Source organism: Martes martes (genome assembly GCF_963455335.1).
Source record: "Martes martes genome assembly, chromosome: 12".
NCBI lineage: Eukaryota > Metazoa > Chordata > Mammalia > Carnivora > Mustelidae > Martes > Martes martes.
Window position 1 is genome coordinate 63,549,728 of NC_137900.1, and position 62,610 is coordinate 63,612,337.

General features: G+C 48.3%; 2 protein-coding genes and 1 long non-coding RNA gene across 4 annotated transcripts; 2 read left to right on the forward strand and 1 right to left on the reverse strand.

Annotated features, from left to right (window-relative positions):
* The first annotated feature begins 8,527 nt into the window (after window positions 1-8,527).
* Window positions 8,528-30,529, forward strand: NANS (N-acetylneuraminate synthase). 2 transcript variants are annotated; one of them, XM_080820550.1, is made up of 7 exons: window positions 9,988-10,210; window positions 11,196-11,256; window positions 12,278-12,493; window positions 24,106-24,205; window positions 25,243-25,397; window positions 27,847-28,113; window positions 29,650-30,529. In XM_080820550.1, exons 3-7 carry the CDS (start codon window positions 12,485-12,487, stop codon window positions 29,857-29,859), a joined length of 741 nt encoding a protein of 246 aa, XP_080676676.1. In that variant the 5' UTR covers window positions 9,988-10,210; window positions 11,196-11,256; window positions 12,278-12,484; the 3' UTR covers window positions 29,860-30,529. The 2 variants fall into 2 exon arrangements, with proteins under 2 accessions (XP_080676675.1, XP_080676676.1); XM_080820549.1 differs by lacking the exons at window positions 9,988-10,210; window positions 11,196-11,256 and adding an exon at window positions 8,528-8,732.
* Window positions 30,530-31,601: 1,072 nt separating this feature from the next.
* LOC308353614 lies at window positions 31,602-38,570 on the forward strand. The gene is made up of 4 exons (XR_013967795.1): window positions 31,602-33,336; window positions 36,660-36,774; window positions 37,386-37,434; window positions 38,421-38,570. It is a non-coding gene; the product is annotated as an uncharacterized lncRNA (long non-coding RNA).
* Window positions 34,345-60,682, reverse strand: TRIM14 (tripartite motif containing 14). Its single transcript, XM_080820548.1, has 6 exons — window positions 59,362-60,682; window positions 56,745-56,840; window positions 43,508-43,741; window positions 40,533-40,695; window positions 38,660-38,752; window positions 34,345-35,913 (listed from the first exon to the last, which is right to left on the reverse strand). The coding sequence occupies exons 1-6, from the start codon at window positions 59,593-59,595 to the stop codon at window positions 35,378-35,380; spliced, it is 1,356 nt and encodes a 451-aa protein (XP_080676674.1). The 5' UTR covers window positions 59,596-60,682; the 3' UTR covers window positions 34,345-35,377.
* Between the last annotated feature and the right edge of the window lie 1,928 nt (window positions 60,683-62,610).

The following is a 62,610-nucleotide window of genomic DNA, read 5'->3' on the forward strand; positions in this document are numbered from 1 at the left end:
GGGAAAATCTTGAGAAGAGCTGGGAACAGCCTATGCCGATGGCCTCTGTTGGTGGCAGACTAAGCTGAGCACTTGAGACCAGGGTTTGACACAGCTGTGCACCTGCAAGCGAGGTAGGTGAGAAGTGGGCATCTTAGCAGGGCAGTTGGGCTGGCACCAGGGGACTCTGGGAGTGGCTGGCAGGACCTTGCAGAAACTTGAGAAGTCCACAGGACCCCAGCCAGCCCCTGGGGTTGGGAAGTCCTGTCAGGCCCTTGGCTTTGTCCATTCCAGTGACTGGGGCTCTTCTGCCTTCTCTCCGGTTGGCCCTTAGGTTCCCCTCCTGCTGCGACATTGGCCAGTTGTTCCCCCTGCTTCTGTAGCCACCCCGTGCCCTCCACAGCTACCCGCCCAAATCCTACCAACAGCCACCCTGCCAAGCTCAGGCCTGAGTCCCACTTCTGACAAAAGAAATGCTGGTCCCAGTGTGTCCTTGGCACACTACAATTTGGCTCTTTACATTTGTTATCTTGCTCGAGGGAGGCAGTGTAAAGATTCTGACCCCATCTTTCAAATGAGGGAATTGAGACACAGGTGGACTGTTGGAAGAGCCCAGAGTACAGAGCAAGGCCAACTTCACTGCCCACTTTGTGCTATTCCCAGAGACTACTAGGTCAGGGTGAGAGAGCTGACCAAGGGTGATGGGGTCTACTGGACTTGGGAGAAGCTTGTCTCTGAGGGTCCCTCATGTTGGATGGGAATTCTGGAAACCCAGAGCTCTCCACAGTACAGGTGTTTCAGTAGGTGGCAGGTAGAAAAAGAAGACATAAAGCTGAGGAAATCCAAGTTCCCACACATGGGCCACCTGTGACTGACCCTTCAGTGTCCCACCTGAGACCTGTCATCTCTTGCTCAAGGGATGTCCCCACAGCCTGGCTCTCCTCATGCAACTCAGGAACTTCCAGTGACCCTCCTGACCTGCAGACACACACACAAAACCTCCCCACCTTCCCAGCCTTACTCCCTGCCCCTTAGTCCCCACATGGCTAACTGGCCCAGCCATGTGCACATTCCTGCATGTTTCACTTTGACTTTGTTCATTCTCACTTGACTTTGTTCATCCATCTGTATGAGCAAAACCAACCCCATCTTCAAGAACCAACACAGAGCTATTAGCTTCCCAAATAGCCTAGCAGGCAGTCCTCCCTCCCTGGGGTCCTCCTTGATGACCTTGATGACTTGCTCTCACCGTCTCGGCACTGGCTGCTCTGCTCCCTGTCTCACCTGCCCTGCGAATGGTGGGCACTCAGGCCAGGTGTCTGCTTCCCTCTGCCGTGCCTCACACGCTAGCGGTCTGTGCACACTGCCTCAGTGACCAAGTGTATGAGTGTCCTGGCATTGCCATGACGAAATACCCACAAACTGGATGGCTCAAACAGAAATTTCTCGTCTCACGGTTCTGGGGGCTAGAAATCCCAAATCAAAGTGTCAGGGTTGGTTCCTCTGAGGGCCGTGAGCGAAGGATTGGGTCCAGGCCTCTCTACTTGGCCTGTAGATGCCATCTCCCCCCGTGCCTCTTACCGTGGAGTTCTAGTGTGCATGTCTTTGTGAAACTTTTCCCTTTTTAGAAGGATGCTAGGGGCGCCGGGGTGGCTCAGTGGGTTAAAGCCTCTGCCTTCAGCTCGGGTCATGATCCCAGGGTCCTGGGATTGAGCCCTGCATCAGGCTCTCTGCTCAGCAGGGAGCCTGCTTCCCCCTCTCTGTCTGCCTGCCTCTCTGCCTACTTGTGATCTCTGTCAAATAAATAAATAAATAAAATCTTTAAAAAAAAAATAAAAGGATGCTAGTCACCTTGGATTAGGGCCCACCCTAACGGCCTCGTCTTAACTCATTGCATTTGCAGAGACCCCTGTTTCCAAACAAGGTTATGTTCTGAGGTGCTGGATGTTAGGACTTCAACAGACACATTTGGTGGTGGGGGGGGGGCACAATTCAACTCATAACACCAAGTGAGTGATTTGTGAAAACCTCTGGGCAGAGAATGGCTGTCAGGTGCTTTTTCACCCCCCACCCCGCCGGCTGGGTGTTTGGACAGACAGCAATGTGATTTAAAGGAGGACCTGGGGACTCTGTTTTTGAGAGCAGAGTCAAATCCTGATTTGCCTCCCATCCACTTTGTGTTCCTGAGTAAGACAGTTACCTCAAACTACATTTCTCTCTCAGACCATACTAATTCACATTAATTACCTTACTCCCCTTCAAACCCTACCACAAAAATGAGTATAATTTGAGGACCAAAGAGCCAGAGAGTTGGCAGAGAAATACAAATCAATACAAGGAAGTCTGGAGACCCCAAAATCAGAACCCACCAATCTAGAGCTGACAAAAGTTCTGTATCTCCAGACAGCCAGGATATATCCAAACCGCAGGGAAATCCAGACTCCCTAAACTAGAAGAAACCAGATCTCTTCCAGTTGAATCCCTTTACTAATCCTGGAGCCCCTCCGGCAGCATGCCTACCTGACTAACGTTGGATACCTCAGTGATGCGGAGCTCACTCTATAAGGCAGTGTATTCCAACTTAGAAAAACAAAGTTCTTCAGAATAGTAAGGCAGCTTTATCTTCTATTATTATTGCTAGTTAGGTAAACAATCTTTTTAAAAAGCTCTTATCCGGGACTCCTGGGTGGCTCAGTTGGTTAAGCGGCTGCCTTCGGCTCAGGTCATGATCCCAGCGTCCTGGGATCAAGTCCCACATCAGGCTCCTTGCTCAGCAGGGAGCCTGCTTCTCCCTCTGCCTCTGCCTGCCACTCTGTCTGCCTGTGCTCGCTCGCTCTCTCTCCCTCTCTCTCTCTCTGACAAATAAATAAAATATTAAAAAAAAAAAAAGCTCTTATCCAATTTTCTATAACATTCTTGGGTCTAATTTTGCCCCACGGAGCAACAGAGGGGGAAAAAAACCCCAATTCAGCTTTTTAAATGGAATCCTCTGAATATTTGATGATATCCGTCATGCTCCCCAAATCCAAGGCTGTCTTCCTCACAATTTATCTCAGTTGAATATTTTATTTTTTAAGATTTATCTACTTGAGAGAGTACATGCACAAGTGTGGGAGCAGGAGAAAGGTGGACGAGAGGGAGAGTCAAGCAGACTCCATGCTGAGTGCGGGGCTTGATCTCATGACCCCAAGATCATGATCAGCTGAAATCAGACCAGACACTCAACTGATTGAGCTACCCAGGCGCCCCTCTCAATTGAATGTCCTTGAAAGTTTTAGTGAATAAATACTCATGAGGAGATTCCAATGTCAGGTTCATTCACATTGTAGTATGCATTAGTACTTCATTCCTTTTTATTGCCATACTATTCTGTTGTATGGCTGTATTACATTTTCTTCATGTAGACATGCTTTCATCTCTCTCGGGTATATACGGGGAGTGGAATTGCTGGTGCAATTGTTTACTCTATGTTTAACCTTTTGTTGTTTTGTTTTTAAGATTTTATTTATTTATTTGACAGAGATCACAAGTAGGCAGAGAGGCAGGCAGATAGAGAGGTGGAAGCAGGCTCCTGCTGAGCAGAGAGCAGGATTCGGGTTTCGATCCCAGGACCCTGAGATCATGACCTGAGCCGAAGGCAGAGGCTTAACCCACTGAGCCACCCAGGTGCCCCTATGTTTAACCTTTTGAGAAACTGCCAGCTGTTTTCCAAAGCAGCTGCACAATTTTACAGTGTATGAGGGTACCAATGTCGACACGTCCTTGTTTTTACCTCTCTGATTCTAGATATCCTCATGAGTGTGAGGCGGAATCTCATTGTGGTTTTGATTTGCATTTTTCTGATGGCTAGTGATGTTGAGCATCTTTCCATGTGCTTATTGGCTGGAATATTATATTTCAACCCATGTCCAGATCAGTTTGGTTGGCAGTATCACATGGCTGAGACAGGGGTTGCTATGGGGTGTTCTGAGCCACTGGGGCTGTGTTTAGAAATGGTGGGGAACTGAGCAGACAACCAGGGAGAGAACTTGGTCTGGGCTGGTGATGAATGTCTGGGAGCTGCCCAGGAGGGCAGAGGAGATCTTGACGCCCTGCAAATAGACGAGATTGCCAGCATTTCTAAGTGTGAGAGGAGAAGAAGTAAAGTTCTGAAAGCTTTGGGGACTCTTGGAAGTTAAAGGTGAGAAGGTGAGAAGAGCAGGTGAAGACACATGATAGAGGCCCACTTTCCTGATTGTGGTGTAGGGTGGGGCACGACTTGTCAGAGTGGGAAGGAGGTGCGGCAGCTGAGAGGCATGGAGCATCAGGATGGGGTCTGAGGGTAGGCAACGTCCCAGCAGGCCACAGGCAGTGGGAAACAGACCTGCCAGAGTTTAGGAATGAGACCTGTCCCTAAGTTACCAGGCAGGACAAGAATCCAGAAAGGTCTCACACACAGATTCTTGTGCAATCCTCACTGCTGCCCTCTGGTGGTGGCTGCCAGTCTGTCACAGGAAGTTGAAAAGTTCCTCCCCAGGGACAGAGCTGGTAGCGAAACGCAGGCCTGACTTATTCCAAACCTTGTGCTTTTTCCAGGACACCGTGCTGTCTCAGCACCGTGTGGTGACCCCACACGGGAAGATATTATTTCATTTGGAAGGAATTTGGGATGGGGGTGCGATTCAGCTTAAATGTCCACTCTTCAGAAAGATTCTGCCCAACTACCCATGAAAAGGAGCTCCTCTTATTAGTCTCAACACAGCACTCAATTTGTTTTCTATCATTGCCCTTATTATTATAATTCACGATTTTATATTGTGAAAGAAAGAAAACCTCAGACCCCAGATGGTATCACTTAGACCCAGTTCCCAAACTGGGGCTTAATACCCAATCTAATTGCAGTTGCCACCTCCCCCAGAAATGTGGCCTGAACAGGTCACTCAGGAAATTTTTCTTTCCATTAGGGCCAGTGACTCACCTGTATCCTCTCCATCTCTCAAGGAAAGACGAAGGAATCTGCAGGATAGGATACCTCATCTTTTTCCCTAGCAAACAGCCTCATTTGGAACAATCCTTTTCTTTTGTTAATAGCTTTCTTGTCCCCACCCCTGTCTATAAAAACCTTCCATTTTGTACAGTTCTTCCGAGTGCCTCTCTGCTTGCTAGATGGGGTGCTGCTCAATTCATAAGTCATTTAATAAAAGCCACTTAGATCTTCCCACTTACTTGGTTGAACCTTGTTATTTAACAATATTAGCGTGTGGGGCACCTGGGTGGCTTAGTGGGTTAAGCCTCTGCCTTCAGCTCAGGTCATGGTCTCAGGGTCCTAGGATCGAGCCCCGCATTTGGCTCTCTGCTCAGCAGGGAGCCTGCTTCCCTCTTTCTCTCTGCCTGCCTCTCTGCCTACTTGTGATCTCTCTCTCGCTATCAAATAAATAAATAAAATCTTTTAAAAAACCAATATTAGCATGTGACTATAGTTTATTGTAAACTACAGGTTACAGAGAAGGACCATACTCTTTCATTCCCCATTTTATTCCTGGTGCCTGGTGAGGTGCCTGGCACACAGTAGGCACTCAGGAATTATTTGTTGGATTATTTGTTGGATGAGTGAAGTCGCATTTAAAAAACGGAGGCTGGTATGGTGTGTGCACAGGTCAAAATCCTCTGAGGGAGTCCGTGGAAGTTCACTTTCACCTTCCAGAGCACCCCGGGTGTGCTGGTGGGCTTATGTTCTCAGGGACAGTATAAAAATGATGTTCATGTTACAGGGATGAGGCCCAAGGTTGAGGGAAGCAGGAAGTAGGTGTGGGTGAGGGTGTTGACTAGCAAGGGTGCCTGTAAATGGAACAACTGAGAAACTCGGGAGAATCAGACAACTTGGCCCCTTAACCCCAGGGCAGGTCCTTGGCAGCTGGGGTTGGGAAATTTGGGTGGATCAACAACTCACTTCTTCCTCAGAGGAACTTTCCAGAAAGCTGACTTTAAGAGCAACTCGGGCAACAGTCATGTTTGCCTAAGGGACTGAATGTGGCCTGAGTAAACACATGAAGTCAATTATGTCTCAGTATTCACCATCATCTTTCCTATTCTGCACTTGTACATTGAGCAAATATTTACTGGCCCCTATTAAGTGCTAAGTTCAGTGCTTGGTGCTAGGGATACAGTAGGAAATAGTCCAGGTCTGTTCTCAAGGAGCTCCTGGCCCTGAAGGACACTTACAGTACAAGGATCTAAGCAACATAAGGGCAGAGTTATGGTCTGTCTGGTTCACCATGGTATCCCTAAAGTTTTGCCCTGGGTTCAGTGCTGAGTAGGTGATCCAGATGGCTCCTGACCCAAAGAAGTTCACAGCCTAGAGGGAAGATGGAGGAGACGAGGGGCAGTTACCATAAAAGGTAATAAGTGGGCAAATAAGAGTCTTATGGGAGCCCAGAGAAGATCGCTGGGGAGATCGGAGTAGGTTCTGAGAGGAAGTGACTTCTATACTGATGGGCCAGAACGTGGTCAGACATGGCTCAGTATGGTGGAGGTGGAGGAGTGGGAAGCCTACAGACTCGGGCAACAGCTTATATGCCAAGTTCTGAAGGTGAAAGACCATGATCCCTCGAGCAACTCAGAATAGTTCAGTCAGACTAGAGCCCAGAATAGCAAAAGATTAGGTAGGAGTCCCAGGTCATAGGAAGCTTTCTAGGAACCAACTTAAGGAAGGGCTTAGCATAGTAGGACTGACCACAGGGGCCTCAGACTTGAGAGGTTTCAGGGTTTCAGGTCCGAGAACTGGGTCTCCATCCTCTCTCCACCTTGGTCCCCATGACCCAGCACTCTGGGTTACCCTAGTTTCTCCAAAACTAAGTTCTTCCTTACCCTCTACTGCCAATAACCGAGGGGGGGGTGGCGGGGGAAGAAAAGAAAAGAAAAGAATCCCCAGTTGGTTTTGTTTTTAAGACCTTCCCACATTCTGTCATCCATTTCTACATATTGAGCACTGCTTCGTTATCCAAGCAGAAAAAGCAACAGAAAGCACTGGAAACTGGCTTTTAAAAAAGGAACGAGCATGAAATGAAAATAGTGTCTTTTCCTCCTTTCTATAGTAAGATACAGCATTACCTTAATTTACTGAAAGCTTTTATTTAATCACAAATAACATCAGCCTAACTTGCTTTTGTGGGATGGTTGTATTTTAATTAATATGATTTTATTTATTTAATTTAGAGAGAGCGAATGCAAGCAGGGCGGTGGGGGTGGTTTAGGGGGCAGAGAGAGAGGGAGAATCTCAAGCAGACTGTGCACTGAGCCGGACAGGGCTCAATCTCACAACCTCAAGATCATGACCTGAGCTGAAATAACCAACTTGAGCCAGCTAGGTGATTGTATTTTTACAAGATCATGACCTCAGCCGAAATCGAGTCGGATGCTTAACCAGCTGAGCCAGCCAGGTGATTGTATTTTTAAATGTGATTTCTCCTTTTTTGCTTTTAAACTTAATTTTCCCTCACTCACAAATTACTCAAAACCATAATGGTTTTCCTTAGTACAAGTAGTACTGAGCTACTTTAGTGCTGGGTTTGATTTTCTCTGGACTCAGGGTCTTTTGCTGAGCCTCAGATGTCCACTGCCAGTTAAAGTTGAGAGACAGAACGCACATGCCATGCAGTCTAGCACACCAATGTATCACGGATAGGTGAACCTTGGTACATCCCCTTCTTTCCTTTGATTGCTTCCTCCTGGGCTCCCATGGTGCCCTTCTTCACAACCCCTCAACTCTGGTTCCCTGTCTAGACCACGGTGCATTTTCCATCTGCTTTTAACAACTAATGTTCCCCAGAAAAGGTCTATTTTAGTCGCTTCTGTTTCATCTTCCTTGGCCAGCGGCTTCCTGATCCCCAAATCTGCTGGTGTCTTCTTTGTTATTCTCCTGGACTGCTTTAGGCTTTTGACCCTGTGGGTCTCCCTGCCTTAGGACCACCTTGGTTCTGTCACCTGCTCTAGTCTCTTTTCCATTCCTGCCGAGGCAGCTGCAAGCTCATTCCTCGCTGCTCATCCACGCTGTTCATCCGCTTACTGAAACCTTACTACAGGCCAAGCACCGTGATCAGGGTTTTCCATACATCATCTCACGAACCTATATAATTCCCCCATTTCGGGGAAAAGGAAAATAACGTTCAGGAAGACTAAAGACTAACGTATTCACGATCAAGAACCGGTTAGTGGCAGCATCTGTGCTCAAACCAGCTCTAATTCCAACTCCCAAATCCATTTTTTCCGTTACACCGCAGGGCGCGCTCTCCCCGAGCCCAAGGCAGCCGTCTTCCCCCCACCATTGCTCTTAGGAGAATGTTGGCGCACAGGTGAAGCAGAGAGGCCGAGACCATCACGGGCCTCGCTACCCGCCCGGGAACCTGGAGCCCCGCTGAAGAGAACCGAGCTCGATTTCCTCGTCCCGCCGCACCGCCCCGCTCGCGGGAGGCTCCGCCCCCTGCCTCGATTGGCTGGCGGCACCGAGTTGGGGCCCGCGGATTGGCTGCCGGCCGCTGACTAACGTGGCGGAGCTGACGTGGCCGGGACGGCGCGTGGTTCCCCACTGGGCGGCGGACCGGACTCGAGGTGGGCGGTGGGGCGCCGAAACGCTAGCCGCAGCGATGCCGCTGGAGCTGGAGCTGTGTCCCGGGCGCTGGGTGGGCGGGCAGCACCCGTGCTTCATCATTGCCGAGATCGGCCAGAACCACCAGGGCGACCTAGAGGTGGCCAAGCGCATGATCCGCACGGCCAAGGTGAGGGCAGAGCCCGGGAGGGAAAGGGCGCCGGCCGGGGGCGGGGCCGGGGGCCGGGGGCGGGGCCGCGGAGAGCCTGCGGCGGAGAGCCTGGACCGCTGGGCTCCGCTTCTCTCCGTAGCCCTCGTGCGGCCCGGCGGCCCGCTCGCCAGTTCCATTTCTAAATCTCTGGAATCCTGCTCATCCCTCCTCACCCTCCTCACTTGTGCGCGTTCCTGCGGTTGCCGCCCAGCCCGACCTTTGCCCCCTCCTGGTGGCAGAATAATCTTCCTTAAACACAGGTTTGGTCAGGTCGTACCCCTGCCTCACACCTTCACTGGCTCCCCATTGTCCACGGGTAGAGTTGAAACCCTTGAACATAGCCTTCAAGACCTTAATGACCTGGTTCCTTCCTGCCTGCCATTTTTCGTTTCTGACCTCTTTCAGCGACACTGAGCACTGAAGCACCTGGAAGTTGCTGTGGTCTTTCATTTGGCATTGCTTGTGTTTGGAAAGTGAAACGGTTAAAATGCCAGGGCTCTGGGTTCAAATTCAGTGGCCACCACTTACCAGCTGTGTGAACATGGGCTGACTACTTAACCTCTGAGAGCCTCAGTTTCATCTTTTGAAGGTCGCGTTGATAATAGTACTTACCTCAGAGTTGTAAGGCTCAGATGGGATGATTTATTTAAAGCTCTTAGCACAGTACTTGCTGAGGACTCAATAAATGTTAGCGATTAGCAGTCGGAGGTTAAGGAATATTCAGTGCTCCGTCTTGGCAAATTTCTATTCCTGTACAGGTCTACTTGGATGCTTTTTCCAATCGTTCCCCACAAGGCTGGCCCCCTATCACTGCTCTCCTCAAATTGCATTGTCACTGTCCACGCTTCTTGCTCTCTCTGTTCTGGTTCACTCCGTCTTTTTTAACCCCCTTCCCTTCCGTGAAAGCTGTTCACCTGTCGTCACTTGTGATTAGGTATTTATCTTGTTCTTCTTTCAGGACTAACTCAGCTTTTCTGGAAGCCTACTGAATCATAAAAAAATACTTTTAAAGAGTGAGAGCCGCACTAAATGGACCAAATGTTTTAAATGCACCATCTCACTTCATTCCTACAACACAACATGGTGGATTCTATTGGTTTCATTTTAAAGGCTCAGAGAAGTGACTTGTCCAAGGACACACAGTAAATACTGGAATTCAGAGCTTTGCTCCTAACCAGAGGGCACTGGCCCTTGTGCTGTAACATTGTTTTCTAGGGGGGAAATTCCTGCTCGTAATTTAGGGAACAACCTGTTTGTGGAGGTGTGACCTCTGAATGCTGAGGTTGTAAAAATACCCAGAGATTTTGAAGCCATAGAAACAAAGCTTTTTTCTTTTAATTTTGGAGGTTGCTTCTGGGGCAAGGGGAGGAGAATGAAGAAGTTGAGCCTGTGGTAGAGTGGAAAGAACACTGGACTGGTGTGAAGATACCACTTACCAACTGAATAATCCTGGGCAGGTGACTTTTCCTCTCTAGGCTTCAGTTTCACTTATTTTATAATGTGTGTGTGTGTTTGTTTTTAAACTTAAAGCAGTGGAATCTTGTGAAATCCTTGTATTTTAGGATATTTTTAAAAGTATTTGTTGCCAAATAAAGTCACATTCCCACGTTTAGTTACCCAGAGTAACTCATACAATGAAATCAATCTATTTGCAGTATTAACAGTTGAGCTCATTTGATTATTTTTATTTTCTTAGAACAAAATATATTATAATTATATAATATATATAAACTATAAATGTGTTACAATTAGAGATTTACTAGCTGAATATACTTTTAATTTCCAAATTTTGCAGCAAAGGGAGCATCACAGCTTGGCACAACCTGGAGTTTTGCTGCTTGTGTTTTGTTTTGTTTTTTTGGCCAGGAGAGAATCAATAAAAACTTGACCACAATCAGCGTTGTAGTAAAACAGAGACAGTGATTGTGTTTTCTGAACCTGGAGTTCAGCATAGAATTAAACAGATTACTCAGTTTTAGGAAAGAAGAAGAACCTGTTCTCTTCGAACAGCTGCTGTCAGGTGGAATATAGTAGAAATTTATCTGACCTCTTGTCTTTAGTAGTTTATGCTGCTTCACTTGTATCTTCTTCCTGTAAATCAAAGGTTTGCCCAGAGCAGACAGGCTCTTTAAATCCTCGAGGTAGAGCTGAGAAGCAAAGGGAGTGGGAAGCAACACCCTGTGACTCACACACCTCCTTGACCAAACTTCCCTCCCCTGCCCCCGCCCTGCCTTGGTTTGCGGGAGGCCTGGCTGTAACAGCCTCTGGGTGGCAGTCATGGGCCAGGAGGCACGTGCTCTGCAGCCTTAGCAAAGTGATCTGTCCAGCTCTGCCAGAGACTTTCTGTGCAACGTTGCTCGGGTTACTCTGGGCCTGGGGATCTTCCTCTAGACAATGAGAACTCTGTTGCCCAAGGTCACTTTCCATTCTCATGTTTTTCAGACTTTCTTGACCATGCCATCTTGTGGTCTTTCCGGGAAGGGGAGCAGCGCTGTTAGCACAGGTATTTCTGGAAGTGAGGTTTTTAGCAGCGTGAATAACTCTGTCTACAGAAATGTCAGTGAACTGGAGACTTGTCCTTCGTATTTCTATTGAGTGGTTTTTATTTTTTATTTATTTATTTATTTATTTATTTAAAAAAAGATTTTACTTATTTATTTGATAGACAGAGATCACAAGTAGGCAGAGAGGCAGGCAGAGAGAGGGAGGAAGCAGGCTCCTTGCTGAGCAGAGAACCTGATGCGGGGCTGGATGCCAGGACCCTGAGATCATGACCTGAGCTGAAGGCAGAGGCTTAACCCATTGAGCCCCCAGGCGCCCCTATTGAGTGGTTTTTAAAAGCAGTTGTAAGAGATGGGGGGGGGCTGACTGGCAATAGAATTAGAGCTTTTATAGCTGGAAAATCCGGCTTTCATGTTACAGCTTCTGTTCAGTAAGGCCTGGGCCTATCTAAATCCTTGTCTGTGTACTTTTTGCCCCAGAATCTCTTGTTCAACTAAGATGCCATGCAGAAAAGCATGAGCGTAGAACAGCTAAAGCAGAGTTGTTTGTTTCCTGGCCCACGAGGGGCTCCTCCGAGCTGCTCCAGGTCCTGGAGCGAGCCCAGAGCAGCTGTTGATGGAGATGGAAATGCCGAGTCCTGAAATCGGGACTGACTTATCCAGCCAGGAGTGAGAGTCACATCCTGACTTGCCCTCAGTTCTGGCCCGGTTCTCATTTTGCTGTCCTCTACTGATTTACCCAACTTAAAAATCTTCCTTAGCTGTTTAATTATTTTTAATATAAAATAAACTGAAAAAAAATCACCTATTTTTTTTCCTTTTTGCATTTTAAGGGGGGACAAGAGAGGGAGGCCCCATCCCCAGCCTTCTCTTCCTTTGAGACTTTGCTCCTCCTTTTCCTCTTTGCTTCTGTCAGTCAGCCTTATTTTTAAAGATACTGATGTCAGAGCTGTTGTCCCAGCATTTCCCTTTTCTCTGAGAATCCACGACAGGCCACTGAAAGGAGCCCGTTGTGTGTTGCAGGAGTGTGGGGCCGATTGTGCCAAGTTCCAGAAGAGTGAGTTGGAGTACAAGTTTAATCGGAAAGCCTTGGAGAGACCCTATACGTCCAAGCATTCCTGGGGGAAGACGTATGGGGAGCACAAGCGCCACCTGGAGTTCAGCCATGCCCAGTACAGGGAGCTGCAGAGGTACGCCCAGGAGATCGGCATCTTCTTCACCGCCTCAGGCATGGATGAGGTGAGCCCTTGGTGTTGCTCTGTCGTTTGCTAGGCCTGGAGTCAACTCCAGCCATTGCTTACTTTAGCCTTTTTTGTGCTTTCTAGACTTAAGAGTTCCCAGTCACATTAACCGTATCAATGCCCAACTGAATGGGAGGCCAGGAGAAGCAGAGGCCCAGTGAGATTTTGTGGGAGGAATACCAGAAGTTTCTAAACAAGCTGTCTTTGGGAATAAGGGGCAGCCACGCTGGCATCCCCAAGTCCCTCAAGCTTCTGGGAGACCCCTGCCGGACTAGATTTCTCCCAATGGAAAGTGGCCTGGATGAGGTGTCAGGAAACCTCCCTTCTGACAGGGGTCCACCCCTTGCTGCGTGGCCTTAGCAGATTTGGGTGGGGGGCATTGGTAGTCATCCTGAGTGGTTCACAGAATTGTCATGCTGACATTCTGGAAGGGTCCAGCAGGTGCCATGTCTCAGGTCCTGTCTGCTCTGTGACCTGCCCCTTTGAGATTTCCTTTGTGTGCTCTTTTTCAAATGTAAAAAGTTTAATTGTAAAAATAATAAATATTCTAGAAAGTTTAGAAACAGGAAAAACTAAACTGTAATCGCTATATGGTGGCTCTTTTTATAGATTTAAGTTTCTTATGTGCATTGCATGGTTGCTACTTTTGTGAATATTTGGTTCTGTGCATGCTTTTCCCATTTAACATTATGCAGTAAGTTTTTACCCATATCTGGGGTTTTTTTTTCCCAGCTTTACTGAGATTTAATTGATATAAGTCCCCACATCTTTTGCTTTAAGTTCCTTTTTTTTTTTTTAATTATTATTAATTTGTGAGAGAGATGTACACGGGGCTCGAGTGAGTGGGGGCAGTGGCAGAGGGAGAGGAAAGAGAATCATAAGCAGGCTCCATGCTCAGCTCAGTGCAAAGCCTGATGTGGGGCTCGATCTCAACGACCCTGAGGTCATGACCTGAGCTGAAAGCAAGAGTCCATTGCCCAACTGACTGAGCTACCCAGGTGCCCCGTGCTTAAAGTTTTTCATAACAATGTGATACTTCTTTTTTTTTTTAATTTTAAAATGTATTTATTTATTTGAGAGAGAGAATATGTGTGAGGACCGGGGGAGGGGGGGTTGGGGGGACAGAGGGAGAGAAAAATTTATGGAGACTGTGTTGAGTGCAGACCTGACTCGGGGCTCAGTCTCACTAGCCAAGATCACAAGTCAAAACCAAGAGTCATATGCTTAACTGACTGCAGCACCCAGGTGCTCCAGCAATGTAATAAATCTTTTGAGGATTTATAATGTAACCATTTCTCTACTTGTGTACATTGCAGGTTACTTTGGGGTTTTTTTGTGCTTCTAACTCATGCTGAGAGGAACATCATTTTTCTGTGTTCTGTTGTTTCTTTAGGGTGGCTTTGCAGAAATCGATCATTAGATGAAACCTACGAACATTTTTATGACTCTTGAAACTTTTGGAATACTTTTGGTCAGTCAGAGTAGTTGAATCGATTCCAGTTCATTCTGTAGGCCTCCCTGACCATTTGTGTCCCTGTTCCAATCCCAGAATACGTTATAAACTGAGTCGAAAGGAAACATAAGTCTAGTCTGGGCTGTTGGTCGCCTAGGCTGTTGGTGGTTTTAACAGGGGCGGGGAGGCAGAGAACCTAGGCATCTTCGGGAAATGACAAGTCCAGGCCTTAGTTCTGTGGACAGATTCATCCCTTAATTTGCAGCTTTCATAATAAGCCTGACAGTCTTTAGACCCAGTTGTGCATTTGATGATCATAATTTCCTACTTTTGAATTATGACTTACAGAGCATCTTTCCTTACAGTAAATATATTTTATCCCTACTGTGCCCCAGTTTGCAGATGAAGATATGGAGGCTCAGAGGGGCTGGGAAATTTGTACAAAGTCACATGCGCATGAAGTAGGTCCCGAAGGTGCAATGTGCTTTCCCCGGTCCTTCAGCTCTGGCTGGGCATCAGTCCAGGTGTGTGTGGCTTCGTGGAGCTCAGCGAAGCCTTTGGGCTTCCCCCTTGCTCTTTACTGCCTTGATGTTGGTGGGTGGAGAGCCTCTGGGCCCAAGAGCTGCTCTGGGGACCAGGAGACAGATTTTTTGAGGAAAGTGTTCCTGAAGAGGTGGCTGGGCTTTTTTTCTGATCCCAGCTTAAAGAACACTTCCTCAGGGAATTCTTCCTGTTCCCCAGCTTGGTTCAGGCCCCTCCTGTTAAGTTCTCCTGGTCTCTCATTACTTGAGTAAGGGTTTGTTAACCCTCCCATTTCCGTCCCAGACTGCTAGCAGGACGGAGGCATCTCTGGTGCCTGGCCTGTAGTAGGTGGTTGGAGACATTTGTTGGAGGAATAAACGAAGGAGCCAAACAAAAGAGAGGGTTAGTGGTTTTTATCAGATTCTTATAGGATCTGAAAATCAAAAAAGTTTAAGCAGGAAAGAGCATGTGCTTTAGGATCTGAAAGACTTGGATGTTGTTTTTGGTTCTACTGTTAACTAACATTTTTTGAGTATTTATGATGTACCCAGTTCTCTGCTAGGTATTTTAAACATAACAACTCATTTACTCTTCTTAACAACCTCTTCAAATAGCACAGTTCCCCCCGTTTCACAGGGAGAGTGTCAGTAGTCACTAATTAGCTAAATGCACCCCCCCACCCCCCACCTGACCACATTCTTCTTTCATCTCCCTGGGCCTGTTTCCTCTTAGGGAAATGGCAAGGCATTGATTAAGATACTTCACCTGCCCGCTTGTCTTCTGAAGCGGGTGAGACCATATACATGAAGCACACGTTTCAAGATGGGACCCTGTCTGTGTGTTTCGCTGTGAACCCAGATCCTGGCACTTAGTACCTCCTGATCTTAGTACTTCCTGATCTTGATACATGCTGAGTGCCTCGGAAGGAAGGTCACACCTAGAAACTGACATTTGTTTTCATTTTGTACTTGTGTCATGTACTGTGGGTTCACAGCAATTTGGGATTGCTCTTTGGCAGTCCTCTAGAACACTCAGACAGCCAAACCCTTGTCCTCAGAGGGCAGGTTTGGGTTAAGGAAACTACGCCTTCTTGTGCTGAGTGTGAAACTGGGTCTGATTGGCTTAGTAACGAGTCAGTAACGAGACAGGGCTGCAAAGCTCTGGAATGAATTTCCAAAGATTATGGTAGTGTTCTGGGTCTCTAGTGTTGTCTTTGCATACAGCCTTTCCCAGAGGAATGAATTTGAGAAGCACTCTTGTTTGGAGGACTAAGTCTTAACCTGTTTATTAAAAATAGTCTCAGGGCACCTGGGTGGCTCAGTCAGTTAAGCATCTGACTCTTGATTTTGGCTCAGGTAATGATCTCAGGGTTGTGAGATTGAACCCCGCGTCGGGCTCCGCACTCATAGGGAGTCTGCTTGAGAATCTTTCCTTCTCCCTCTCCCCAGCTTGCATGTGTATGCGCTTTCTCTCTTTATTAGAGAGAGCACATGCTCTCGTTCTTTATTTGAGAGAGAGAGAAAGGGAAAGCAGAGTGAGCGAGCGAGAACATGAGTGGGGCAGAGGGAGAAGCAGGCTCCCCACTGAGCAGGGAGCCCATTGCAGGGCTCTGTCCCAGGACCCCGGGATCATGACCTGAGCCAAAGGCAAACGTTTAACCAACTGAGCCACCCAGGTGCCCCAAATAAATAAATCCTTAGGAAAAAAAAAAAAAAATCAACCTTGGTGGTATAAGTTACTCTCCCACCCTTCACTGTGTAGTTGCTTCCCCAGGACAGTTTTCCTAAAACCTGACCAAAGGGGAATTGGAAGAAGGGTCACATGGGAATTCCATGGCAGTGACACCTGAAAGCAACAATAGCTTTAGAGTAATGGGAAGAGTATGACAGTGGTTCTCAAAGTGTGGTCCAGGAACCCCTGAGGGGATCAGGATGCCTTTCAGAAGGTCCACCAGGTCCACACTGTGTTCACAGTGATATTCAAATGTGATTTGCCTTCTTCACTGTCATTCTCTCCCAAGTGTATAGTGTTGTTTTCCAGAGGCTATGTGGTGTGTAATGACATCATTCCCCTGGCTACAGAAAGGTGTGCTTCGTGCTGTTTTATTTTAGTAACAACTCCTTTCACAGACCACATGATTTGCCAGTTATAGTTTACAGTTCAGTTGTTTTTAGTATTTTCAGAGTTGTGATGGCCTCCACCACAGTGGACTTCGTGCATTTTTATCGTGTACCCATTTACAGTCCTTTCTCAGTCCCCTTGTTTCCCTCATCCCAAGGCAGCCTCTCACCGCTTCCTGTCTCAGTACATTTGCCCTTTCTGGATGTTACCTGTAAACAGAATGAGACAGCCTGTGGTCCTGTGTTTCTGGCCTCTTCCACGCAGTGACGTGTTCAGGGCCTGTCGGTGTTGCTCGTGCGCCTCACTCCTGGTTATGGCTGAGTAACGGTCTCGAGCACAGAGAGACTGCGTCTTATTTACCTGCTTATCAGTTGGTAGACATTGGGATTGTTTCCACTTTTTGCCCAGCAGGAATAATGCTTCCATGAACGTTCAGGTACAGGTTTTGCACGGGCATGTTTTTACTGTCTTGGGCATACGTGGTAACTCTGTGTTTAACTTTGGAGCAGTTGCCAGACTGTTTTCCAAAATGGCTGCACCTAGTTTCTAATCCTCCCAGCAGTGTAGGGGCATCTGGGTTTCTCCACGTCCTCACCAACCATTTGTGAAGAATATGACTTTCTGATTCTAGATGTCCTAGCAAGTGCGAAATGACATCTCATCGTGGTTTTGACTCCTGTTCCCTGATGTTGAGCACCTTTGCATGTGCTTATTGGCCATTTGTATACCTTCTTTGGAAGAATGTCTGTCACATTCTTTGTCAATTTCTTTTTTTTTTTTTTTTAATATTTTATTTATTTATTTGACAGAGAGGCAGGCAGAGAGAGAAGGAAGCAGGTTCCCTGCTAAACAGAGAGCCTGATGCGGGGCTCGAACCCAGGACCCTGGGATCATGACCTGAGCCGAAGGCAGAGGCTTTAACCCACTGAGCCACCCAGGCGCCCTGTCAATTTCTTTTTTAAGATTTTATTTATTTATTTGACAGGCAGTGATCACAAGTACGCAGAGAGGCAGGCAGAGAGAGAGAGAGAGAGAGAGGAGGAAGCAGGCTCCCCGCCAAGCGGGGAGCTCAATGTGGAACTCAATCCCAGGACCCTGGGATCATGACCTGAGCCGAAGGCAGAGGCTTTAACCCACTGAGCTACCCACGTGCCCACATCCTTTGTCAATTTTTAATTGGGTTATCTATATATATTCTGGATATGACTCCCTAGTCAGGCATTGATTTGCAGAAATGGTTCCCATTCTTCTGGGTTTTTTCATGTTTTGATGGTATTCTTGCAAGCACAAACATCTTTAGTTTTAATGATGTCCAATTTGTTTTTTCTTTTGTGCTTGTCTATTCTAAAATTTCTCAGTTTTAGGGGAGCCTGAGTGGCACAGTCAGTTAAGTGTCTGGCTTGGTTTTGGCTCACGTCGTGACCTCAGGGTTGTGAGATCAAGCCCTGCATTGGGTTCCTTGCTCGGCTCTGAGTCTGCTTGAGATTCTCTCTCCTTCTCCCTCTGCCCTCCTGCTCATGCTTTCTTTCTCTCTCTCTCTCTCAAATAAATAAATATTTTTTAAAATTTCTCTGTTTTAAACCACAATATGGTGTTGCTACAGAGCTATCAGTCTGGTAAAACGAAAAGTGACAATAACACCAAAAGGTCATAAGGATGTGGAGAAAATGGAGCATTCTTATGCTGCTGGTGGGACTGTAGAAAGGTGTAATCACTCTGGAATATATAGCACTCTCCTTTTTCTAAACATAACCTTATTAATATAGTTCACATGTGGTGTTCTATCACAACTTACTCAGTGTACTGGTAGTTTCTTGTAAGCTGGACAACACGTGAAAATATTTTGCATCTGTGTGTGGGGATGGATGTTAACTGATTTTGTTTTGGTGGTCATTTCACAGCGTGTGTATATCAAATCATTTTGTACACCCAAAACTAATACACTGTTATGTGTCAATTATAGCTCTGTAAAAAATAACCATTTATTGCATACCTAAAAAAAAACACAAACTAGGCATGCTCAACACGTAGCCCGCCAGGTGTCATTTGATAATTTAAAATTCATACAAAACCTTGTCCACACATGTCCACGACAACTTCACCTGTAATAGCCCCCAGACTAGAACAACCCAGAGAGTTCTCTAGCAGGGGAACAGTTCCAGCCATAAAAAAGCAATGAATTACTGATAAGTGCTGCAGCTTGGATGGCTCTCCAGGGTATTATGTGGAGTGAAAAAGCCAGTCTCAAAAGGTTACATACTATATTGTTGAGTGTATATAGCAAATAACAAAGTTACAGAGTTGGAGAACAGATGAGCGGTTGTCAGTGGTTAGGGAGGGGAAAGGAGGCGAGTGGATGTGGCCAGAAAGCCTTGGAGTGATGGCACAGTTTTGTAATGTGACTCTGGTGGTTGAGTCTGTGCACATGGTCTGGCTGCATAGAATTAGATGCATGCCTGCACAAATGAATACTTGTAGAAATCGTGACATCTAATCTGATCAGTAGACCCTGTCAACGTCACTTTCCCAGTTTTGATTTTGTACTCTGGTTTTGTAAGGTGTCACTATAGGGGGACCTGGGTGAAGGCTACAGAGGATCTTCTCTGCATTATTTCTTACAGCTTCGTGTTAAGCTATCATTATTTCAAAATAAAAACTTTAAAAAGCCCCCAAATACCTTAGTTTTAATTTTAATTCCATAAGTGGATAGAACCTACATGAATAAAACCCTTGTAGAGTCCGTAGTCATTTTTAAGAGTGCCAAACCTTGGGGGCCCCATGCTGAGTGGTACACACCCAGGTTTCAGAGTTGAGCCTGCAGACTCTGGGTCCGACTCCAAGTTTGAATATGCTTCTCATCCCTGGTGAGTCCAGGTGGAGGTCATTCAACCTATTTGTGCTTCTGTTTGTTCATGTGCAAAGCACAGTTAGTACCTGAACCCATCTTGCAAGGTTGTTTTGGGGATTATCCGTGATTATTGACATAAAGCATAGCACACAGCCATCGCTGAGCAGATGTTAACTACAGTTAAGGAAGGCAACCCGGGCTGAGCATCAGGACATCTGGCTGGCTTCTTGCCCTGACTCTGCTCTGAGCTGATCTCGGTGTGAGCCTAGTGAGCCCCTTCCCTCTCTGGCCTCCGTTTTCCTTTTGTGTGTGAATAAGCTGCTGTCCACAGGCTCTCCCAGCTCTGATGCAGACCCAGAGAAGATAGGATGAAGGTGAATGCCACTTACTTGCACCTGGTACGAGGGCTTTCCTTCTCAGCCCACGCTGCCAGGCGCCTGAGCTGCCAGATGTGGCCTCTGAAGGAGAGAGGGCACCTCCTGGCATTGTGTCCTTAGGAAGGGTCACTTGTTCAGGTCGTTCACTCCTAGGTGGCTTTGAGGCAGAAGCAGGAGCTGCTGGGAGATGGAGAAGAGCCTGGGTGTTGATGGTCGGGGTCTTCCTCTCGGCATTACCCTTCGGCTCCTTTTCCTTTGCTCCCCAGGAAAGCCCTGCTGTGTGGTGTGTGCGACACGGGCTCTGTGGCCACACTCTCTGAGTTCAAGTTCTGGCGCTCACCCTTTGTGGGCTCAGGCTCATCGTGTAACCTTTTTTGAGCCCCAGTGTGCCATCTGCCAAGACAGGCTGATAAAGATGCCCAGCCCCCCTGGCTGTGGTGAGTGGTCGGGCGTTCTGTTACTGAGAGTTCTTTGAAGTTGTTTTGCTTCACGCTATGTGGACAGGGCGGCGTCCCTGCCCCGGAATGCCATGCTTCCCAAGTGTCCTCCAGGCTGACCCAGGCATAGGTAATGAGGGGAACTGCATTCTTTTTTTTTTTTTTTTTAATTTTTAAAATTTATCTGATGAGACACAGCAAGAGAGGGAACACAAGCAGGGTGAGTGGGAGAGGGAGAAGCAGGCTTCCTGCTGAGCAGGGAGCCTGATGCAGGCCAATCCCAGGACCCTAAGACCAGGACCTGAGCTGAAGGCAGACACTTAACAATGGAGCCACCCAGAGATGCATTCTTAAGAGCCATTACAAGAGTTAATTTGCTGGCCAGGTCCCTTTTCTGAACCAGCATGTCCAGTCTGCCCGGCTGTAGGAAGTGGGTTAGTCACTTGTTCTGTGTGTACCTGGCAGGTGGCGCCGGGTATTTAGCCCTGACTTCCTTGTGGGCGGCAGCCATTTATTGAGTGCCTCGTTTCTCCTCTCAGCGCGCCGTCCTAGGGTATTCCTCGTATGCTGAGGGAAGGTTACAGTGCGGTGGGATTTTATCAAGGCTGACAGAACTACCAGGGCCCCTGGTCAGAGCTGCCGAGAGACAACGTGGAACAGGACTGAAATGAGCAGAGTTCCTTAGGTCTAAATGGAGAGTTCTATTGAGAAAGCCAGTAGAGGCCACAACCGTCGAGGTGGCCCCTGAAGGACATGCCACCCTCGCACACAAGTGTCCTGTCCTAGCAGAGCTGGGTACCCCAGAGAAAGGTACCCCCTTTCCTCCCTTCTCCTTTCCTTTGCCACCCCTGCTAGCAGAGCACCCCCTACCCAAGCCGTGGTGTGCCCTGACAGGGCCACTGGGACTGTCCCCGTGCTTCCCCCTTCCTCATTCCCTCATGCTGGGCAGCTCTCCAGCACCCTCTGTTCTCCCCGGCTCGTCGCTGTGGGCTTTTCCCCTTTTCCACAGGATCTCAATGCTGAGGGGTGGGGAAGGGGATTTAGAAAAATCCCAGTTCCTCCTCTTGCTTCTGTTACCCCTCAGATCAGTGGGCCGGGATATGGCAAGGAGGTTCTGTGGACATGCATTGTCCATCCTCATTAATTAGGAATTACTACCGATTAATTATTAGTAATGAAGCCTCTCCCCCACCCCTTTCCCCCTAATAAACAATAAATAATTTACTAATAAACGAGTAAGTGGGAAACAGGGGTGGGAATCCCAGGGAAACACTGGGATTAAATACAGTTGTCTAGCCATTTTTTTTTTTTATTGGGACCCTGTAAGAGGGAGCTCTGGCAGTGCAGCATTTTCCGGAACCAGGTTGGAACCAGGTTGGAACCAGGTTGGAACCAGGTTGGAACCAGGTTGCTGGTGGGACCCTCTCCTGCGAGTGTAAACCAGTGGATTCTCCGGGAAGGTCCTGTTGGCCCCTCCTTTCGGACAGACTGAAAGCCTTTGTGCTGGGGGGTGAGAGGTAGGAGAATGGTGAGGCTGCCTGGCAGCACGGTACTCCTACATGGAAAAGGGATGGACAGCGGGGTGGGGAAGCCGGGGAGTCCATGGGGAACGGGGGTGCCACCGGCGCTGACCCAGCCTAAGGGGTCCTGGTCCCGGCCCTACAGCCTAGGAATCTGCCCCATTACTGCAGTTGGCGCCCTCTGCAGAGATTAATCCAAAGCGGCAGTGTTCGGAGTGGCCGCTAGGTGGGGCTGGTTCTCCAGGGGACTGCGAACACACCCCTTTCCCTTAAGAGAGGAAGGGGCCCCTTCTTCCTCGTTTGAAAACTGTAGAATCTGTAGAATTCCATGCAGATTTTCCAGCCCTCATAGGTGAGCTTCTGCACAGTGTTTCTCCTGCGTTTGGTCCCTCCTTCCTCCTGCTGCAAGAGGCTCCCGCTGCCTCTCCTATTCGTGCCGTTGGGGACTTTGTCATCATGAGCCCTTCTCTTTGGAGTTGAACATTATAAGGAAGAAAACTTAGCATAGGGTTTTCCCTCTTGCAGTAGAAAAACACTCTCCATCTGCCAGATAGAATGAGAAAAGTGGGAGACGTAGACTTTGTTCAGTAAACCCATTAGAAGGGATGTTTTTCACTTCCATTTCAGGGCTGGCTAACAGTGTAAGAGATACATAAACAGGAGAGGTGAGAGAGAACGATTCGGAGGGGACAGGAGAGGTGGGGGAGAAATCCTGCACAGGGAACACCACTCGAACTCCAGCGAAGGCAGCTTAGCAGGCCTGGGAGTAAGGGGCACTCGGGCCACACTGACTGGTGTCTCTTAGACCCAGGGGTTTGTGAACTGCCTGTGAATTGTTCACTGGCTCATTACACACTGAGTATGGCTCTCCTGCAGCTCTAACCTTCATGCTAGAGGATTATACATGGAAGGAAAGTGGGTTTCTCTGAGTGCAGCCAGTGATTGGAGTAGCTTATCACCTGCGGGCAAGATGGAAGGAAGCTCAGGCAGCCTCGGGTTGATGTAAAGAGGCTGCCGGTGGAATTGCCACTGCTGTGCCCTCTAGGTTTCCAGCCGTAGCTCCTTACAAAATAGGATTCACCGAGCAGCAGTGGTAGTATTACCGAGAAACTTAAGAGAAACACAGACCTGCAGGCCCCACCCTAACCCAGCAGCATCAGAATTTGCATTTCATTTGAGCAAGATCCCTGGGAGATCATTGTACCATATTCAGGTGTGAGAAGCAAGGATCTAGCCTTCCAAACCTACCTCTGAAACCTGGGTAGCATTTTACAATAGATTGAACTTAGATATTTGGAAGCATTCTGAGACCTTGATTCTCCCAACTTCTGGTATCCAAACTCCAATTTTAAAAAAAAGCTAATAAAAGGCAGCTTTGGGGGGTTTTGTAATTTGATAACAAGTTGAGATTTTACTCTTTAAACTTGTAGCCCACTGATTCTGTTAGCATTTGTTGACACTTACCAATTTCCTGATCCTGAGTCTTACTGACGAACCCGGGTGGAGGTAAAGGATGGTGAAGGGCCCTCGCAGTGATGTTGTTGAAAAAAAAAAATAAGTGAATGAGGGGCACCTGTGTGGTTCAGTTGGTTAAGCATCTGTCTTCAGCTCAGGTCATGATCTTGGAGTCCTGGGATCAAGCCCTATATCGGGCTCCCTGCTGAGCAGGGAGTCTGTTTCTCCCTCTGCCCCTGCTCTCTCGATCTTGCTCTCTCTCATGCGTGCCCGTCCTCTCTCTCTCTAATAAATAAATAAAATCTTCTTTAAAAAAGTGAACGAGGTTTGTTTTTCTTGTGGGCAGCAGGGTTTGGAGGCTGACAGGATGTGGGTTTGTTGGGCTTTGCTGGCTGTGGATCTCTGGATCAGGGCTGGACCATAAAATGCTGCATTTTTTCCACTCGTGGCAAGGGTTGAAATGGCTTCTTTTCCTGGCTCTTTGGTTTTGAGTAAAGGGTAAGGCCTTCGAGGGACACTCACTTTCTTACCACCTGGTTTTCTGGACCAAGATTAGGTCATGAGCTCTTTGTGATTGGACCCTGGGCTCCTTGGGAGGGAAGGTCTGGCCTGGGGTCTGATTCTTTTGCAGAGCTAGAAGCCAGTACAGGCCAGCGTGCGGTGTTTGTTGGACAAATGGACAGGTGGCTGTGAATGCAGGTTTGCATTTGAATGAAGTGACTGACATAACACACCTGTCCCAGCTTTCCGGTTGTTGTTTCGAGAGTCTCTCTTGCTGGGCAGGAGGAGGGGTTTTTCTGTTTGTGGCTCCTTGCCTGACTTGAGCGTGGTGATTTTGAACAGCGGTGAAAAAGAGCTCCCTCTTTGATTTTTATAGATGGCAGTTGAGTTTCTGCATGAGCTGAACGTTCCGTTTTTCAAAGTTGGATCTGGGGACACTAATAATTTTCCTTATCTGGAGAAGACAGCCAAAAAAGGTGAGTGTTTAATTTTTGCCCTAAAATGAAGAAGTCCAAATCTTCCTATTTTTATTCCCTTCATAGAGCCCACCAGAGGAGTCTCCTAAAGACAGACGTTAGAAACCTCTTTACACTTAGCATATACTTCTGTTTTTCCATGTGCTGACTTTGGAAGGAAAAACATGAAGGATAAGTCAGTTTTTAAAGAAACTTTTTTTTAATTTTTAAAATATTTATGTATTTATTTGACAGAGATCACAAGCAGGCAGAGAGGCAGGCAGAGAGAGAGGGGAAAGCAGGCTCCCTGTGGAGCAAAGAGCCTGATGTGGGGCTCAGTCCCAGGACCCTGGGATCATGACCTGAGCCAAAGGCAGAGGTTTTAACCCACTGAGCCACCCAGGCGTCCCAAGAACCTTTTAAATTAAAGATTATTGATTTATATGAAATCGAGGATATGGCAGCATATAAAAGACTTCTTAGAGAAAGTTTGACTTTGAGAAATAGTCTGTGCGTATAGTGTAATATTGAACCTCTGCCTGTTTCAGCTTGTAAAGTGGTCTTGCAACATGGATCCTCTCATTTGATCCTCCTGACAACCCCGGCACTGAAGCAGGTTCTAGGATTATGATGCTTTGTACTTAGTTCATAGAGGAAGCATGCGAGACCACACGGCTGGGAGGCGGCTGCTCTGGGCCTCACACTCCCTCGTGCCCTTGAGCTGGGGGCTGTGCTCCCCCTCACCCTCCCATGCTGGGTAGCCTCTTCATCCAGTGAGATGCTCATTTTTCTCCGAGGATCGTGAAATTCCTCTGCCTCCTGACTTCAGCTCACTTCTCTAAACACTAATATTAGGGGTGAGGGGAGTCTCCCATTTCCTCAGGGTCGGGGGCAGGAATCCACCAAGCTCCCCTCTCCCCCAACAGTGGCTGGCACAGTATCTGAGAGATCCCTGTGGCGTTCATTTGGATGATGAGACCAGCAGTTGGGGTGTGCTTGAGGGAGAGTCCCAACCCCCAAAGAGAACGTGCTGATGGTGTTGGTGTTGGGTCACTCAGGCCGCCCGATGGTGATCTCCAGCGGGATGCAGTCGATGGACACCATGAAGCAAGTCTATCAGATGGTGAAGCCCCTCAACCCCAACTTCTGCTTCCTTCAGTGCACCAGTGCATACCCGCTGGCCCCCGAGGACGTCAACCTGCGTGTCATCGCGGTGAGCAGGCTGTTGTCTGATCGGGCCACACCACAGTGGTGGTCCTTGAGCCGAGTACTGCGGGAAAGCTGGGACCTTTCTTGTAGCCAAAATTCTAACCAGTCTTTACCCGCTTCATGTAATTTGAACAGAACCACCTGTGCAGTTAAGGCAGCAGGTACATTCTATAGAGGATGATTGTAAATTAATTTTTCTTAAAAACCAATCTTCATTTTCCCCCTATGAGATTTAAGGAGGGCCTTCTCATAATTGTCTGTATACACTTTCTGCTGTGTGTATTGGCCATCAGAGGTTCCTCATCTGTGAATTGCTGCTTTATATCCTTTCTTAGTATGCCATCTCTTGTGTATATGTGTGTGTGTAAAAGAGAAGATTTAACCATTTTAACCATTTTTAGATTACAGTTTAGTGGCGTGAAGAACATTCACGTGGCTGTGTGACCATCACCACCACCCATCTCCAGAACTTTTCCATTTTCCCAGACTGACACTCTGTATGCATTAAACACTGAGTCCCGCATTCCTTTCTCCCCCAGCCCCCGTCAGCCTCCATTCTGCTTCTGTCTCCATGAATCTCACTCCTCTAGAGGCCTTATCTAAGCAGAATCCCACCCTGTGGTCCTTGTGTCTGCACACACTTATACACCATGTGCAAGGCTCCTCCGTGCTGTACCGTGTGCCAGGATCTCATTCCTTGTCGAGGCCACATCATATTCCATTGTGTGTATATACCACCTCTGGTTTGTCTGTCCCTCTGTCGATGGACATTTGGGCTGCTCCTGCCTTTTGGCTACTGTGAATAAGGCTAGTAGGGTCACTGGTATGCAAGTACCCGTTGGGTTTTCTTCATACTGAGTTGTAGGAGACCGTCTCGAAACTTCTCTGCTCTTGGCCAGCTCTGTTATTTTTTGCCTGTAATTCTGAGCCTCCGTGAGGCTCAAGTTGGTTACAGTGACAGCCTTGAGGGAGCTTTCTCTCTCGCAGGATTTCGTCTCCTCCACCTCAGCCATTTCACAGATGGTGAAACTCAGTCCCAGAGGGAAAAGGCCTTACTTGGCTGAGACCTCACAGCAGCTTGGTGGCAAAGCTGGGACTGGAATCCCCCATCTCTTGTTGTCTCAGGCCACCGCCAACCCTTTCTCCTGGTAGCACCCGAAGCTTAACTTAATTAGAGACATGTATATGTAATTATCCTACACAACCATTGTAGTTATATTAGTGGGATTTTAAATATACACAGGTGAATAACCCCAATACTGCAATTCACTAGTTTCTTTTTATATTTTGCTTTTGGTACAGTATTTTGACATTGTTTCTTCCCCCCCATGATAGTGTAAGCTTTTGTATATGTTGCTACACATTTTTCATATTTAACTTAAAAAAAATTAGCCTTTTTTGAAAGCAGACACTGCTACCTTTTTACCTAAACTTCTGTCTCTCCCAAGTGGTAGCTTCTTCTCTATTTCTAGCTCATCTCTAAATCATGTCATTTTAAAAATTTAAATGTGACTTTTTTTTTTTAAACTCCAACAGCTCTGAAATATGTCCTGTAGAGGCTAAACGTTCTCTGTAATCTCATCCCACAGAGATTACTATCATCAGCAGTTTGCCTTACGTGACTCCAGATGTTTTCCTTGATTTTCTTTCTCTGCGGATATGGCCCGCCCCCCTTTCCCTTCTGTTCTCACGCAGGATGCCATCATGTCCTTTCCTGATACTGGGGCACAGTGAGGGTCAGCCGCCTGCCCGCCTCCGCCATCTCGGGCCGGCCCACCCATATGCCAGCACTCTGACCCTGCAGCCTGCATTCCCTTGTCTGTCACTCACCCTCGGGCCTGGTTTTCAGGGCCTTTGCCACTGATCTTTTATTAGACCCCATCTGGGTCTTTCTACTACACTTATGCTTTCTGGTCCCCCTCAGTGACAAGACTCGCTTGATGAATGTCTTTTGTTGCCTTCAGTGAATTATAGATCACAGATTAGTTAATTATTTAGCATTTCCACCAAAGGATCGTTTCGAGGTTGGGCCGTATATATTATTGACGATGATGTTTGTGCATACAGCATGCTGGCTTTCAGCAGCTCAGGCTAATTAAATGTGACAGATGCTTTCTGAATGAGTTTAGGCATTCGGTTGTAGTTCTGTTGTTACTCCTGGTGGTTTGTGCTGTGTGAAGCATTCTTAGACTGCATTCTTGCTAACAGTAGCCATTGTTTTGGGAGAATCGCGGTGTGCTGAGTGCTTTTCACGCATCTGGAGCAGCCCTGGGCAGGTAGCCGTATTATACTAAGAAGGAGAAGCTCAGAGAGCCTCAGCGTCTTGCCTGTATTTGCAGAGACAGTGAGAGACCCAAACGGGACTCCAGCCTAGATCTGCCTGACTGCACTCTGTGCGTAAAGTGTCACAATATTTAACTTTTCTTTCTTTCTTTCTTTTTTCTATTTTAAAGGAATATCAGAAACTCTTTCCTGACATTCCCATAGGGTATTCTGGGCACGAAACGGGCATAGCGATATCTGTGGCTGCGGTGGCTCTGGGTGCCAAGGTGCTAGAGCGTCACATCACTTTGGACAAGACCTGGAAGGGGAGCGACCACTCTGCCTCGCTGGAGCCTGCAGAGCTGGCCGAGCTGGTGCGGTCCGTGCGCCTGGTGGAAAGGGCCATGGGCTCCCCAACCAAGCAGCTGCTGCCCTGTGAGATTGCCTGCAATGAGAAGGTGGGTTTTGCATGACCCTGCTGCGCTCCACTGTCCTGGGAGGGGCCGCCGTGGGCTTCCCTGCTGGGGGAGTCGGTACTGACCCTCTGAGTCCAGGCTCAGGTTAGCAGTGGGAGAAGCATGTCACTTAAGGGAGTGTCAGCAGTTTCTGCGGCCTCCTAGGGTCCTGCTATAGTTTTCCACCAAGCCTCTCGAGCCTTTGGCTTCAGGGCCTGTGATAACGTTGTTGAGGCATCTGTAAACGGAGGCGACCCTGGATGGGCGGGGCAGTGGGTTGTCGCCAGGGCTGGTGGGGGATGATGCACATCTTCCCCTGGGAGCAGTGCGAGCTGTGCAGCATTGACCTTCAGACGGATGGGATGGTGAGGCCTCACTGACTGTCAGGGCTTTTTAGAAGCTGTGGCCTAGACCTGTCTTGGCCTCTGTTCCCAGCGCCAGGTGCCCTGGGGCTGCCGGGAGTGCAGGCACTCCTGATCTGCTGTGGTTGTCTGAGGGGAGGCAGAGTCCGAAGCCCAGGCAGGTGTGAGGAATGCCGTCATCTTTTATTCTAGTAGGGCCTGATTAAAGATGCCTAAGTACCAGGACATGGAAATCGTAGTAAAAAGAAACAAACTGCCTTGCAGAGGAAAACGGGAGGGATTGCACCAGAATTGACAAGGACAGTTGAGCCCTTATTTTGGTTTCGAGCCTCCTGGCTCCCTGGGCAAACAGTGACTACAACAGGGTGGTGCGTCATCTGGTAACATCCACTGGCAGAACTTGGGTCCTGGCATGGAATTTCAGAATTGATCCCTTGGCCCTCACATGGTGGATGTCGAGTGATGCAGTGATTTGTTCAAGAGCTTTTCTGGACAAGACGCAGAAAGGCTGGTCATGAGCTTCTGGTACCCATTAGTCCCCTCACCTGCTTGTCTTGTCTGCCCCTTACCCGTCCTCCGAGTAGCAGCATACTCAGCCTTGTGAGCCCTCCATATTCTTACTTTACCGAGCGGAGTGGCCATGGGCCAGGACCCAGGATCCTGGTTCCCAGCAACTTTAGCCAAGTTATCTGCCCTCTGTGCACCTCCATTTCCTGTGTTTAAAGTGAGATTGAACTGGATGATGACAAAAGTAATCGTAATTTTCATGGTTCAGGAGCATTCTGTGCTCCAGGTAGATTGCATACATTATCATCGCTAATCCTTACAGTCGTCTGACAAACTGGAGGTGCTGTTAGCTCCCATTTTACAGAGAACCTCCACTACTTAGGAGGCTTGCACGAAGCTGAAGGGGATTCGGACCTGGCTCTGTTGGGCTGTATAACCTGAGCCCTTTCCTGTGTGCTCTATCCAGAGGCCCCTCCTCCAAGCCTCTGCATTCACCCCACATTGGCCAGGTCCCTACTGGGTGTGAGATGCTGTTCTAGGCACCGAGAGAACAGAGTCCCTGCTCCCAGGGTACCTGTGAAGACCGGGGAGGTTAGGGACCTTGGGTATAAAACAACATGAAGCAGTTAATTTCTATGAGGCTGGCACTGAGTCTTCATTTTATCCACAGCTGGGCAAGTCCGTGGTGGCCAAAGTGAAAATTCCAGAAGGCACTGTTCTAACATTGGACATGCTCACGGTAAAGGTGGGTGAGCCCAAAGGCTACCCTCCTGAAGACATCTTTAGTCTGGTGGGCAAGAAAATCCTGGTCACTGTTGAAGAAGACGACACCATCATGGAAGAATGGGTAGAAAATCATGGCAAAAAAATCAAGTCTTAAAATAAAGTGCCATTCTCTGAACTGCCTTGCTGGTACTGTCGGGTGAGGTGGGATAGGAGCGGTGGTTCCTCGAAACCTGGCTTCCATCTGCTGCTCCTCCTGACATACACATTTTGGGGCCAGGCCCTGGCAAGCCCATAGGAGGGGTACAAAGAGCAAACATGCTAATCTCTGCTTCAGGCTGGCCGGCCCAGAAGGGTGGGCGATTTGCTCAAAAGCAAATCACTGTTGTCCAGTTGCTGTGTGGATACTGGGGGGGAGGGGGGAGATTGAAATCTGGCTGTACAAGGTCCTCTTCTTTAAGCTTTCATTCATCCTGCCCATAAAGCCAATCCACATGACCTGAAATGTCCCTTCCCTCCAGACCTCTCTTCTCCACTGCCCTTATTCCCTCCCTGCCCTGGGACTCTGTACCCAGTGAGCTGCATGGCAGTCACTGGGCATCAAGAGAAGGGATTGGTCAGGCATCTGGCAGGCTGAGAGCTGCTGAGAGCCTGCATATCTCTATGAGCAAAGAGAGGAAAGGACATTCATTCCTCCTCTCCACAATGGGGAGGTCCTGCCGTGTGCCAGGGCCTGCTTTAGGTACAAGGAGACAGCGGTGAACAGCCCACGTTTCTTCATGGAACTTTCACCCAGGTGGGGAGAGGCACAGCAGACCATAAGCACCGTAAGTGAATCCCAGGAAGTTAGAAGGGGATATGTGCAATGGGGGGAGGAAAAGGGCTGCGTAAGGGAGACGGGGAGTGTGGTGCATTTGTAGCTGGTGGGGGACCTTAAATATGGTGGTAATGCTGAAATCAGCCCTTCCCTACTCATAATAAAATTACGAACCCAGAGAATGAGAAAGATCCTCTGTTTTACTTTGTTGAACAGCAGCATGAACCTTTCAGAGTCCATGTCAGACTCCCCTTTGTTCTTTTGAACCAATACTGAGAAGAACGATTCTTTTCAAATGTATTTCCAGATTCCTAATCTTTGTGCATATTTATCTGAGCTTGTCACTCTCATGCCTTGTTTGGAAGTGTATACTTGAGTCTCTTTTCAAATGTATATAATTAGCCACTTGAAGTTTCTTGTGAGTATAGAGTCTCCCTCCCCTGTGGATCCCAAAGCAGGTTCTGCAGAGGCCCTTTTTTAAGATTTATTTCAGACAGACCAGGAGTGGGAAGGGCAGAGAGAAAATCTCAAGCACACACCATGCTGAGCACAGAGCCCGAGGCAGGGCTTGATCCCACAACCAAGAGATCACAACCTGAGCTGAAAGCAAGAGTCAGACACTTATTGGACTGCACCATCCAGTCACCCCGAGGCACCAATATTTGTAAGTGTGGTTGGGGTGGGGAGGGAGTCCTGGGCTGTACTCATGTGTAAAAGAGAATGTGTCAAGAGATGTGCTAAGAATTGAAGTGTGATGGAAAATTATCGCCTGTGTATGCCACAGGTGGGTAAACTGAGCACAGTTTACCACAGCCAGTAGCAGCGGGCCGTCTTGTGCTGCCCTTGGCTGACCCGAGGGTGGAAGGATTGATATCCCGGCATACCTTTACCATTCTGGTTGGGAAGCTCAGGTTTAGAAGATGTCCTTGACCACCTGCCGGGTGGGAGATGCCCAGACCGGTGCTGCTGGAGAGTTCATGGCCTGTTGGGTGCAGGCACCTCTACAAACGGTACCCTTCATGTGTGAATTGCTGAGATGTTTTCTAAAGGTTATGGGAGCCATGGATGGGAAACCTGGGAGTAGGGTTGGGAGAGGAGGCATGGCAAGGGAAGGCCTTCTGGTGGCACTTTACCTCAGCCTTGTAGGTTAGGAAGTGACAGGAGGAGGAATCTTGGGATTTGAGGCACAGACTTGGGAGGTGCCACAGTGTCCAAGGACATGCAGGTGATGGTTTGGCAGGGACTGGCTCCATGCGGATGAAGGATTTAGAAGGTGGTCAGAAAGGAAGCAGGGAGCGGTGCCTGGATGGCATAGTTGGTTAAGCATCCAACTCTTGATTTCAGCTCAGGTCATGATCTTGGGGTCGTGAGATTGAGCCCCACGTCAGGCTTTGCACTGGAGTGTGGAGTCTGCCTGAGATCCTCTCTCCCTTTCCCTTTGTCTACTGCCCCTGCTTCTCCCCCATCCCCCAGGCTCCTGCTCTATCTTTAAAATAAATAAATCTTAAAAAAAAAAATAAAAAAAAAAAAAGAGGGAAGCAATTGCCTTAAAGCCTGTGGAGTTTGGACTCTCTTCTCTAGGTGGTGGAGAACCAAGGAAGGCTTCTGGGGATATGCTGGACTGAGATTTGGCCCCACACCCACGTGCTGACCCCTAACCTCACCTCACACGCAGCTTGGCTCCTTCTCATAGCGCGGACTCCTGCCCGCCAGGACCAGGCTGTGCAGGCCCACCTGTGTGTGTGTCCTCTGCTAGGCTGCCATCACTTTCCCCTGCTCCCTGACAAAGGAGAATTGCAGAAACAGAAGAGATGCAAGAGGTGAGGGAGGGTCCCTGAATCTCTAAGAATCAGTGAGTGACCACAGATGGCTTCCATGTTGCTAAAGGATGATCACAGAGATGCCAACAACTACGTAATATTGTCTTGGATCGGAGCAGCTAGGAGGGAGGGCTTGTCTGCATGTAGGCAAGCACTTAGTGATACTCCGTAGTGAACTCCCCATCACTGGCACTGTTGAACCTGGGACCAGCTGGCTACCACAAGAAAATTGTGGAGGGGACGCCAGGTGAGTGAGGTCCTATCTGGGCCGGGAAGCAACATGAACTCCCAGTGAAGAACACAGTTAAAAGGTTACAGTATTCATATTTATTAAGTCACAGACCATAAAATTAATGTCATTTAAAAAAATATCTGCAAGCAGTTTGCTGTATTAAGAAATTTCTGTAAGTATAAATCTGAAGGAGAATTAGGTCAGTGATCTTCTAGTCATGGACCCCAAGGGACACTCTGGTCCTGTATTGAGAATATTCAAGGAGGTTCCTGCTACTGCAGGATGGCCGCTGGGGAGGCTTGTGGGTCCTGGCATGGTACAGTACTGGATGGTTTTTAAACAAGTTCATAGCCATTGGCCAATACTAGAAGGCAGGGTCACTGCCCCCATTTTACAGAAGGTTCTCTGAGAAGTGAAGTGACTAGCCCAAGGTCACATGACTGTGCACTGAAACTGCCACTTTCTGGCAGCACAGGTCTTGATACGGAGTCAGCACTGAATCAAAGCCAGTTTTTGTCCTGTTGACTCCAGCTCTGTCTCTGGTACATGCATTCCAAACTCAAGTTCCTCTCTGGGTACAGGACCTCATCTCAGCCTGAGGAACGTTATCCAGAGGCAGACTCAGGAGGTTAGAGCACAGCATCACCGGCAAAACAGGAGTGAGCAGGCACCCGCCAGGGACCAGCTGTGTTCGCCCAAGCAATCCGGCCTGCGGGACGTGAGCACTACCCCAGCTCCACCACCAGCTGTGTAACCTTGAGCAAGGTACTCATTCTGGATCTCAGTTTTGCCCTGCGTAGAATTGGGATAACTTCCTACCTCCTAGGAATAATGTCAGGATCAAATGAGTTAATAGTTGTAAAGCATTAGAATAATGCCTGACAAAGCAGCAGGTGCTGTTACTACCTGGGCCCGCCCCCCATGGGTCTGGAAGTAGGTCTGTGTGCGTAGGGATGAACAGGCTCATAGGGTTAGGCGCGTCCTTCATCTTCTGTCGGGAATGCCCTGTCAGAATTCAGCTGTGGGTCATCTCCAATAGAATTAATTCCCCTTTTTTCAGGGTTCCCGCCCGGAGCAGGGTGCCTAGACGCCGTGCTGTCTCTCCAGCTGAAGTTTTAAGTGATTTGGTTACAACCAAAGATACTCTTAGGGTTCCTTCTGCCTTGATTTCCACTTGTATTACATTGCCTTGTATGAAAGTGGCATTTTTAGAAAATTGTTGGAAATTGGCATTTTTATGTGGTTCAAACTAACGAATGCCGAGAGCACGAGTGGGTTCCAGCTTTGCATCTTCCTCACCCTGCCACCGCCCTCTGGCTGAGCACCTAAGATACTTTAACACAGTATGATTCCAAAACCATCTGGGGAGTTTGACAAATGAGGCTACATCTTCAGAACCAAGGCACAGACCCAAAAAAGAGGCCTTCCCCTTCCTGCTAGAGGAGCTGGCCCTTGAGGTCCTCCTGGTTTGGCCTTCTGTATTTCTGTGCCTTCTTAACGGAAAATGGGGTTCTCTGGGTTTTCTTGGCAGCGCCTGCAACTGTGGGATAGGAGGAGCATGGGGATGTCTGGGCCTGTCCAGACCTTACTCTTAGCTCCTCCTCTTTTAGTTCCAAGGCAGTTGGGGAAACGGCCTGTGGTTGCTAAGCAACAGTCGCCTGCTGATTCTTCCCAACATCCCTTGAGGAATGAATAAGCAGTAAAATCTCCCACATTGAAAGCTGGGCCTGAAGAGCTGGGACAGGGGGCAAGTAAAACACTTGCCTTGGGGCTGGAGGGCTCTGAGGAACTTTATTTCAGGACCTTAGTTTCTCCCAAATGTACAGTGAGGTTAGGCTGGGTGATTCATGAGGACTTCTCAGCTCAGCTGTTCTTTGCTTCAGTGGTAGCTGGCTGCTGGTCATCATCTGGGAGGGAAAGGGACACCTGAACTTTTCAGGGTGGCGAGGGTGTGGGACATAGCTGCCCTTGGAGAGCTTCCAACCTAGTGGGAAAGCAGGGTCCCAGATTTGTGGCTCTCAGAGTAAGAGAGGTTCTTGTGGTTTGGGGAGACTTCCTGGGGCAGTTAAGCCAGGGGAAGGCTGAGACAGGCAAAGGTGCTGGAGGGTCTCTGAAAAGAGCGGTAGAAGCTAAATGAGCACGGGGAGTTTGGGGGCAGACTAGAAAAGCCTTGAATGCTAAGGTAAAGTGCCTGCTTTTTCTCTCTGTGGTCCTTGGGAACCTTCTGGTAGTTCTAAGAGGTTAAATGAAGTTTTAGGCCTGGTACTCTCGCTGTACAGTGGAGGATGAGAATGGGAGGGAGTTCCGGCCCTGAGGTGTGAAGTGCGGCTACTCTGAAGAGAGGTGACACGGACAAGCTGAAGCAGAGTGGAGAGGAAGAGGCAGATCAAAAGGACTTTAGGGAGAAGGGGCTGGATGGCTCTCATTCATTCACACATTTATTGTGCGCCTACCAAGTGCCAGGCATTGCTGACTACTCTGTGAGGGAGAGGCCAGAGGCAGAGGACGATGTCTTCTGACAGGGTCGGGATGCCCAAGACTCACTTGGGGGCAGCACCTGGACTAAAAGTAGTGTCATGTAAGTGCTCTGGTGGTGGTGGAGAGGCCCGTTGAGAGCGCCCCGGCAGAAGACCGGCCTTTAGGGCCTGTTTGAAAACTCGCCTGGGAAAGGAGGCTTTTCAAAGCACAGGGCATCCTGTGGGGGAGAAGACGGGGATGCTTGGGCAGCTGGCAGTAGACCAGCCACATCAGCTCCGGTGAGACCAGAGCAGTGGAAGGCCTAGGACGGTCACTCCTGCTGTGGCCCCTAGGGCAGCCGGGAGATGCTTATGGCCCCTTCCCAGAGCCGCAGCGCGGGGTAAAGTGGCTCCTGGAAAGCGGCCCGGAAGGTGTGCAGGTGGCTCATGCCGCCTGACACATCGTAGAAGGAGAGGATGCCGGCCTCGTAATCCAGGAAGACACCGAGCCGGTCAGGGTCGTCGCGGGGCCGCAGGCGGCTGCGCTGGCCATCGTGGAAGGCCCAGTACTCGAGGTCATAGCGCTTGAGGCACCAGGACTGACGGTTGCAGCCAAGGCGCGCGGAGGCCGAGGCCCCGCAGCGCCGCAGGGAGGCGTAGGCCGCGCCCACCCACCAGCCGACGCCCGCCTCCTGCACGTCCACTTCCCAGTAGTGGCGGCCCGCAGCGTAGCAGTCGCGACCCAGCACCTGCCACAGTTTATCAAAGCGCAGCGCGGGCGTGGGTCCCAGGCGGCCCATGAGGCCGCAGCGCACCGTCAGGCGGTCGGCAGAGAGGCGCAGGCGCGCGTGCATCGTGTCGGGCTCCAGGGTGGGCGTGCGTGCATCTGCGGAGGGTGGGGACATCGGGGGCCACACCTGGTGGGTGGGGCCAGCTCCCCCGCCCCTGGTCCCGACAACTTCCCGGTAGAAATTGAGATGCCAGGAATTGCCAGCAGATAAATGAAAAGCCACCCTTTTAACCCTAATTGCATCCAAGGCATTAGCGGGGGGACACGGGAAGGAGTGAAAATTTCACTGGATTTGTGCCATGGAATTTGCTGCCAATTTCTAAAAATTAAATTTAAAAAATCCTGTCCTTATTAACGCTTGGATGTATATCCTTCCAGTTTTTATCTTGCCACTTATAGTTTTTCTTATTGGTATCATGCCATACACACTTTTGTGTAATCTGGTTTTTCAACTTTATTGATTGTATTTGTGATCATTTTACCCTATCAAATAATATTTTTTTTAAATTTTTTAAAAAAATTTATTTATTTGTTAGAGAGAGCGAGCGAGCACAGGCAGACAGAGTGGTAGGCAGAGGCAGAGGGAGAGGGAGAAGCAGGCTCCCCGCGGAGCAAGGAGCCCGATGTGGGACTCCATCCCAGGACGCTGGGATCATGACCTGAGCCAAAGGCAGCCGCTTAACCAACTGAGCCACCCAGGCGTCCCTCAAATAATATTTTTTATCAGAGTGTTTTAATGGTGACCCTAAGATTTTGCTGTGTTAAGTGTTTTATACTTTAACCTATCCCTCCCCCTTCTCAATATTTAGGCTTTTTAAATATTTTATTCATCTATTTTTCAGAGAGAGCACAAACAGGAGAAGCAGGCTCCCAGCTGAGCAGAGAGCCCTAGGTGGGGCTCCAGCCCAGGACCTGACCAGAGCCAAAGGCAGCCGCTTAACCAACTGAGCCACCCAGGTATCCAATATGTAGGCTTTAAAAAGGCTCCTGAAAACACTAATATAATTACATCTTTATGCATCTGATTATTGCTTGAGGATACATTCCTAAAAGAGGAACTACTGGGTTAAGATGGATAATTTTGCTTTTAAGGCCTTTGGTAAATACTGCCAACTTGTATCCCAGAAATGTGGTGCTGACTTAACTCCCAATAATTGTTCTCACTGCGTTGTACCACATCTGTAGACATGGAAAACGAAGTCTAGATGGTAGGGTACATGGATATTCTGCTTTAGTAGATACTGTCAAAGTGTTTGGAGTGCAAAACCTGTAGCAAGGTTTTGCACATCTGAAGATTTTATTCCTGATATTTTTTTTTTAGATGTCACTGAAAATAATGTTTTTAAAATTTCATTTTCCAATTGTTTATTGCCAATATACAGAAACAGGATTGAATTTTGTATAATGATATATGCAACAGTTCTTAGTTCACTTAATTCTAAGTTATCTTTTAATTATATCAGATTTCCTGTAATCATGTCATCTATGAATATTCGTAATATTGTATGATATCGCATGACATTATATGACATCATAATGATATCCCCCTCTTTTTCCAATCCTTATAGCTTTCACTTCTATAGGATCTCTAGAACAGTGCTGCACGAAGCGACTATGGTAAGCATCCTTTCCTCCCACTCCTGGGTAAATACCCAACAGAAATGCATGCATATGTGCATCAAACAGACATGCACATGAATGTTCAGAGCAACATTCACTACAGGCCAAACCGGAAACAATCTAAAATGTCCTTCCATAGTTTGAGTGTGCTGTATTCATACAATGGAATACTATTTACAGCAGTGAAAACAAGTTACTTCTATGCACAATAATATGGATAAATCTCCTAAATATTATGTTGAGTGACAGAGGCAAAAACACCAAAAAGTACAATCTGAATGATCTAGTCCTATAAAGGCCAAAGACAGGCAAAACTAATCTACAGTGTCAGAAATCGGGAGAGTAGTTACTCTTGGTGGGGAGCGAAGAGGAGGCTGCATGAGGAAGGCTTCTGGGGAGCTGGAAGTTTTCATTTCTTGGTCTGAAGGAGGTTATATACCATGTTTACTTTTAAGAAATGATTGGGGTGCCTGGGTGGCTCAATTGGCTAAGCACCCAACTCTTGGTTTTGGCTCAGGTCATGATCTCAGGGTTGTGAGTTTGAGCCTTGCTGTGGGCTCCACGCTTGGCACAGAGGCTGCTGGAGAGAGTCTCGCTTTTCCTCTCCTTTCCCCTCTGCTCCTCCCCATTTGTCCCCCTCTAAAAAGAATTAAAATCTTTAAAAAAAATAATTGAGCAGCACCCCTTTGATTTCTGTACTTTTATGTATTTTATATTTCAAAGTTTACTTTAAAGATGAAATGAAAACAGGTTACAAAACAGTATGTGTAGTATGATACCATATTTGTAAAAAATATATATATTAAATATATTCTTATATGTATATATAGATAAACTAAGGAAAGCTAACATAACAGGGCAAACAATAATAGTAGTTATCTATGGGCAAGCGACTTTAAAAATTTTGGGTTTTTTTCCTAGTTTTTCTGCAATGAATATGTATTATTTCTGTACTTAAGATTTATTATTATTATTACTTTCAGGTTATCTCTACACCCAATGCAAGGCTCAAACTCACGACCCCCAGATCAAGAGTCGCATGCTCTACCAACTGAGCCAGCCAGATGCCCCTTATTTCTGTTATTTAAAAACTAGTAATAAAGGTTGAAAAAACCCAAGTTGGGTCTGTTAGTAAAAAAAAGGGGGTGCCTCCATTTCTGTGACCCCCCCAATCTGCCTTGCCCTCTCCACCCTCCCTTTGCTCCCCAGTCCCAGGGCTTACATTTTAAGAAGAGTGATCGTTCCGGTGAGGGGCTTGTTTTCAACAAGGAAGCTAGTTTGGTGCTCGAGGAGCCCGAGAGCTGGCAGTTCGTGTCTGTAACAGATTGTGAGAAATGAGTGCCTGGCCCTCATGCAGGCAGAGCAAATTACAGAATGTACTAAAAATATTACAGAACTGGAAATTCAGATCATCTCTCCCCCAGAAGCGCATGCATATTTAAGCAGTAAATGCAAATTCGGGAATTCACGACAGGAATACCCTAGGACAATACTCGGGTCTAAGGAGAAGCGTACTTCCGAGGGTGGGAAGTGGATTCAGGCCAGTGTGACTGTCCCCTGAACCTGGGGACGGGACAGCGGGCTCAAGGAGGGCCGTGCGAATCAACGATGTATTCAACAGTCAAGCATGGAGGCAACCGCCTGGCAGACATGCCAGTTCCGGGATAAAGTGGAAAATGAGAAATTAGGCCATCAGAGAAGGCCATGTCCAGGTCTCATTCCAGTGTGAGGGAGTTCAAGGGAAACCCAAGCCATGGTTCCTGTCTTCCACAGCTCCATCCGGTAAAAGAGGTGAGAGGTGGGCTCACCAGAGCTACCCGCCAAGGCACAGAGAAGAGAGGAATCCAGGGAGACATCATGGAGGAGGAAGCACCTCAGTGAGCCCTTAAAGGACAGGGAAGATTCGGACATCCAGAGAAAAGGACGGGAGGCTTTCCCAGCCAGAGGGTATGAGCAGGAGCACAGGTATTAAGGACAAGTACTCGCACTGGCACAGGAACTGGGAAGCCATGGCAGGCGTCTGAGTGAAGGCAGACACGAACAGAACTTCCAAAGCTCTGTGGTGGGGAGTGGATGGGGCAGGGTGAGTGGAGGCAAAGGCCCTGCTTGGAGGCTCAAGCCTGAAGTGGGGCAGGAGGGACGCCCGAGGGCCTGGGGGAGGAACTACGGCAGCCGCAGTAGCAGTAGCCAGGGCCTAACTTTACTAGGAGGTGACTGGAGTCAAGCAGCAGCGGACTGCAGGGAAGATGTATGTCCCCTTCTCAGAGATGCCAGCTCCGCATCCCCGGGAAGAAGCTCCTCCTCCTGGTCACCCTGCGTTCTCCTCACCCTGCTGTATTTTTCGTCAGAGCTCTTACCGTGGACATGTTCAGTTACTACTGTCTGTCCTGCTCCCAGAACCCTGAGCGCCACAAAGGCAAGACCTTTGGTTTGTACCCTGCTGTGTGTAACAGAGAATTAGGGCTCAGTAGACGTTCTGGAGGAATCCTAAGAGCAGAGATAAATGACTGGAGGTATTTCTTAGCACCTACTTGGTGCTATGCCCTGCAGGGACCTTGGAGCAGGACTCAGAGTACTTCTTGCCCTTTGGGCATTTACGACAGGCAGGGGGAGGCGAGTGCAGGGTGTCCAGCTCAGGGACAGCCCCAGGCCGGAGACCGGCAGCGCGAGGAGTGGGGAGAGGCAGCGGGGCAGCTGGCCAGCACAGCCGACCCAGGGTGATGGGGCAAGACTTCCCAGGTGAGCCCAGCTGGGCTGGCTCGGCAGGGATGGCTGGGACTTGGCCAGAAAGAGGGGAGGGGGGCAGATGGCTCTTCTAGCTGGGAGCCCAGAGCAGGTGAAGGTAAGACGCAGCAGAATCCTGGGAGTGACTTGGGGGCAGAAGCGGAGCAGGATGGCTGGGAAGGTAGGACGTGGTCTCCGAAGAGGAAGGAGGTGAAGTCTGAAGGATGGGTAGGGCCTAGGCCCAGGAGTCCTCCACCGCCCAGCCACTGGCCTTTGGGTGGAAGAGACGGGATTTAGGTCTTCACATTCATCTCTGGGTTAAAGGGTAGCAGGGGAGCTAAGGACACAAGGTTGGTCACGCAGCAACTTACTCTCTTTAAGGCGAGTGTCCAGTGGCGTCTGTAACAAGCTCTGCATGGCATCCACAAAGCCCTGGAAGAAGCTCTTGACGGGTTCGAAGGAGAGGGGCGCGGGGTAGCACACTTCTCCCAGGCGCATCTGCTGCTGCATCTCCTGCTCGGCAGCCCGGTACTCCTGCGGGGTGTGCGGGGCGTCGGGGGCTGCCGTCCCAGCCTCCACCGCTGTGCCCTCGGACAAACCCAGCCCGGAAGGGGTGGCCCCCCCTGCCCCAGCATCTGGGAGCAGCCCAGGCTGTGCCCCCGACTCCCGCCCCAGGACCAGAGTTTATTTCTCCTTCCCTTCCATGTTCCTGGAGCTCTACTCTGTGCACAGCCTTAGGGGCAGAGGAAGGAAGGAGGCTGGCTGACTGCCCCTGCCACCAAGTTGCTCACCACCTTGCAGGGAGCCCTGAAGCTTTCCAGACATTGCCACCAGGCTCTGCCTGACATCCAGGGGGACCAAAGGAATGATGGGCCAGTTTTCCTGGGGAAAGAGTCCCTTGGGCATGCCCAAAGGAAGGAGCAGGAAACCATGTTCCAGGAGGAAAGCCAAAGACCCTGGAAGTTCAGCAGGAATGCCGACTGAGGGGGAGTGCCCCCGCCCCGCACCGTGGGGACCTGTCCTGTTTTCTGACTGGTCCCCCACTGTTACTTTCCCCACCAAACAACGATGAACTCCAGACCTCATCCTTTAAATAGCCTTCCTGGGTTAAGTGTGGCTTTGCAAGGTAGAAGCTCCTTGGACCATCCTGGTATCCCCAGCTCTAGTATCTAACAAAGGGCCTGACGTGTAGTAGGTTCTCCGTAAATATTTATGATAGAATAAGGAAATCAAGCACACCTGCTTCTCACCTTTGCCAACTCGGGGAACAGCTCCCTAGCCATCTGTATTTCAAGCCATAGCTGGGCATCATCTTGGATTCCCCTTACTTCCACTCACCAGTCCTGTCACATGTCTCAGACCTGCCTGTCCCCTCCTCCTGATGCTTGTCCATTGGTCTTGGCCTCCAACATCCACCCTCCACCCTGTCACCAGAGTGACTTTTCAAAAGCATTAAACTGAGCAGGTCACTCCCCAATTCAAAATGCTCCTCTGGCTCCAAAATCTTTACAGGACAATTTAAACCCACGGCCAGGTACATACAGCCCTCTGCTAACCAGGCCTGGCTTCCAGACCCAGTGGCAACTCCCCAACGCCACCCCCTCCTTCGTACCCCTGCCCTGCCTCCAGCCAGGCTAAACCCTAGCAGCTCTCCAGCCTGCCAGGCCCTCATGTGCACATGATTCCTTTCTGCCTGGGATGTCCTCTGTCCCTCTGTATGTCCCTGATGAGCCCCTCATGCTCCCAAACCCAGCTCCACAGTCACCTCCCCCTTAGAAGCCTTCCCTGAGCCCCTATGCAGAACTGGACACTTCTTAGACATACTTCTGCCAGCTCGCTGGGGCTGCACTGTAAATAGCTATTTCTGAGCATGCCTCCCTACCCTCAAGCTCCTAATGTCAAGCAGGGGCCTGGCGCCAACAGGTTACTCAGTATAGTATGGATCCGTATATATACAAGAGTGAGCAAGCAGAAGGGAGGAATGGTAAATGATGAAAATCAGTAGTTCTAGCACCAGAGAATAAAGAAAAAAGATGATCAAGCCATGAAACTCTATGATGCAAGAAAAATATTCTTCTCCATGGAAGCATCCCTTTGTATCAGATAGCCCTCCCAAGTACCATCACTTTTAAAGAAACAAATGTACCCCTCTGTGCAACTTGCCCCTCTTTATAATATCCAGGGTGCCTAGGAAAGCGACTCACCTAGGATTATTTTTTGTTAGGCTGAGTTGACCAAGGCCACGTACACGCACAAGCCTAGAAATATTTGTCGGGGACTGGCTTCACTGGTTTGCTGCTGACCGATTTGTTTGTCAGCTTATTTTCCCCCCAAAGCCTAATGTGTGATTAGACTCAGTGACACCTTTATCTCATCCCACAAATCTGTAAAGCATCTTCCAAAGGTTATCTAACAGGGCAGGCATTTCCTCTACAGTGAGAAAACTTAAGCAAGGAAACATCAGGGTGGGGAAGTAAGCTGGAAGCCAGAGTGAGCGGAGGAACAAAGCATATGCTGCCAGGTGTCCGCCGAGCCATGTGAAACCTGTGTAGCTCCGAGAGTTCCAGAAGCCAGGGCAAAGAAGGAACCAGGGAAGGGCCACGTGGGCAGGAAAGCAGTCCCAGAGCATGGGGCTGCACAGCGGTACTGACACTGGAGGGGAGTTTCTCCCGTAGTTCCTTGGGAACAGGAGCACCACGCTTAACAACATATGTTCACTAACAGAGCAACCAATCACAGGGGCTATTTCCTAGACTCTCCCTCCGTGTAGGGTGATAGCCTCCAACAGATCCCAGTGGCCAAGGAGTACCAACCTTCTCTGCCCTTTGAGCAAACTGAGTCACCTCTTGGGGCCTGCTCCGTAGATGGAAGGACACCTGCCTTTCCAGGAGGGGGTCTCGAGTGAGACTTAGCAGGCAGAGGGCCAGGTGGCTGTGCTCTGGACTCAGGACAACCTGGCTTCTGATCACAGCTCTGCTGCCTCTCAGCTGTGTGACCTTGGACGAGTCACTTCACCCTCCCTGGGCCTCAACTGCTCATTCATAAAATGGGGTGAGAATAGCCACTTTGCTGCATTTTAGGAAGTGTCAGAGCTAAGATACAGAAAGTGCTTGGAACACAGAGGGCCCCGGCCCCCAAAACGGTGGCTGTAAATATGATGTCATTAGTCCAAGATGGATCTACCCTTCCTAACAATGCCTATTTCCTTACCACTTGTGTGGGGGCAAGAAAACCTGCAGGCTGGCCAGGCAATTCTTTGTGTATTCACTCTGCGTAAACCCTGTGTTTGATGCCCCAGTAACCAAGGTGAAGTGCAGGGGAGGAGGGGGCAGGGGCCCAGCATTACCTGCAGCAGCTGTATGGGGTCGGGCTCCTGGCTGATCCTCCAGACCCTGGTGGAGAGGCTGTGCATGCCATCTATTTGCTCTTTGCAAGATTCGATATGCTCCCTGTACGCCTGGAGGGTGAGCTGCGTGTTTTTATCGATGAATTTCTTGGCCAGCGCTTCCTCTTCATCAAGTAGCAGTCTCAGTTCAGTGAATTTTCCCGTCAGCCAGGTTTTACTTGACTCTGCATGAGCCTGAAAAGAAGCCAGTTGCAAATGATATCACTGCCAACCAGGAAATCTGGAATAATCAACATAAAACAATTATAACTTCTAAAAAGTGAGTTCAGCAATGTCCCTGGGCAAGCGTAAGACCAGCTCATAAAAACTCCAGCTTTCCCAAGTACCACCACCTATAACCAACTGGAAAATGCATGCAGAAATAAGGGTGGGGGGGGAAATAGCAAGATACCAAAAAATAAACTAACAAAAACTGTAATGAACTACATAAAGCATAAAATTGTACTAAAAGACATTAAAAAAAAAAAGACCTCTGAATGTGTGGAAGAAAAGACCACATTCCTGGCTAGAAAGATTCATTATTAAAAAAAAGAAAAGAAAAGAAAGATTCATTATAGTCTACAAATTCATTGCAATCCCAGCCTTAACATGTGGATTAGACAAATGGCAAATTATGGTGGCAAAGAATAAGCCCAAGAAAAGCCACAAATTGCTTTAAAAGGATCATTGAAGGATGACCTGCCTTATTAAATATGAAAACAAACCGTAAAGCTACAGGGTTTAAAACCACATGGCACAGGCAAAGACAAAGAACAAGAGCACAAAAGAATTCAGAAATGAAATCTGTGTGTGTGTGTGTGTGTGCGAGAGAGAGAGAGAGAGAGAGAGAGAGAGGGAGGTAATGGTCACATTTCAAATTACAGGGAGGAAAGTGAACTATTCCATTGATGGTGTTGGTACAACGTGCAATTAACCATGTATTTGAAAAAAAAATTTATTAGATCCTCATACCACATATAAAAATAAATGCAAACAGAAGCCCACCTAGGAAGTAGTGTAGCCAAAATATGAGACTCTGTGCCTGATCACTCTAAATTTAACTTATAAATCCAATTTAGACGATGCAGGGAGAACGGAGGAACATAGTAACCATCAACTTGAGATATACACCAACAAAATGCATTTTGAAACTTTATTTCACTTCTAATTCAAAGAAAACATGACATTTATAACGCAGTTGAAAATGTGACCACCGGTTGGATTTTGAAGGATAAAAGGGAGCTGTTATGAATTTTCACAGGTGTAATGATGACAACATGGCAGGGCATGTAAAAAAAAAAATGTATCATCTTGTGGAAACAACACGCTAAACTTTTACAGATAAAATGGCATGTCTGGTATTTGCTTCTAAATATATGGGTATGCTTGAGGTTTTCTACAATAAAAAGTAAACAGAAAAGAAATTCCACAGAGATTAAAGCACTATACATTAAAAAAAAAAAAAACCTGTCACAATGAAATACAAAACAACTTTATTTCTAAAAATTTGAAACCTCTGTAAGAGGAGCCTAAAACTCAAAGAGCGACAAAGTAGCCACAGCAGGTCTGAGTGTATAAACAAATGGAACTCTTAAGAAGAAAGGTTCCATAGACAATGGCTCCAACAAGCTACACGGGTTTATCATCCATCACATGGAGTTTAAAAAAAAAATCACTCAATTTAAAATGGGCCAAAAGCTTATAAGTGCCCGTAGCTGGATGAAGGGGTACCCGGCCTCTCAGACAGTCCAGGAAGTGGGCAGTGTACCAGAAAATACTTTCTGGCCATCAGCCTGGAGGAATTTTAACTGACTGGTAATAGCAGAGCCTGGAATGGTGTGGAGAACACTTAGCCACACTGGGTCAGCATTCTTAGGGGACAATGCGGTATCAAAATGTTGACTGCAACCATCCTTTGATGCAGCAGTTCCTCTTGCAAGCATTGATCTCCGAAAACATTTTCACACGTGCACGAACATCTGTGTACCAAGACGCTCACTACAGCACTGTTGGTGATGAAGGTGGGCAAGATTTTCGATATGGGAAGTGTATATATATATATATATGTTTACTATATATATTATGTGGCGTCCATACAATGAAAGGACAGGCAGTGATTAAAAAGAAGGCAGCGTTCTGGTACATGCTACACTGTGGGTGAACCGTTAGGTCATGTGGAGTGAAATAAGCCAGACGTAAAAGGACAAATACTGGATGATTTCCTATTATGAAATAACCCACAATAGGCCAGTTCACAGGGACAGGAAGTAGATGAGAGTCTGCCAGGGCCTGGAGGGAAGGGAAGTCATTGCTCAGTAGTTAGAGTTTATATCTGAGGTAGTGGAAAATTTTTGGAAACAGTGGTTATGAGTGTAAATGCAGTTTACAGTGGTTATAACTGAAATGTACAGTTGTACAGTGGTTATGAGTGTAATACAGTGGTTTTGATTATAAATGCAAAAACAGTGGTTATAACTGTAAATTCAGTTCGTCCTACTGAATCGTACACCAAAAAATGGGTAAAATGGTTAACTTATGTTACGTACATTTTGCCACACACACACAACCCGGTGGACCCACGTGCCCGGGCATGGAAAACTCTCCAAGACACCACGTGAAAAAGAGCAAGTTATAGAATAACAAATATAGGACGATCCTATTTCCGTAAAAGATAACTAAAAAAAATTATATACGGATACAGGTATGCCCACGTTCTGAATGTCTGCTTTGGTCCACTTTGCTTTTAGGAAAGACCTATATTAGCATGGTAAGGGTTTTGGTCCAAAAAGCAAAAATCCTCTTCAGGTTTCCTCCATTTAGAAAACAGCTATTAACCCAAGACTTTCCTAAAAGTGAAGTGGCTTAACTCAAACTTTCAAAAAGCCGGGGATGCTCTTTCCTTTATGCCCCTTCTACCTACAGAAGGTTTTAGAGAACACTACTTTCGGATAGCAGGGGAGAACCTGTCTATGCTTCTGTATGTTTGCAAGTGCATTTTTTAATTTTTTAAAGATTTTATTTATTTATTAGAAAGCACACAAGCGGGGGGAGGGGTGGAAAGAAGCAGGCTCCCCTCTGAGCAGGGAGCCTGATACAGTACTCCATCCCAGGAGAATGACCTGAGCCGAAGGCAGATGCTTAACCGAGGTGCAACCTAGATGCCCATGCAGGTGCATTTAAATGTCTGTTAGTTCTACAAACAATCCTAGAATTTGTATGGAACCAGAAAAGACCCCAAATTGCTAAGGAAATGTTGAAAAAGAAAAACAAAACTGGGGGCATCATGTTGCCCGATTTCAAGCTTTACTACAAAGCTGTGATCACCAAGACAACATAGTACTGACACTAAAACAAAGACCAGTGGAACAGAGTAGAGAGCCCAGAAATGGACCCACAGCTCTATGGTCAAATAATCTTTGACAAAGCAGGAAAAAATATCCGGTGGAAAAAAGACAGTCTCTTCAATAAATGGTGCTGGCAAAATTGGACTATGTGTAGAAGAATGAAACTATGTGTAGAAGAATGAAACTCGACCATTCTCTTACAGCATACACAAAGATAAACTCGAAATGGATAAAAGACCTCAATGTGGGGCAGGAATCTATCAAAATCCTAGAGGAAAACATAGGCAGTAACCTCTTTGACATCGGCCATAGCAACTTTCAAGACATGTCTCCAGGGGTGCCTGGGTGGCTCAGTGGGTTAAAGCCTCTGCCTTTGGCTCAGGTCATGATCTCAGGGTCCTGGGATCGAGTCCCGCAGCGGGCTCTCTGCTTGGCGGGGAGCCTGCTTCCCCCTCTCTCTCTGCCTGCCTCTCTGCCTACTTGTGATCCCTCTCTCTCTGTCAAATAAATCTTAAAAAAAAAAAAAAAAAAAAAAGACATGTCTCCAAAGGCAAAGGAAAAAAAAGTGAAAATGAACTTTTGGGACTTCATCAAGATAAAAAGCTTCTGCACAGCAAATGAAATAGTCAGCAAAACAAAGAGGGAACCCACGGAATGGGAGAAGATATTCGCAAATGAACTACAGACAAAGGGCTGATATCAAAGATCTATAAAGAACTCCTCAAACTCAACACTCAAAAAAAGATAATCATGTCGAAAAATGGGCAGAAGACATGAACAGACACATCTCCTAAGAAGACATACAAATGGCTAACAGACACATGAAAAAATGTTCATCATCACTAGCCATCAGGGAGATTCAAATCAAAACCACATTGAGATATCACCTTACACCAGTTAGAATGGCCAAAATTAATAGGACAGGAAACAAGTGTTGGAGAGGATGTGGAGAAAGGGGAACCCTCTTACACTGTTGGTGGGAATGCAAGTTGGTGCAGCCACTTTGGAAAACAGTGTGGAGATTCCTTAAGAAATTAAAAAAAAAGAGCTACCCTATGACCCTGCAATTGCACTACTGGGTATTTGCACCAAAGATACAGATGCAGTGAAAAGAAGGGCCATCTGTACCCCCATGTTCATAGAAGCAATGGCCACAGTCGCCAAACTGTGGAAAGAGCCAAGATGCCCTTCAACAGACGAATGGATGAAGATATGGTCCATATACACTATGGAGTATTACGCCTCCATCAGAAAGGATGATACCCAACTTTTGTATCAACATGGACGGGACTGGAGGAGATTATGCTGAGTAAAATAAGTCAAGTAGAGAGAGTCAATTATCATATGGTTTCATTTACTTGTGGAGCATGAGGAATAACATGGAGCACATTAGGAGAAGGAAAGGAAAAGTGAATTGGGGTAAGTTGGAGGGGGAGATGAAGCAGGAGAGAGTGCGGACTCTGAGAAACAAACTGAGGGTTTTGGAGGGGGGATGGGAGGTTAGGTGAGCCTGGTGGTGGGTATTGTGGAGGGCACATATTGCATGGAGGACTGGGTGTGGTGCATAAACAATGAATCTTGGAACACTGAAAAAATAAAATAAAATAAATGCTCTAGTCATGTTTGGGAAAAGTTATGGGCTTGGGGGGATGGTGAAGAGGTACTCCCATTTTGTAGTTGTTATAGTTCTATACTGGATTCTAACATACTATTGTGAACATTAAAAAAAAATGAACACGTGCTCATGTACTACTAGTACGATTAAAAAATAAAACAAAATCAATTAAAAAAAAATAAAAGCAAAACACAGGCCAGCCTCTTTCGCCAGCCCAAACATCAGTCCACACAACAGAATAGCCCCTGGTACTTGGACAGGCTCCCCATGCTGTCATGTTCTCTTTTTAGTGGGGCAGGAACACGTGCTTTCGCATGATCTATGCAGTGAGTTCCCCAAGTCAGTTTCCTATACAGCGCTCTGGGCTGTGGTTAGGTTCTGAGGCTAGCTGCTAACTGCTGCATGCAAGATAGGTTAAGTTGGCTTTGGGCCAGCCTGGGAACACTACACTGACAACATGGTTTCTATGGGTCAGGGAACATGAACACAAATATGTCTCTCCTGAACCACCCAATGAAGCAAAGAAAATGGGTGCCAAACTCTTGATTTATAGACACACTCTGGAGGCAATGTATGTAAATGGAGCACCTTTCTAGAAACCAAGAGAGCAAATACTCTCCTGACCAAGCAGTTTCCACAGCTCCACTTTGTAAAGAAGAATGTACAAAACAAGCTTAATGACACAACCCATCATTGTAACTCAGTCCAGGAATAACCGTTTGGAAACATCCACAAGAAAACTTACGGTATAAGCAGATGAGGCTGATCGTGCAAACAGTTTAAAAGCAGGAGAGAAAGAGAGAGAGAGAGAGAGAATGGGAGGGAGGGAGGGAATTCTGGCGATGAAACAAAGAAGCATGCTGTCTGGTGGTTTGGGCCACATTGATTCAAAGTGAAACTGAACCCCACACTGGAGTGGGCTGGGCTGGGTGAGGCCCTGAAGAGTCTAGCTAAAAAGGTTAGGGACTGGGGACAAAAGGAACTTGGGCAGCTGTGAAGTCCGCACATGGGAGAGTGGGGGATTTTATACCCAGAGTGCTGGCTGCTGTGTGACTCGTGTCAGCCCAGGGCCCTGCAGGCCTATCTGGGTCCTGTGGAGGGTGAGGGGCCTGTGAGGAGAATGGAGAGAGCTGTTTGGCTAATATCTCAGCAGGACTTTGGACAATGCTTCCGTGGGTGCCGCTCCGGGGCCTCCCACTGCTCCCCACCCCTGCCCTATCCCTGTTAGCTATGCTGTCACTGGTGACTCGGACAGGTGGCCGTGGCCTGCTGAGGGAGGCAGAGGGGTGGCCTTATCCAGCGGGGGTGGTGGAGACTGGTGGCATCGTCCCTGTCAGCAGCAGCACGGCCTGGCTGAGTCATCTTCCCATTCCCACCTTGGCAAAGGCTGCTTTCTGTCCCATAACTGGTCCCCAAGCTGCGGTTCAGTCCCTGCAGCTCTGGTGGGTCACAGGGAAAGGCACAGAGCCAGGAATGGAGGCTGTTTATTTCCCTCCCTAGGGTGCCAGTGTAGCCCCATTTCCTCTCCTTCCCCCAGCCCTGCTTGGTAGGGAGAGGGGCTGACTCCTGCCTGTGCATTTCCAAGAGCCTCCTTCAGGCTGGGTCTGGTCAATGGGAGGAGGAACTAGAGAGAAATGAGGGAGAGGGAGCAGCCAGGGCATCCCTCCCACCGAGGCAGGGGCTCCACGAGAGGCTGCATCCCTGTGTCCCCTCTACCCTCCAGCTCCCGAAGGACAGGCCTGCTCTGGTTCCAGCTCCCACCACAGTGGCCCCGGCCTCCTGCTCTCCCTCCTCCCACATCCTCTCTGTGTCTCCTGCCCGTGCTCCTGCCTCGACACCCCTGGCTGGCTTCTCTGCCTCTCCCACGCTATGTCACCGTTCCCTGCACTCAGTGGCTTCTGTCTTCCTGGGTGCCCCCATCGCCGAGGGCCACTTCAGCTCTGCCAGCCTGTGCACACCCTAACTCCCTACCCAGGTCTGGATTCGACAGACAGTAACCAAACTGACATGTATATTTATTTTTATAGTATACATATTTACATAACACCCCCCCCCACACACACACTCATAAAAGTATCAACAGCTCCCTGGGGAAAACTGGGAAGATTCCAAAAGAAGAGCATAATCACTCTGCCACTCTGACACCTGACCCTTGTCTGGGTTAGGGTAGCGGGCAAACGGCGAGTTTCCCGTCCACCTGCGCACCCTGGGCCTCTGAGCTGCTGTGCAGGGGAAGGAAACAGCCTCTTGACAAGGATGTCAGAGAAAATCATTCCATGGGTGTTGGTTGAGGATTAAGGACCAAGGCCTTCTTGATGGTTCTTTGGAAGGAAGTGGTTGGCTGTTCCCTGGTTTCTGAACAGTGGACTTTGGAGCATGCGTGAACTTTATTGACTTTCGTTTGCTCACAAAGGTGTTTTATGGATTAATTTCCAGGCAGACAGCCCTTTCCCAGCAGTGCCTCTCCCTACGCAAGCACGGGGCAGCGTGGCTGTTGTCCCTGACCTCTCTGCCCCAAAGCACACGGGCCACGGTTCAGCGGAACACAGGAGAGTCCTACACGTGTGTGTCCACGAGCTGGAGGAGTCACTTCTGGGAATGTGTCCAGACGGAACAAGTAAGAAACAAGCTGCGGTGTTCTTTTATGCTAGTGAAAAACTGGAAATGATCGAAATATTCAACATTACAAAAATGGCTTAATCGTGGTAGAGCCATATACCGGAACACACAGTCTCTGACAGTGACCCAGGATAGTGTTAGTTAGGACCTTAAACAGCCAAAACAAGACGCCCATATACCATTTTACCAACATATACTTTTGGTCAATAAGGGGGGAAGAAGCTGATGTGGGAAACCTCCCTCCCCAGTTCATACACACAGAAATGTGGATACACGTGAGCCAATTTTTAAATCATATGACTCAGCTCAAAAACAAAAAGCAAACCCACAAATGACAAAAAGCAGAAATCCTTAGCTGCCCAAAACAAAGAGGGAACTCCCATGCGGAAGCTGAGCGAGTGACCCGTATGACAACCGCACCACACTGGGAGCCCGGCAGCCTTGGGAGGGGTCTCTGGGCACCTGCCACCTGCACCAACCCAGGAGCCTGCTTCATCCATGAACTAGGAACAGGAAAAACTCCATTCACTGGCCTGGGAAAGGGGCAAGGAATCTTTTTTTTTTTTTTTTTAAGATTTTATTTATTCATTTGATAGAGGGGGCGGGGAGAGCACAAGCAGGGGGAGCAGCAGAGGGAGAGGGAGAAGCAAGCTCGCCGCTCAGCAGGGAGCCCTATGTGGGGCTCATTCACTGAAGGCTGACGCTTAACTGACTGAGTCACCCAGGCACCCCAGGGGCGAGGAATCTTGTCATCCATCAAGGGTCATGGGCAAAAAGAGTCACCAGCAAAACAAATAAACCAAATGACAGGACTGTACTGAGAAGAATTCAAGTCCGAGCTCATGGACCCTCAAAACTGAAAAATTCGGGGGCACCTGGGTGGCTCAGTCGGTTGAGCATCTGGTTCAGCTCAGGTCATGATCCTAGGGTCCTGGGATTGAGCCCCACATAGGGCTCCCTGCTCAGTGGGGAGTCTGCTTCTCCCTGTGCCTCTCATCCCAATCATGCTCTCTCTCTCTCTCTCTCAAATAAATCTTAAAAAAGCAAACGTTGGGGGCGCCTGGGTGGCTCAGTGGGTTAAGCCTCTGCCTTTGGCTCAGGTCATGATTCAGGGTCCGGGGATCGAGCCCCATATCGGGCTCTCTGCTCAGCATGCAGCCTGCCTCCTCCCTCCCCCACCTGCCTCTCTGCCTACTTGTGATCTCTGTCTGCCAAATAAATAAATAAAATCTTAAAAAAAAAAGATTTTATTTATTTGGGGGGGGAGAGAAAGAGAGAGAGAGAGAGGAAGTAAGCACGTGCATACAGGACCATGGGGGAGGAAAGAAGAAGAGAATCTTCAAGCAGATTCCCTGCTGAGTGCAGAGCCTGACGCAGGGGTTGGTCTCATGACCTTGAGATCATGACCTGAGCGGAAACCAAGAGCCGGACACTTAAACAACAGTGCCACCAAGGCACCCCTGTCTTCTACCCACTTTTAACTGGATTTTTTTGGGTTTTTGGGGGGGGTTGAGTTGTATAGGTTCTTTATGTGTTTGTACGGAGCCACAAAAGACCCCAAAGAGCCAAAGCAATTTTGGAAAAGGAACGAAACTGGAGGTACCACAATCCCAGATTTCAAAATAATCTATAAACCTATAGTGATGAAAACAGTATGGTACTGGCACAAAAATAGACACGTAGGTCAGTGGAACTAAACAGAGAGCCCAGAAATAGACCCTCAACTATATGGTTAATTAATCTATGACAAAGGAGGCAAGAATATTAAATGGGAAAAAAATAGTCTCTTGAACAACCTGTGTTGGGAAAACTGGACAGCTTTGTGACAAAATGAAATTGGACCACTTTGTTACATTATACACAAAAATACATTTAAAATGGATTAAAGACCTAAATGGGGGCACCCAGGTGGCTCCATTGTTAAGCATCTGCCTGAATTCTGCTCAGGTCATGGTCCCAGGGTCCTGGGATCGAGCCCTGTATTGGGCTCCCTGCTGGGGTGGAAGTCTGTTTCTCCCTCTCCCACTTCCCCTGCTTGTGTTCCCTCTCACTCTGTCAAATAAATAAATAAGACCTTTAAAAAAAAAAAAAATGACTTGGGGCACCTGGGTGGCTCAGTGGGTTAAGCCTCTGCCTTCGGCTCAGCAGGGAGCCTGCTTCCCCCCCATCTCTCTGCCTGCCTCTCTGCCTACTTGTGATCTCTCTTTGTCAAACAAATAAATTCTTAAAAAAAAAAAAAAAAGACCTAAATGTTAAAGACCTGAAACCATAAAAATCCTAGAAGAGAGCACAGCAGTAATTTCTCTTACATAAGCTATAGCAACATTTTTCTAGATATGCTTCATAAAGTGAAGGAAACAAAAGCAAAAATAATCTGTTGGGACTACATCAAAATAAAAGGCTTTTGCACAGCAAAGGAAACAATCAACAAAACCAAAAGGCAACCTCCCGAATGGGAGAAGATATTTGCAAATGACATATCTGATAAAGAGTTAAGCACAGCTGAATTTTTAAATATCTGTTTCTTGACCAGGGATGGAAACATAAATGCCCCCAGGAGCCAGGCTGGTAACACAGTGAGGGAGGTGATCAGGTGGGGGCTTGGATACCTGGAGACAGGCACCCTTCTTGTGGGGGTGTCTGGTGCTCAGCTCCCAACGGCTCCCAGGGCCAACTGATTTTCGACAAAAGCAATTCAATGGAGAACACACAGTCTCTCCCCAAGTGGTGCTGGGGCAACTGGACATCCATAAGAAAAAAAAAAAAAAAAAAAAAGAATTGAGCTAAATCTCCCACCTTATACAAAAAAGGAACTCAACAAGAATCACAGACTTCAATGTACAACATAAAATTATCAAACTCTTAGACCAAAAAAAAGGTGGGAATCTTTGGGATGTAGGGCTAGGCCAAGCACTCTCAGTCATGACACCGAGGGCACGATCCATAAAAGAAAAAAATGGATAAACTGAACTTCTTCAAAATTAAAAACTTTCACTCGGCCAAAGCCCCTGTGAAGGCAATGATATGTCAAGCCCCAGACTGGGAGAAAATATTCGTAAACCACCGACCTGACAAAGGACTCCCGTCTAGCTCAGAGAGACAAGTCTCCAAACTCAGCAGCAGGAAAAGAGACAAACCAATCTGGAAGTGGTAAAAAACAAAAACACAAACAACAACAACAACAACAACAACAAAGAGGACAAACAAGCCACCATTAAGCACACGGAAATGTGTTCGGTATCATAGCCGCTGGGGAAACGCAAACGCAGGCCCCAATGGGAGGACCACTGCGCAGCTACCAGAAGGGCTAGAATAGAACTCAGGCAAGTACTATCGGTGGGCAAGGACGAGGGGAGCCTGGATGTCTCATACATGGCTGTTGGGAACGTCAAATGACACAGCCACCCTGCAAAATGTTCTGGCACTTTCTTAAGAAACTAAACATACAAGCCCCATAGGACCCAGAACCAGCGCTGGGCATTTATTGCAGAGAAATGGAAACTACATCCACACAAAGACCCGTACACGATTGCTCAAAGCGGCTTTATTTGTAATAGCTCCAAACTGGAAACAACAAACTATCCTAACATAGATGAAAGCTTCAAATTAAAAAAAAACCAAAAAACAAAAAAACTGGCCGACCCAGACTACCGGATGGCTGGGATATTATTCAGCAATTCAAAGGAATGAACTATTGATACACAAAACAACCTGGAGGGATCTTGAAGGCATTATGTTGAGTGAAAAAAATCTCAAAGGTCGTTCGCCTTATAATTCCAGTTTTATGACATTCTTAAATGCCATAATGACAGAGATAGAGAACGGATGTGTGATTGCCCCAGGTTAGACTGTTGGGGGAGAGTGGGAGGGGTGACTCTAATGGTGTTGTCCGAGGTAGGTGTTGGTGGTGGCGGAATCCTTCTGCATTCCCAAATCTACCCATATGAGAAACTGACGTAGGACTTTATACACACACGCTGTCAACTCTGGTTTTGACACGGCACTAGAGTTAGGTAAGATCTAACCCTAGGGGCAAACTAGGGGAAAGGTACCCGAGCCGTCTTTGCACTGCCTTTGCAACATCCTGTGAATCTGTACTTATTTCAAAATAGAAGTTTAAAAGTTGGGGAAAAGGTTCAAAGAAAGAAAACCCCGTTCCTTAGATGAGGCTGAAGTGTGACCCACTTAGACTCTGCACACGGGTTCTAATTCTTTCCTTGGGGGCCCCCAAACCATATCTGCTCAGAGATCCGCAGACAGTGACTCTGTACCCTGATTCCGTTCTGGCTGAGTGGCCCAAAGCACTTCCCCTATCCCTTCCTGAATCTTTTCCAATGGATGTATTTACCCGAGCCCCAGAGAAATGCTCTTGGAGACATGCGGGGCATCATTACAATGCAGCTGGGGCCCCAGGTGTAAACCACAACTGTCCCCAGCACGCTGGGGCATGCAGCCACAGACAAAGCATGCTGGGTCAATAGGGGACCAATTCTGTTGCCTGGCCTAGCCTGGGCCTCGGCATCTCCCCTCCGCTGCGGGCCTGGCCTCGGGACGTCCTGGGCGCCAGTCTCTCTGCTCTGACTGTGGGGGTCAGTCCAGGGTTCACAGAGCCCTCAGGGGGAGAGGCCCTGAGGAGGGCATCCCACCCAGCCCCCATTTCGAGGAGGGGGCAGCCGAGGCCGAGAGGGGAAGGGACCAGCTCAGTTCACATAAAGGGACAAAAAGACCCAGCACAACTTTTTTAGAGTAAAATGGCAGCTCACAATTATATCAGTCCCAACTTCTCATTTTAAGCCCTAAAAGAATCCATTTAAATAAACAATTCTGGGGGTGCCTGGGTGGCTCAGTGGGTTAAGGCCTCTGCCTTCGGCTCAGGTCATGATTCCAGGGTCCTGGCATCGAGTCCCACATTGGGCTCTCTACTTCTGCAGGGAGCCTACTTGCCCCTCACCGTTCTCTGCCTTCCCCTCTGCCTACTTGTGCTCTCTGTCAAATAAATAAATAAAATCTTTAAAAAAATTAAAAAAAAATTTTTTTAAATTATTTTTAAAAATAAATAAACAATTCTGTGAAAAGAGGAGCCTGAAGAAAGTACTTACTTTTGGAATATATTTATACCCTATTTAGTTTCTTTCAACAAAGCAGTTAGCACCCAAAGAGTTATCTGCACGTTCTTTACACTGCATTTTGCTTTGTTTAAGGTGACTTGGGGTGCAGGGGATGGATGACTAGTCCCTCTAAAAGAATGACCTTGGCGGTGGCGGCAGGTGGCAGGAAAGTCTGTCCCTCCACTTTGTGAGGCGCTATGGGGCAAGACTAGGGCACTGGACAGAGGCAGATCTTCCCCAAGCTAACAACACAGAAGCTTCAGGTACAACACAACACAACACCACACCCCAAGCTTCAAGCTCCTCACTAGCCCGGCCCCTCATGGCCTTACACCTGATTTTGTGTTCTTTTTCTTCAAAAGAGCCCCCTAAGTTCTGGAAGTCCCAAGCCCCACCAAACCAGATCTAAAAACCCTGTTTTTATTTTCCCTTGACTCCACACTGAGGAGAGCCTTGTGTCCGAGGGGGAGTGTGGATATCTCAGCTAGAATAAAGAAGAAACGTCCACTTGCCTTGAGCTTCTCGGCAGCGTCTTCTATGTGGGTTATGTTGCCAACATTCTGCTGCTTCTTGGTTTCCAACTGCTTTAAACATTCTTGGATGAGTTTCTGTATGTGAAGGAGTTAGGAAAAATTAATATTTAATACTGTGACTTTTGAGGTAACAAGCTACCCTGAGGGGCATCTCCCACCCCTGAATTTTGTTCCAGTTGAGGTACCTGAGACTCACAGGTGAGATGAGTGGGCCCAGAGTCACGGGGCAAATTGGAGGATGAGCTGGAACAAGGGTCCCTCTGATCCTTGGAAGCCCATGTCAGATATTCTTCAAACCTTGATGCTCCCCTCCCTTTTTTCTAGAACAATCCTACTTATGACCCATTTTTTTCAAACAGGGCCTTAAGGCAAACAGCTTGGGGACAGAGGAAGAGTATTCACTTATAGAGTCACTATTAACTGAACACCAACTACGTGCCAGGCCCTGTTACAGGGCCTGCCCACGTGGAACATACATTCCAGAAAGAATGTGGGCCTTTGGCCTGGACTGGGCTTCAGAAGACCTGCACGTGTGAGGCCTGGGGGGGGTTCATGGTCCCATCTCCTTCCCACCTAAAATAGCTCCCTTCCATATGTCTCTGTTTTGCAACTGCCATTTTTCCACGGGTGGGCTCTGCGACCCTCTTCCCCACAGGTTTGACCTCACCTCTATCTGGAGTTTCTTCAGGCTGGCCTTACACTCAGCTGCTGGGCCCAGGTCTGGCTGCCCAGCCAACTGACAGCTTCCTGAGGGCAGGCCTGCTCCATTCCTGGCTCCTCCCCCAGGGACCAGGGAGTGACCCAGAAGTGTTTGCTGAATCGAACACAGTGACCAAGGGCTGCCAGCTTCAAGTGGAGAGCGGGGGCCACCCAGCAAGCTATGAAGAGCACCAGCCTGAGTCACACAGGACTTCCTAGGTCTGAGTCCCTTTCAGAGGAACTGAGCGAGTGACCTCACCTCTCTAAGCCTGTTTCCTCCACGATAAACCTGGAGCTAACCCCATAGCATCGCCACAGAGAATGAGAAGTACACAGAGTGCCTGGTGCAGTGCTTGGCAGGGACTAAGTACTCAACAGAGTTGTTAGCTGTCATTGTCACATCCAACAAGCATTTGCTGCTGTGTGCAGCTGTATTCTAGGTAGTGGGTGAGGGTGGGGACACAATGGGACCCCAACTATAAGCCACAGCTGCAAATTCCAGGAGCACATCCTTATCCCACTGTGATTTCTGAGCTTTCAAGTCTAAATGCTGTCCATCACCCCAAGAGAGCCCAGCCTCCCGGTGTCTGGGCCTTCCAATCCCAGGATGCTTCTCCTGTCAATGCTACCTGGTAAAATTCTACTCAGCCTTCAAGGACAGTTCCAGTGGCACTCCTCCAGGAAGTCTTTCTGGGCTCCCTCTTCCTGCTTCACACTGTCTTCCCTCCAGCTTCCCAATTACAATACTTATCACACTATATTGTCACCATCTGTTCTCATCCCACCAGCCAGGGAACACCTCCAGATCCAGGAAGAATCTATCTACTCCTTAGCTCATGGCACAAAGTATGTGCTGAATGGATGTCTGATGAGTGGATGGAAGGACGATGGATAAACAGGTGAGTGGGTAGGTGTGTGAACACAAAATGAGTATGTAGGTGGGGAGGTAGGTAGGTGGGTGGACCTACCTATGAGACACCCAAGCCTATCTCTGGAAAGCAGCCATGTGAACTCTGGAAACAGCCTCTGAGGAGCTATTACTATTACAACCATTATATAGATAAGAAAAGGAGGATCTTGGAGGCAGAGGTGGGCCTTAAACCCAGGACTCCACCAACTGGACCAGCTCCCACAGGGCCCATTTTCATCCAGCTCCAAGGTTGTCCCAATGTGAAGACAAAGGTCATTAATCACAGAAGACTTCCTGGAGGAGGAAGTGGTAGACTCTACATCTGTCAGAGACAGGAGGGCCTGCCTATCCCAGGGGGGGCCGACAGATTTGACCAGAGCCACAGAACAAGTTGTCCTCAAGGCCAGAACAAGAGTGGAGAGCCCCTGATCACTATTAGGATTATGTATAGGTGAGGGCTCCAAGATGAGAAGCCAGTGGGGACAACCCAGCTGTGGAATCCTGGGGTGAAAGGCAGCCTCAGCTTCGAGTTTTCCTTTTCTTATCAATAAAATGGCTGTCACAGCTCCCCACTTCCCGTGGAAGGGAAGTGCCATGACGAGGAAGGGGGGAGGGGAAGGGCAGGAGTTGGTGGCTGGAGGCTGCTCCTATGGCAGTCAATCAAGCAGTCCTCAGGCCCTGACTGTGAACTTCAGGAGAGAAAACCAGAGGTGTCTGTAAGCTTTTCATCCGTGTTAACCGGCAGACCTTCTTCCAGCCCAAGGGCAGTGTGGTGGACCCGCGTGGTGGACGAGGTCAAGGACATCTGCGTATCAGCCAGGGCGCCCAAGTTCTCACTCCCAAACCCACCTCTTCTGAAGTTTAACTGATCGTTGGCAACAACAGGTGGGCCTCCCTGCGGCTCCAGGCCTAACCAGGAACCAGCCGCCAACCCTGCGCGCGCCTCCCCGCCCGTTGCACCCCCCCGCGCGCCGCCCCGGTCCCCACCTGCACGTGCACCGCCTCTTCCAGCGCCAGGCCGACCGGGTGGCCGCGGTGCGCGCCCAGCACCGGGCAGAGCGCGCACACGCAACGGCGGCATTGGCGACAGTAGAGCTCGGCCACGCGGTCGCCATGCTCCGGGCAGCGCCAGCCGCTCGCGTCCTCGGGCTCCGGCGGCCCCGGCCCCCCAGGTGTTCCCGGCCCCCCAGGTGTCCCGCTCCGCGCGCCTGCGCCGGCCATTCAGCCCTCGGGTCCCGGCGGCCGCAGTGCGGGGGAGGGGCTCCCGCGGAGAATCGAAAGCGGGGCGGCGGGGCGGGGTTGGCTCCGGGCAGGCCCCGCTCCCGCAGGAAGGACGGCTGCGCACGCCCGGCCCGGGTAGCGGCGACATCGGCGCCCTACGGCCCCGTGGGCCGCGCTCTAGCCCGACCTGCGCCGGCCCCTTCCGCGGCGTGGAGGGCTCGGGCCTGGCCTCGCGCCTGGGAGGTGGCAGCAGCCGGATCCACTTTGCCTTGATTCTCTCTGTCTGCCCTTTCCCCGGGAGAAATCACCGTTCCCCCAGTTGTCAGAATCCTAGAAACTCCGATCACCAGATGTAAATTAGTACAGCCAACCTGAAAAACACCATGGAGTTTCCTCAAAAAAGTGAAAAATGGACCTACCCCATGATCAAGCCATCTCCCTTCTGGGTACATACGGGAAGATTACGAAGTCAGTATCTGGGAGAGCTACCTGCACTCCCGGGTGCCTTGCAGCGTTATTCACAACAGCCAAGGCGTGGAAACCACCAGTGTCCATCCATGAATGAATGCTGTGTGTCTACATGGTGAAACGTTGCTCAGACCCAAAAAAGGAAATCCTGCGATTTGCCACCTGGGTGAGTTCGGCAGACTTTATGCTTAGTGAAATAAGCCAGGCAGAGAAAAACAAATACTGTTTAGTTTCACAGAGATGTGAAATAAAAAACAAAAACAGCAACAACAACAAAAAAACCCGAACAAAATCAACAGTTGAACTCCTAGCAACCGCATGGAATGGTGGTTGCGAGGGACTTTGGAGGTGGGGGAAAAGAGTACAGACTTTTAGTTGTGAGACGCCCAAGTTTGGGGGACCTAAGGTACAGCCTGGTGACTCTAGTTAATAATACTATACTTGAAATTTTCTGCGTGTAGATCTCAAGTGTTCTCACTGCACACTATGTGAGATAATGTGTTAATTAACTTGGTAATCATTTCACAAGGTATACATATATTAAATCATCACATTGTACATCTTTAAAAATCATGTACAATCTAAGTATATACAACTTTTGTCAATCGTATCTCAATAAAGCTGGAAAAAAATTCTCAGTTCCTATCCTTGGCTCTTAATATCTTTGATCCCTGCCCTGTCTATGCTCTACCTTTTGCTTGTTTCCAGACCAGGAATAGGCAGTTTTTTCTGCTTGGGACCTCTTTTCCCCCAATACCCTTTGCCCTGCTTACTTCTATTTATCCTTCAGGTGTCTGCCTAAATTTCACCTCCTCCAGGAAGCCCACCTTGCTTATTCACCCAGAGCAGCCCACACTTCCCCTAACCTGGCCCTCATCTTCCTTCCAAGCATGACTAAAAACTTCAGAAGGCAGGGACCAAGTCTGTTTTATCTGTTTCCCAGCCTGGTCTCTGGTCCAAACAAGTAGATAATTTAATTGGTATTTGTAGAACAAATCAAGAAAAGGAAAGCCCCAGGTATTAAAATGTCTAGGCAGATGTTGTTTATTATTTTGGTACATTCTTTCCATTGCACGATTTCACATCTATTTATTTTCATTTTTATTTCTTAATTTTTTTTTTTTACAAAGGTAAAAGGAATTTCAGAAACAACATTAAAACAATCAAACTATTTCAGGCACGGTTTCATATTAAAAGCATAGATCTATTTTTGATTTCCTTCTTCCCTCTATGATACAATCTTAAATTTAGTTCCAGGAAGAACATTTACTGTAGAGCTAAGGTGGATATGCCCCAACGCTCATCTCCCAGTGCTGTCTTCATTCTCAGAAAGCTCCTGAGTCAACGGTCAGGGGCCTCCCGGAGGACGGAGTAAAGAGATGAGTGCACATTCTGCTTTGCCCTGAGTGTGCAGGCCTGACCCTGCAGATGCTGGGCAACCTCTGCTTCATCAGTCAAGAACATAAACAAAAATGCAATTTTAAAAAATGGCTTAAAAAAATATTTGATAAAAATTACCTATCCCTCTCCCTTGCTGTGAAATAATTTAAATAATTTATTCTAGTTTAAAAAAAAGCAAACCCAAAAAACAAGTTTGTTCACAGATGCCTTCACATTGCTTTTAAGCATGAGGTCTGGGTCCCTTAAGAGCCTGAGAAGGTTCTGTGCAGAGGAGCATTCGGGAGGCTTCCCAGACTCAGCCCCAACTCCGGCTATTTGCAGCCAGTGCCTGTGGGCATGATCCTTCTTCATTCTCTGAGAATGACATGGGGATAGTGTCATCATTCTGACCAGGGGGGCGATGCCCGCCTGGCCCATGTTAGAATTAGAGCTGGACATGCCAGGGAGTGGAGGTGGAAGGGCTTTGTAAACTGTGGAGAGCTGACTGCCCATGAGGTGGGAGAGGCAGCCCTACCCAGGGGAGCTCTGTTCCCTCACAACGCCTGGGACATGGCCTTTGGTGAGCCCCAGGGACAAGTCAACAAGACAAGGGATGCGGGCGTCTGGTGTGTGTAGGCAGACAAGGGGACCAAGCCATGGCTAGGGGAGGGGGCACTCGGGGGCACAGAGCCCTCATTGAGTTGTAGCCAGGGGTCCCACAGACACATGGGACACTTCCAACCCGGATTCAGAGGAGGGGGTTAGGTCCCAGAGCCGGTCTGACGTTCGCTGTCCTTGTCTCTACTGCAGATAGGTACAGATGGGCCAGCTCAGTGGCTCTCCAGTCTGTACTGCAGAATGACCTGGGAACTCAGAACATACACAAAGATTCAGCTTCAACTGGCCTGGGATTGGGACTAGGCATCTGTATTTCTCGAACCCTCCTAAGAGGACTCTCACATACAGCCTGGGCTGAAACCTACCAGGCGGGGAGGCCTCCTCCCGTCCCCATCTTAGCTCCAGGATTGCCCTGTGCAGTGGACAAAATCCCATCAGGGCTCATTTAATTTCTGACATTCTCCATCTCTAGCTTGGCTGCTGTACTGGCCGAGAAAGAACCTTAGCGAATGGGCACAGGACACAGATTCACAAAGGAGGGACATATTA

Excerpts from the sequence above, each read along its gene's own strand:
- TRIM14 (XM_080820548.1), bottom strand. The coding sequence starts at position 59,595 with ATGGCCGGCGCAGGCGCGCGGAGCGGGACACCTGGGGGGCCGGGAACA. Across the intron at positions 43,742-56,744 it reads ACGCTGCCGAGAAGCTCAAG|GCTCATGCAGAGTCAAGTAA; the intron begins GCAAGTGGACGT and ends GCTTCTTTTCAG. Across the intron at positions 40,696-43,507 it reads ACCCCATACAGCTGCTGCAG|GAGTACCGGGCTGCCGAGCA; the intron begins GTAATGCTGGGC and ends CACACCCCGCAG.
- NANS (XM_080820549.1), top strand. The coding sequence starts at position 8,601 with ATGCCGCTGGAGCTGGAGCTGTGTCCCGGGCGCTGGGTGGGCGGGCAG. Across the intron at positions 25,398-27,846 it reads TCAACCTGCGTGTCATCGCG|GAATATCAGAAACTCTTTCC; the intron begins GTGAGCAGGCTG and ends TCTATTTTAAAG. Across the intron at positions 28,114-29,649 it reads AGATTGCCTGCAATGAGAAG|CTGGGCAAGTCCGTGGTGGC; the intron begins GTGGGTTTTGCA and ends TTTTATCCACAG.